At 33.9% G+C, this 72,089-nt stretch overlaps 5 protein-coding genes across 5 annotated transcripts; 2 read left to right on the top strand and 3 right to left on the bottom strand.

The window, feature by feature from the left end:
• Positions 1–29,875: 29,875 nt before the first annotated feature.
• On the bottom strand, positions 29,876–31,144 carry EAF02_007992 (uncharacterized protein; the record flags this gene model as incomplete). Its single annotated transcript, XM_038904040.1, has 1 exon — positions 29,876–31,144. The coding sequence occupies one exon, from the start codon at positions 31,142–31,144 to the stop codon at positions 29,876–29,878; it is 1,269 nt and encodes a 422-aa protein (XP_038756321.1).
• Positions 31,145–34,089: 2,945 nt separating this feature from the next.
• Positions 34,090–34,721, bottom strand: EAF02_007991 (uncharacterized protein). The gene is made up of 2 exons (XM_038904039.1): positions 34,484–34,721; positions 34,090–34,390 (listed from the first exon to the last, which is right to left on the bottom strand). The coding sequence occupies exons 1-2, from the start codon at positions 34,558–34,560 to the stop codon at positions 34,135–34,137; spliced, it is 333 nt and encodes a 110-aa protein (XP_038756320.1). The 5' UTR covers positions 34,561–34,721; the 3' UTR covers positions 34,090–34,134.
• Positions 34,722–34,731: 10 nt separating this feature from the next.
• On the bottom strand, positions 34,732–36,024 carry EAF02_007990 (uncharacterized protein). The gene is made up of 2 exons (XM_038904038.1): positions 35,722–36,024; positions 34,732–35,651 (listed from the first exon to the last, which is right to left on the bottom strand). Exons 1-2 carry the CDS (start codon positions 35,941–35,943, stop codon positions 35,331–35,333), a joined length of 543 nt encoding a protein of 180 aa, XP_038756319.1. The 5' UTR covers positions 35,944–36,024; the 3' UTR covers positions 34,732–35,330.
• Positions 36,025–36,153: 129 nt separating this feature from the next.
• EAF02_007989 (uncharacterized protein) lies at positions 36,154–46,002 on the top strand (the record flags this gene model as incomplete). Its single annotated transcript, XM_038904037.1, has 11 exons — positions 36,154–36,382; positions 36,529–39,582; positions 39,644–39,892; positions 39,927–40,316; positions 40,396–41,211; positions 41,292–43,432; positions 43,498–43,818; positions 43,877–44,393; positions 44,485–45,077; positions 45,130–45,344; positions 45,513–46,002. 11 exons carry the CDS (start codon positions 36,154–36,156, stop codon positions 46,000–46,002), a joined length of 9,015 nt encoding a protein of 3,004 aa, XP_038756318.1.
• An 82-nt stretch (positions 46,003–46,084) lies between these two features.
• On the top strand, positions 46,085–51,147 carry EAF02_007988 (uncharacterized protein; the record flags this gene model as incomplete). Its single annotated transcript, XM_038904036.1, is given in 5 exon segments — positions 46,085–46,121; positions 46,151–46,255; positions 46,289–46,556; positions 46,579–46,870; positions 46,882–51,147. 5 exon segments carry the CDS (start codon positions 46,085–46,087, stop codon positions 51,145–51,147), a joined length of 4,968 nt encoding a protein of 1,655 aa, XP_038756317.1.
• Positions 51,148–72,089: the final 20,942 nt, after the last annotated feature.

Raw genomic sequence — 72,089 nt, 5'->3', positions numbered from 1 at the left:
TGTACTTTGTTAGTTTACTTGAACTCGATTACCGTTTTCCCTTTCTGCATTCCTTTCATCAAACACGATTATACCGTAGGCCACCGCCAAATAGACCCTGATAAATCGTCGATAAAAGTTCGCGAAGCCAAGGAATACTTGTATATCCCTTAAGCTACTAGGTGTTAACCATTTCATAATAGTTTGAATACGCCCAGGTTCCATTGTAACCCCCTCAGCTGAGACAACGAATCCTAGGAATTCGATTTTGTTGGTATAGAAGATACATTTCTTTAATTTCGCAAAGAGCTTATATTCAATGAGACGTGCGAGCACCTGTCGGACATCCGCTATATATATGGTTCTATCTTTGGAATAGATTAGAATGTCATCGAGGTATACTATACATATATTATCCACTAACCCTGCTAGTGCTTGATTGATATATGTCTGAAATGTTGCAGGGGTATTAGTAAGACTGAAAAGCATCACCTTATACTCATACTGGTTGTATCGCGTGCGAAACGCTGTCTTCCATTTGTTGCCCGCTTTTATACAGATGTGATGGTATGTATCTCTCAGATCTAATTTAGTGAATATAGCACCTTGTCGGAGTCGGTCTAGGGATTCACTAATAAGGGGTAAGGGAGTTCGATCCTTTTTTGTGATCCGATTAAGCCCTCGATAATCGATATATAATCAATAGCCTTCCCCTTTCTTTGGAACAAATATGATAGGAGCTCCTGCTAAGCTGATGGATCTTCTTATCCACCCTTTCTTTTGATACTCATCTAAATAGTTTTGTAGTATTACTGACTCTTCCTCTAATAAGGAATAGATTGGGCCTTACAAGGGGATTGAATCGGGCTCGAGATCAATGTGATGCTCTATAGAGTAGTGTTCGGGCAAAAGGCTACTTTTTTCTTTAGAGAAAGCTTTTTTGTATTCTTGGAATTCCTTTAGTATTTCATATAAGGTTAATGCGAGTACCAGGCGGTCCCCTTTTATCTTTAAACACGATGTTATCTTGTTTGGGAAGATTACGAAGATCGCTTTGTTTTCTTTCATTTCCCAATAAAATTCTTTTATAAAAATGATTTCAAGCTTGCTCAAGGTGTAGCGGTATCAGAATGATGTCGATTTTCAATCGATATTGGGATTAACTATTTGTAATTACGGAAGACCTAGGATAGTATCTATTCGTGGTAGGTCCAGCACCACTGATATAAAACTATGGGTATAGATTCTCTTTTCCCCTTTTTCATCTTTTATTTTGATAGGGAATTTGTGGTCTCTATACAATACAATTGCGATACTATTCACTGACACAAAGGAAGTGCTTTTCTTGATAGGAATCCAGTCCCACTCAATATACTTGCTTTGCTGTATAATATTGGCTTGCACTCCCGAGTCGATGAGGTACCGAAGTGCTATCAGTTTGCTGTTATTATTAAAGATTGCTATGATTGTAAAGATTGTCTGCCCTTCCTTGTATAGACCCAGTGTCAATAGGACACTCATTATAATTACTGGGTTTAGGCGTTTCCCATACAAGTAGTTTTAGATAGATTATTTTGATAATCGGATTCTCTATGCCTTTCTTTATAATATCTGTACACAATATTGTTCTGATAGGTTGTAGTGTAGTGCCTCTTTTGTTAGCATTTATAGCATATAGCATTCCGAACACGATCCGTATACAATACCTCAACGGGATATTTCAGGGCCTTAGGGGATTCCCTTTGAAAGAGTTGATTGAATTCTTGAGCCTCTGGTTTAATAATTAGAGTTGGGTTATTTTCTAGATAAGAGCGTTTAAAAGAGTTTCGATATCGAAAGGGTGATTGGTTGTGTTTGCAGGGTTGCTATAGCTCCCCTATATCTTTTCCTCAAAACAATTTCTCTACACTTTCCAATCTACAGGCTTGTCTTATAAGCTCACTGCGCGATTCAGATTATTGTGGGAATTCCGAGATTTTTCTGGTTATATTGGGTAATAGACCCGCTAAGAGCCTCTCGACCCGAACACTCTCCACTTCCTATTCGATATCTTCTTCAAGGCCTTCTAAATAGATTACAAATGCATTCACAGTTTCTCCTTCCCTTTGCCTTGCATATACAATCTTTTGGATTGCTTGTTGCTACCTAATCCCTTTATCCATAATAGCATTATATATATACTCCCTGAAGTTTTCCCAGTTTATCTCTTTGTAACTCGATTCGCTTATATATCGATACCAAATCGCCAGAGGCTGTTTTTCGAAGTATTGGATGACATATTCTATCTTCTTTATATCGATAAGGAAATAGTATCCACTATCGCTTCGAAATATAATTTCTGCCTGGAAAAAGAAGTTCTTAGCTTCCTCGATATTCTTTCCTTCATATTGTTTTAATCTCTACAATTTCGGTGGTTTTCTCGAATTGAGGTTGGCAACCTGATGGGTTGCATTCAGTACGACTGTGGGTCGGTTATACTCGACCAGAATAATTACATATAAAATGCAGTTCATAGCCACTCTATAAGCTTCTCTTATAGCTGCCATTTCTTCTTTCATTTCTCGAAGTTGTTAGGTTAACAATGTATCCTCACTGTTACTAGGGGGGCGTAATAGAACCGAATAAGTGTTGCTATCGATACCCTGCAGAAATTGATTGACAATTTTATTGGATTGGTTTTGAATCGTATTACGAACGTCCCGCTCTCTCCTTGGGACAGATGTTCTTCTTATTGAAACTATAGTGATACCGATGATTACTCGACTAAGAATAGTTGACGGATTACTCTATATATAGAATGAAAAGAATTGTTAGAGTAGATAATAGCAATAAATCAATTAGGTGTAATGTAGTATAAAGACTTTTCATTAATTTCTCTAAACTATGAAAATTCTACAATTTATAATTGTGCGCGGGTTGGCGTCGGCCCAGGGTAAGCCTGCAGGGCTACTTATATGTCCTCGCTAGCCCTTACGCGGATTGACCGTGACATTAACTCTCCCTTTAAAAAAAGACTCTAATCTTTACCAGCTTGCTTTAATCTATAAAGACTTCGAAGTGTATATAGAATACAATTATAACAAATTTGAATATCTTAAAGAGGCATTAAATAGATTTCTTCTTTTAAGTATAATTCAGTAAATACATTTTTGATATCGAAATGAGAATATTCAAGATCTTTTTTTATAATAATTACAAGGAAAAAGCGAAGAGTATTGAGTCGAATTGTGGGAATAAAGGTTTTGTTATAATCTTTATCTAAAACTTGATTAAATCCTTTAGTTATCAATCTGGCTTTGAATTGTTCTATCTTATTATCTTTTGTTTTAATAGTAAATACTCATTTTGTTAAAATTAGATTACTTTTTTATAATAAAATAAATTTTTCCCAAATGCTATTCTTGACCAATAAATTTATTTCTTTTTGAATTGCAATTTGTTAATCTTTTGTATATCTTTTATTTATTATTATATCTTTATATATATTTGATATCTTGATTTTTAGTATTTCTATTATTGATAAAGTGGTTTCAATTTCCGTTAATATATTCTTTAAAAGAGTTAAGATTTTGGAAGCAATTCCATTATTTGTTTTTATCTCAAATTAATGAATATTTGGAATTGCAATTATAGTATACTCAATTGATTTTGATACTAGCTTATTCAAAGAGGCAAATAGAAATTGAATAATCTTGGAGATATATTTTTCCATATTATCATCATTATCTCTCTTTCTTTTTCTGAGATTATATCTTGAATTTGATAATATTGAAATAGATATAGATATAGATACTATAGGTAATAAAGTTTTATAAAATAATATAGTCGAATCTAGTAATATAAAATCAGAAGTTGAAATAATCTCAAGTAAGATAATCTCTATTTCTTTATTGTTTTCCTTTATTAGTTTTAATAAATCATTAATCATTTATTAAATATTTTCATATTCGTTTTTATTAAAGTGTAATATTCCAGTCTTTATTTGTTCTAATACTGGTAAGTATACTTTTATTGAGTCTATAATTATTTCATTTGATAATATTGATAGATTGATTAGAGTAAATAATGATTTAGGGATATTCTTAGATCTATTGCAAGGCCTGCAATCAGGTTTTATATTCTTGGTACTTTATAATCTGGCTATACAGTTTCTGAATTTGAGATCTAGATCCCCTCCTTTATAGCTTTCGTTGATTGTAACACGATAAGAGCAATAAGTATAATCTAATTCTAATAAATACGACAAAAAGACCATTGTCCTCCGCAAGGAGCCCGGCTGGTTCAGTGATAAAGTGATCGGGTTACTCTCCCACTGTTCTACAACTTAAGGCTATAGCGATCTGATCCATATAAATTCATCCTATATGCCACCTTATAGGTTACCTTAGTGTGGATCTTTTGATATAACTCCATTAAGCTCTGACAATCTATTGCTAATCCTAATAGAGCTTTTCTATTATGGGCTGTAAAAGCGATCAATCGAATGCTGAGGGGAAACTGATCTCCCTTCCAGTTATTACCACTACGCCTATACGCTATTTCGCTATTCAGCGGAATTATCGTTTCGGTTACTCCTCTCGAGTAGCCCAATAGCCAAATCTTTTGTTCCTATGGAGCATTATCATATATACATTTGCTTTTTTGAAACAATACACCTGTACACACTGCTCCTGCCCATATATAATTTTATAACAAAAGTAATCGTATAATCAAAACACTTTTCTTTACGAGTAACAGAAAGCATTAGGAATATAGGACTAATCAAACAGCCCTATTTGCAAACATTACATTAGCTTGTTTAGAATATATAAAAGGAACTGGATTTATCCTATAAGGTTTTATTAGCGTGCGTATTAGCGCCTTTCTGTATTTGTAATTCTAGATCTAGCCACATCTTTCATACCCCTAGGGAGGTCCTCTACAAGATGTTAATTACTATAAATAAATAAAAATAATTCTAATAAATAAACCTTTATATGCTTGATGATATCTTTTGAATATCCTAAGAATATCCTAATTTTTATTATATCACAAAATTTATTATGCTTTTGTTCTATTGGAATAGTTTTGGAATTAATATAAGTATAATATCAATTCCCCTAGTGTCACGGGTTCACTAGCGTAGTATATTAGCGTAGTGGATGCTTAGTCATCTTTGCCATTATATGGCAAAGTTACATCGTACCACTTTCAACCTCTTTGTAGAATATCATATATCCAATCTAGTACCTATCCCTTGCATCGTGATACCTAGATTTTATATATATCAATATCTGGTAATGTGCCTGTAAATGCTTCAAATAGATTTTAATCAATTCTATTTATATTTGGGCTAATACTAGTGTGGTTTCGAATGTATATATTGTATTCGACAGTTTTATTCTAAAACTCTAATAATAAATAAGCTTCTTTCAATATTATTCTTATATCGGTTTCTGTAGTACATATATTACATTCAACTGAGCCATTTTGGTGAGATAATATAACCACTATAATCTCTAATCATACTATTGTTTTTATATAAAAAATAATTTAATAATATATCTTTTTATATATATATATATATAGTTCTATATTCATATAGTATACTAAGAGCAAATCACAATATCACATAATCAGATCACATGATCGTCACTTAAGAGAGCTCTTAGCCTAGAACAGCCTGAAAATCAATTCTTTATTAGCTCTTTATTAGTTCTTTCAATCCATTCGTAGTAAGATCGACATAGTACTAGCGAAATCGAATAAGGAATAAGAAAGAAAAGCTTTATTTGATGGAATGGCCGGATTAGGAAGAGATCTACGAGAAATAAACGAAAGTGGAAAGCTAGATTAGTAGGAAAAAGCATAAATAAGGCCTTTTCCCCTCGAATATAGAAAAAGAAAAAAAGAATATTATATACTGTTTCATGAAAATCACGTGTTTCATAGCTATTTAGTTGTTAATACGAGCCAGCTTCCCATAATAGACTAATATTAGTCTATTCCCTCTTATATACTATATACTCATATACTAGCTCATGACCTACGATAATCCTTATTATATTTCTCCTCATTAATATAGAATTTTGATAAACTAACAAAATATTGTGTATTGAAATATATCGATGATTTCTTATCTCTATCATATCGTTCTCTATAATTCTTTTCGTTATTGTTATCATTATTATTATTATTATTAGGATCTCTTTTCTCATTGCCTTTTTATTATCTTTTTGATTATTATTTTTGTATTCAAAGTTATTATCAATGAATCTATTGATTATCCCGAATTTAAACTTAGATTCTTTAAGATTGCAATTTTTCAAAACTTTCTGAACTTATTTCTTTGTTTATATATTTGTAATAGATCTATAAGATTGATTGTATAAAGCTATAGATACTTCAACACCTGTTTTTAGCATCGATATCTTTCGGATATATAATATTATATATAGTTTTCGTATATTTATCTAATAGATCTTTGCAAATTGATTAGCTATAATATCTTGAAGTCATTATAAATGTCAGAAATAGATAGCAAGTTATGCATAAGGAGTGATATATTGAAATATGTATATCGAATCTATATATCCGGAAAGTTCAAAGAAGGAGTTTTATAATAATATGTATGTATCATATATGTATTACATATGTGATTTCCAATATCCCTCTTATAATAGGAATCTACTATCTAAATCATATAAACTCTCTATATATATATATATTTGTGAAGAGTCTTATTAATTTTTATAATAATACTAACATTCCAGAGTTGCTTGTAGTGTTTACATCTCTAATAGAATTCGACAACCCTATGATTTAATATTATATTGTAATACAAAAGTACTCTTTATCTGAATTCTGTTTTCCCTGTTTATATCAGATCGAATCTAATCCATCTAGTAGTTCAAATATCAATCTGTTTTTATAAAATCCTCTTCATATATATATCAACAGATTGCTTTGGATTTATTATCTTCAGATTGTAGGGTTATCTTTTTAATATAGTAAACAATCCAAATCCAATTTTATGTGAATAGATCTTCAGTTTATCTGTTACCCCATATGGTTTTTTTAAAATGGTTAATTTAATTAATTTGGTTAATTCATAATAAATTAATCAATTCGATCAATTTGAACAATTTTTGATAAATTCGATAGATCTAGTGAATATAGTGAATCTAATAAACCTAATGAAATTATTGAAATAGATGTATTTAGTGATTTTTATCAATTTAGTTAATTTAGTTAATTTGGTCAATTTGGTCAATTTGATCAATTTGATCAATTTGGATTAAATCAATCAAATCAACTAAAGTGACTGATTTGATTAAATATAACTATTGACTCTCTTTAACATATTTGTATTCAGCATTCCAGATTCAATTCTAAACCTTTTCTATAAATTATAAAGCCAGAGTATATAAACTGTTTTATAAGGATATTAGCTATTTATTCAATTCCTGGAATTTATATAATATATAATCTTTTAATATCAACTATATCTTTTCAAATATAATACTATTGAATATCAATATGCTTTGTCTTATTATAGAACTTATTCTCTTATATCCAATCAACTCTACTAATGTTATTTATTTATTTATTTAGGATAAAGAGCTTTTTCTCAAAGCGTTCTCCTAAATCTTTTACTAGCTTTTCTATCTAAACTAATTCTTTTATACCATCATTTGTTATTATAATCTCAGCTTTCATTATATAAAGAAATATCGATTTCTGTTTTATTAAAGATTATACTATAGCTCCTCTATATCTGATAAAAGCTACTCCTTAAATAGATTTCTATTGACTATAGATCCCTAAGTTGAATTTATATAAGCTCGATATTTATATATAATATATTTAATTGATTTGAATAGATTATATTTATTAAGTATATACCAATAAGATATTAAAGTAAGTATTTTGTAAGTACTAAATAACTTTCCTTTAATGTATATATAATATAAGCAAGCTGGCTAATGATATATATTATATCAAATCAAATGCAATTTAAAAAATAAATAATATTATTAACAATCTAAAGATATAATATTATATTATTTTAATAAAAGAATTCATTTTCATTTATATTTTGTATAATTATATTAGGAAATAAGGGCAAATCTTTTATATTAATAAGATCAATTCCAAATCTTTATAAAATCTTTTTTGTATAATTCAATTAATATATCTTAAATAATCAATCTCATTAATATTGTTTTATTTGAATACCTAGGAATATATTAGTTTTGTCTAAGTCTTTACATTTCTATCAACTTTCGATTGTTTTTTTCATTGAATTATATTGATATAATTTTCTATTATTAGCAGATTATCTATATATAATAAAATATATACTCCCTTTTTATAAAGAGATTCGAATCTACTATTGATTCTTTAAATCCAATCTCTTTAAAGAATTTTCGAATTACAATCTACCAAACTCTTGATATTTGTTTTAAACCATAAAATAACTTTTTCAATTTGAAATATAATTTGCTTTTGAATTTAATTTCAAAAAAGATTTCTTTAAAAAATTCTAATACTTCTATAAGGATTTCTGTATCCATTAGTTTATCATTTAAGAAAGTAATATTAATATCCATATTATCGATTTCTAGATCTTTTACTATAGCTTTTACTAATTATTATTATTATTATTATTATTATTATTAGTAATTTTCAACCGGGCCGTATAGGCGAACCTCCCAGGGGGCATTACGGTTGGGCTAACTGCGGGATGATCTCTAATTTACATGATCCCCCTCTTTTAAGAGTGGGGTCTTAATACTCTCAGTAGCCTCCCAAGCGATAGTTAACACGCTTGTGCTTTTGTCTCCGATCTTCTGAGTGCCTCTGTGCATGCTTTCCGATCTTTTATATAATGTTTTGATTGAAAGCTGCTTTATCCTGTAAGGGTAGCTTTTGTATATATTCTAGTGTAGCATAATGTATTATATATATCGATTTTGTTCTTTATAGCCTTACTATATTAGTTACCTCCTATTCTATATTTATGTTCACCCAGATCGATTAATCTATTTCTATTTCCTCTTTTTATTCTTCTGATAACATTCTAGGGCATATATTCCTATAGAAATCTGTTATAACAATAAATTCAGCGAATTTGGCTAGTATATATATTAACTATTTCAATAGTTATTGATTGATTGATTGATTTAATTTAACGTCCCGCTTCAGTCCATGACTATATAAGACGGCTAGGCCATAAGGGCGCTAGCGGATAACTTTTGAAATACACAATGGGAATGAAATAATGGGGGAAGTGAAAACAAATACTGGGTATAGCGCCCACTATTTCAATAGTTATTCTTGAACTGCCTAATTGCGGGATGGGTATTTGGGTCTGATATCTAAAGACTAGGTTTTGTAGATTGTGAGGACTTTGTAATAGTATACGATGTGCTTAGAGGATTTGTATATATTATATAAGCAATAGATTATTGCTTTCTTGTGTTTAAATTATTAATGGTAGTTTTCGAAATCACTATATACTGAATGGATTGCTAATATATAGTAGAGAATAGTTTGTAAGAGTTTTAGTTTATTAAGGTATTTGTTTGTACTTCTTGAATTTCATTTCTAATACTATTTGAAGAGTATTGGTTTCTGTTTGATTTATTATATTTGTACTACCGATTCCATAACAGTTTTTGTTATAAAACAGATATCGCTTGCTATAAATCGATTCGCATATTCTGAAACTGATTTTCTTGTTCTTTTATTAGCAAATATATCTATACACTCATTTCCTTCGATTTCTATATAGCCTAATGATTATTTGATCTGGATCGAGTATATTTATATCAATTTGTAATATTTGAGGAAAGCCTATTACAATATGATAGAGGCTGTGCTTTTTATTTCTTATATTATTAATATGCTATTGATATATATACAGATTTCCATTGTTTTATATTAATAATATTTCTGATTACTGTTTGAAGGTCTTGATATGCCTCGATTGCTTTTGTATTGAATATATAAGAATTATAATATAATTTATTATTTCCTTTATATATTATTATTTATCCTCTATATATAATATATCTATATTCTATTTATCTATTATTCTTATCGATTTGTTTCGATCTATTAAAGAATATAATAATCTGATCGTATGTATACTTGTTTTATTATTCTTGAAACTGCTTTACCACTACTTCTTTTATAAGACTTCTAATAGGATCCGTTCGATACCCTAATATATAATAAGGTTTTATTAAAATCGTCTTTTTGATTCAGAAAAGGCACTGACTAATCACTTGAACCTTTATTTTGATTAGCTGCAATTAGCCTTCCCTATTACCGGAAAAGTAGATGGTTTTTATTCCTCAATAATAAAGAGAGTATTTTGGATTAATAATTTAAACATAAAGAACTGCTCTTTATTTTATTTATTCTAATACTACTTTTATTAATGGGAAAGCGCTATCCCTTATTATCACTATATTCAGGATTGTTCATCAGATTAAAAGGATTCCTCTAATTGCTATTTGTAGGATCTTATTGATAGCTAGAATTGCTTCTTCTAATCGGGTGCTTATTACTACTAGTATCCCGTCTCAATACTATCCAGTAGTTTTTGTTTATCCTGTATACCATACCTCTGCCCCATAGAATAGGGCTGAATATAAGCAAGTGATCACTACTTTCCATAAGGATACTACTAGGGGTCCGTTTGTAATCCAAACTAGCCCTTAAATGTGATAAGCCAATTTCCGGCCTTTGGCTGCTTGCGTTTCGACATGCTGTTTGAATATAAGCTTGCAATCAAATCACACATCTAGCCATTATAAAGCCGATCCTGATATAATCAAAGAGATAATGCAATCGCGATTTATTTCGCATACCGGGTTGATGGAATGCTTATGCCATATTATATGGATCATCTCCATCTTTTCGGATGCGAAGATTATTTTGTTCCTAGCTCCCCAGCGGTAGCTTTTACTAATAAAATACATAATATTGAATATCTTATTATATTAGCAAAAGTTTCTTAATAATCTATTCCATATTCTTGAAGATATTTCTTGATTACTAATCTTACTTTTCTTTTAACCAATTTGTTAAAACAATCTAGTTTATTTCTCAAAATGTATTTATTATTTAATAACTTTTGGTTTGCAGATATAGCTTTATTTATAATTTCGAAAATATTATTATTCTTAAAACTCTATAATTCATTTTTGATTGCTTTTATTCATATTTGAGCATTCCTTTGTATAATATCTTCGAGCTCTATTGATTTCTCAAGTATTGAATTATAATTATTAACTAAAAGATCTTCAGAATATATAGAGATAGTATATAATATAACTATATACTGAACAATCTAATTATTAAAGATTTTTCTTAATTATTTCTTACAACTTTCATTTAAAGCATTTTAAATTAGAATAGTTATTGGAACAGATCTAACTTTTGGAATCTTTATAACTACTTGTATTCTTTATCTTAAAGATAAAGGTATTTATATATTTTGTATTAAATATCTAGTTCTCTATAATTATTATTACTATAATATTCGCAAAGAATAGATTCAAGCTTTCTTTTGCTCATTTTGGATTTAAGCTTCCTTTTACTTATTAATATATACATTTTCTTGTATATTTTCTTGTATTATCAATTACACTTTTCTTTTTATAGTCTTTTATTTATCATATAAATAAAGTTTCCTTTTCCTCTTTATTCTAAATGATTTTGGAATATTCTCTTTTTTAAGTTCTTTAAATGAATATCTATATTTATTGAAGTTAGTATTTATTATTCTAATAATAATTTGATATAAAGATTAAGGAGACAATAAATATTATTTCCATTTATTCTAATTATAATATACTTTCCTTTGAATATTCTAAACTTGAATTTCTTAGTTATTAGATCTGATTACTGGAGGTTCCTGGTCTATACTTTATAATTAAATATTCTAAACTTTTTAAAATCGGGCTATTTATTGTATATAGTTTTGTATAATATTATTACTATAGAGAATATTCCTATCTCTTTAAAAAGTAATATTTTGATAAATAATCTGTTCTTCAGATATATAGTAACCACTGGACAGCACCGAGACGGGACACCAGTGGTAGTGAGCGCCCGATTAGGAGGAGCGATTCTAGCTATCAATAAGGTTCTACGAATAGCGATTAGAGGAGTTCTCCTAGTCTAGTGAACGACCTTGAATATAGTGATGATGAGGGATAGTGTTCTTCTATTAGCAAAAGTAATATTAGAATAGGTAAAATGAAGAGCAGCCCTTCATATTTAAACTATTAATCCAAAACACTCTCTTTATTATCGAGGGATAAGAGTTACCTACTTCTCTGGTAGCAGGGAAGGCTAATTACAGCTAGCTAGAACAAAGATCTAGATGATTAGCTAGTACTTTCCTTGAATCAAGGAACAACTTTAGCAGGGCCCTATTATACATTAGGATATCGAACGGATTCTACTAGAGGCTTTACAAAAGAGATAGCAGCAGAATAGTTCTAAGAATAGTAGAACAAATATATATACGATTAGATTATTATATTTTCTGATAAATCGGAATAGATCAATAAGGATAATAGGCAAATAGGATATAAATATATTGTATATAAAGGATAGATGATAGTATATAAAGGAAATAGTAGATTGTATTACAACTTTTATATATTCGATATAAAAGCAATCGGGGTATATCGAGGCCTTCAAGTAGTGATTAGAAATATTATCAATATAAAACGGATAGAAATCTATATGTATATCAATAGCATATTAATAATATAAGGAATAAGAGATATAGCCTCTACTACATTACAATGAGCCTTCCTTAAATACTACAAACTAATGCAAACATATCTGATCTAGATCAAATGATCGCTAAGCTATATAGGGATCAAGGAAAATGAACAAGCAGATATACTTATTAATAAAGGGATAAGAAAATCAGCCTTAAAATATACAAATCAATTTATAATAAGCAGTATCCGCTTTATAGCAAAAATCGTTATAGAATTAGTAATATAAATATAATAAATCAAATAGATATTAATACTCTTCAAATAATACTAGAAATAAAATCCAAAGAATATAAATAAATATTCTAAGGAATTAGAACTCTTATAAATAACTTTCTATTATATACTAGCGATCCGCTTAATATATAGCAATTTCGAAAACTATCATCAACAATTTAAATATAAGAAAGTAATAATCTATTGTTTATATGGAGTATTCAAATCCTTTAAGTATATTGTATATTGTTATAAAGTCCTTGTGATCTATAAAACCTGGTTTCCAGATATCAAGTTCAAATATCTATTCTGTAATCAAGTAGTTCAAAAACGATTACTGAAATAGCTAATATATATACTAATCAAATTGCGAAATTTATTATTATAACAGATTTCTATAAAAGTATATACCCTAAAATACTATTAGAAGAATAAAAGAAGAAAAGGAAAGGAATCGATTAATCCAGGCAAACATAAGCAAAAAATAAGAGGAAATAGATTTAGAAAAGCTATATAAAAGAAAATTGAAGTATACAGTATATTATATTATAATAGAATATATATAAAAGCTATTTTTATAAAATAAAACAGCTTTCAAATAAATACTATAGGAGATCGGAAAATGTACACAGAGGTGTTTAGAGGATTAGAGATAAAAGTACAAATACATTAGCCATCATTTGAAAGGCTATTGAGGGTATTGAGACCCTATCCCTAGAAAAGGGGGATCATATAAATTAGAAGATCATCCCGTAGTTAGTTCAATCGTAATGCCCCCTGAGAGGCTTGCCTATACAGCCCGGTTGAAAATTACTAATAATAATAATAATAATAATTCAGATATATAGTATTATTATTATTATTATTATTATTATTATTATTATTAGTAATTTTCAACCGGGCCATATAGACGAGCCTCCCAGGGGGCATTACGGTTGGGCTAACTGCGGGATGATCTTCTAATTTACATGATCCCCCTTTTCTAGGGATAGGGTTTCAATACTCTTAATAGCTTTCCAAGCAATAATTAATATACTTGCACCTTTGTTTCCAATCCTCTGAGCACCTCCATACACACTTTCCGATCTTCTATATAATATTTGTTTGAAAGCTGCTTTATTCTATAAGAATAGTTTTTGTATATATTTTATTATAATATAATATATTATATACTTCAATTTTCTTTCACATAGCTTTTCTAGATCTATCCCCTTTTATTCTCTACTTATATTCGTCTAGATTAATCGATTCCTTTCCTTTTTTCTTTTATTCTTCTAATAGTGTTTTAGAGCATATACTTTTATAAAAATCTATTATAATAATGAATTTAGTAAATTTGATTAATATATATATTAACTATTTCAATAATCGTTCTTAAACTGCTTAATTATAGAATAGGTATTTGGGCTTGATATCTGGAGGTCAGATTTTATAGATTGCGAGGACTTTATAACAATATATAATATACTTGAAGGATTTGAATACTCCACATAAACAATGGATTGTTGCTTCTTCATATTTAAATCATTAATAATAGTTTTCGAAATCGCTATATACTAAGCGGATCGCTAGTATATAATAAAGAATTGCTCATAAGAGTTTTAATTCCTTAGGATATTTGTTTGTGCTTTTTGGGTCCCATTTCTAATACTATTTGAAAAGTATTAATATCTATTTGATCCACCATGTTTGTACTACCAATTCCATAATAGTTTTTACTATAAAACGAATACTATTTATTATAGGTCGATTCGTATATTCTGAGACTGATTTTCTTATTCCTTTATTAATAAGTATATCTGCATACTCATTTCTTTCAATCCCTATATAGCCTGGTAATCATTTGATCTGAATCGAGTATATTTGTATCAGTTTATAACATTTAAGAAAAGCCCACTATAATATAATAAAAACTATACCTCTCATTCTCTATATCACTAATGTATTATCGATGCACATACAGATTTTCATTTGTTTTATATCAATGATATTTCTGATTGCTACTTGAAGGCCTTAATATGCTCCGATCGCTTTTATATTGAATATATAAAAGTTATAATACAATCTACTGTTTCCTTTGTATACTATTATCTATCCTCTATATACAATATACCCATATCCTATTCGCTTATTATCCTTATCGATTTGTTCTGATCCATTAAAGAATATAGTAATCTGATCGTATATATACTTGTTTTACCATTCCTGAAACTGCTTTGCTATTATCTTTTCGTAAAGCCTCTAATAGGATTCGTTTGATATCCTAATATATAGTGGGGCCCTACTAAAGTCGTCTTCTTGATTCGGGGAAGGCATTGGTTGATCACCTGGACCTTTGTTCTGGCTGGCTGCAATTGGCCTTCCCTGCTGCCGGAGGAGTAGGTGGCTCTTATCCCTCGGTGAGATATATAGTATATTTGATGATGAGTTTTTATATATTAGATTTGATATCTGATTCGCTTAATAGCAATCTCGCTGTAGTATTAATATCTTGAATCTTCTTTTTAGCTATTCTATTTATAAAATACTTTTCAAAAAATAAAAATTCAAATATCAATTCTTTCTTTCCAATCTCTATTTAAAAGAATATTTCGGAGAGCTAAGTAGAGTCAGCTGGAGCCGGGTGGTGGTTGTACACTAATCGGAGGCCGTATTGGGAGCGAAGATATGTGTAGCTGATCATTAGAGGGTGATTGCGAAGATGCTTGGAATAGAGGATTACTAGCAAAATGGAGATGAAAATCATTTAACAATAAAAGAAAGATAAGAGCAGAATTGATATGGAATTATGCCTTTATAAATTTATATGAAAAGCAGAATTAGAGTATATTGCGATAGAGTGTTTGTAAAACAGAACTAGCCTTTGAAATAGCGGATAATGAAACTTCTATAATATAATTGAGTCTAACTGAAGCCTATATTGAAAACAAGACCGATATCCTTAACTTGATAAACAAAAATTGATAGAACACCTCTGAGATATTAGTGTATAGAGTTTTCATAATTCAATAATATATATGATCTGTGGATATATTGGATTGGATATTTATAAATAATAAAGAGAGTAATAGAAAATATATAAAGGCTAGAATAATATCTATTAGAACTAGCAGGAGTATATATAAAATAGAAGGAGAGACGTTTTTAGTATTTTATCTTTAAGTATACAGAAATAATATGACAATAAAGAAGCTTTAATATAGGAAAAACGCTTTTAGCAAGCTATACTTAATAATGCTCAATTGGTATTACAGCATAGAGGATCTCAGGCAAAGACCAATCCTATAATATATATATACAACACACTTTTAGCACTCTACTTTTGATTATAAACTATATATTGGGGGAATAGATTTTACAAGCAGAGCTTTAATTAGTGGATTAAAAACATTATAAAAGAACTACCTAGTTAAAGATCTGAAATAGTAAGTCTGTGAGATATAGTCAGTTTTGTTATATAGAAGAAATCTAGCAAGGTAATGCGAAATGGCTATTAGTTATAAGGTATAGTATATAATAATAGTAATAGTGATATTATTTATATGGCTTGAGAGGATGGATATGTGTGTCGGTCTATAATCGGATATTATAGGGCAGAGGGTATAATGAAGATATCAAATAGGCTTAAGGAGTAAACAGAAATAAAGGTGTGAAGGAATAGTTTTGATTTTAGTCGAAACTTTTGAAGGTAATTATATAATAGATAGTTTAATATAGTCAAAAGATTCTATAGAAGTCTAGTACTAATGGTTTTATTATAAGTGAGTTGGGAAAGTGTTTGTAGGTATAGCGAACCTACTTTATATTATAATATATTCTAGAAAGTAGTTATAATATAATTCATTTCTGTCGGCAGCAGGGAAGGCCAATTGCAGCCAGTTAGAATAAAGGTTCAGGTGATTAGTTAGTGCCTTTCTCGAATCAAGGAGATGACTTTAGCAGGGCCTCATTATATATCAGGGTGTTGAACGGATTCTATTAGAGGCTTTACGAAAAAGGTAGTGGTAGAGTAGTTTTAGGAATAGTGGAATAAGTGTACACATGATTAGATTATTATATTCTCTAATGAATTAGAATAGATTGATAAGGATAGTAGGCGAGTAGGATATGGATATATTGTATATAGAGAACAGACAGTAGTATGTGAAGGAACAATGGATTGTATTATAACTTTTATATATTCGATACGGAAGCGATCGGGGCATATCGAGGCCTTCAAGTAGTGATTAGAAATATCATTAGTATAAAACAAATGGAAATCTATATATATATTGATAGTATATTGGTGATATAGGGAATGAGAGGTATAGTCTTTATTATATTACAATAGACTTTCCTTAAATATTACAAACTGATGCAAACGCATTCGATCCAAATCAAATAATTGCTAGGCCATATAGAGATCGAAGGGAATAGCGTACGAATATACTTGCTGATAAAGGGATAAGAAAATCAGTCTTAGGGTATACAAATCGATTTATAATAAGTGGTATTTACTTTATAGCAAAAACTGTTATGGAATTGGTAGTATAAATATAGTAAATCAAATAGAAACCAATATTCTTCAAATAATATTAGAAATGGAATCTAAGGAGTATAAACAAATACCCTAATAAATTAAAACTCTTATAAGCTATTTTCTATTGTATGTTAGTGATCTGCTTAGTATATGGCGATTTCGAAAGCTATTATTGATGATTTAAATATAAGAAAGTAATAATCTATTGTTTATATGATGTATACAAATCTCCTGAGTATATTATACACTACCACAAAGTCTTTGCGATCTACAAAACCTGGCCTTTAGATATTAGGCCCAAATATTTATTTTGCAATTGGGTGGTTTAAGAATGATTATTGAAATAGCTAATGTATATATTAGCCAAGTTTGCTGAATTTATTACTATAACAAACTTCTACAAAAGCATATACCCTAGAACACTACCAGAAGAATAGAAAAATGAAATGGAAATGAATCAACCAATCCAAACAAATACAAATATAAAATAAAAAACAACCAATATAATAAGGCTATAAAGAACAAAATCGATATATGTAATATATTGTATTGTATTAGAATATATATAAAAGCTACCCTTATAGAATAAAGCAGCTTTCAATTAAAATATTATATAAAAAATCGAAAAACATACACAGAAGCACTCAAAGGATTGGAGACAAAAGTGTAAGCGCACTAGCTATCGCTTAGAAAACTACTGAGAATATTGAGACCCCCACTCTTAAGAAAGGGGGATTATGTAAATTAGAGATTATCCCGTAGTTAGCCCAACCGTAATGCCCCCTGGGAGGTTCGCCTATACGGCCCGGTTGAAAATTACTGATAATAATAATAATAATAATAATAATAAAAGAATATTTCAAATTCACCTTTCCCATTATCTGTTTTAATAATAATAATCTTGTAATTAAACTCTGTTTCAATCTGATTAATAAGATTCATTAGTATGGGTATAATAATCTCTGTAGATTTATTTTTTATAAATCTAAGCCAAGTTTCTCTTATTACATTATCAACAATTACAATAAAATATCTATTTTCATTTTCAAAAGATTCTTGAATCCTAATAGATTTATATATAAACATTATAGTTTTGTAAATATACAGATAACTATATATTTGTTGAAATATTTATTTATTCTTTCTGCAAAGCAAAACTCACAAGCTTTTCAACCAACACTTTTCTTTCTTTTAATATAATGCAACCCATTTAAAGCTTTCTTTAACTTGTTTATTTGATTATAATTGAGATAATCTAAATATTAATATATAATCTCAGCTTTATCGTTATTCGTATTAATCTTTTTTATTCTAAATCTATATTTATTATATATACTTATTGAATAAATAATTATTAAATAATATAACTACTATTGATATATTTTGCAGCCATTTCTCGCTAACCATTTTTCCAGTATAATACTGAACCCTTTTTAAAGATGATTTTTCAATCTATTTTCAACAAATATTTCAACTAAAATAAATTGATTATTCCGAAAGTCCTTAATATACTAAATATCTCTTAATATAGAATTTCCAATAATAGCTATTCCATATACAGTACTTATAGAAATATACATTGTTTACAATTTTGACTCTTCGTGGAGTACCCCATTGTATAATATTAAAGAGATTTTCAATAAAATCAATAAAGTAATAAGAACTCCCGAATCAAGAATCCATATGTCATTTTAGACTTTAGCATACATTACAATATTAAAATATAGGGAAGCAGTATATTTATCTGCTATAGCTACTTGCACAAAATCATCATTCTCAGTATTTTTATTTGAATGCTAAACTTCTTTGATTTTATTATACTCTCAACAAGTATCTTGTTAATATCCTTTCTTCTTACAGAATTTATAAGTGTAAGATCCAGTCTTAATAGCTTTATCAGAATTTAGTAAAATATTATTATCTTTTTCAAGATGTATATTTTCTTCTATTTCCATAATATTCTTTATAACAAAAAGACCATTGTTCTCCGTAAGGAGTGGCTGGCTCAGTGATAAAGTGATTGGTACCCACTTCTGCTTAGAGCTATATCCCAATCGATATTTGTCTTTTCGAAGCCTAGTCACCTACAAAACCACAGCTCATTATCTGTATACAATCAAAAAAGAACATCATACCCCCTTCCCGATCCTCTAGCCCCGACATGGAGGAACCTCCGCTCCACCGCTACTTTACCTCCCCACTAGAAAAGTGGTTCCATTTGTATTTGAGCAGTTATAACATACCTCCCTCTCTCAATAATAATAATCACCTACTTACAGCAGCCTACAATCGCCTTGGTCTTCAATAGTCCAATCACTCCAGCCTTTATTAGTCTATGATTACCCCAGCCCTTATCGGCTGATAACCCCTGCCTTTTCATAAAGGCCCCGAACAACCTCTGGACTTCTCAGCATGAAGTGAGTTGAACAGCCCGAACTTGCAAGTTGGAGTGGAGCAGCAAGAGTGCTCGTAGCGCGGCCGCCCCGCTCGCTACTAGCATCACAGCTGTAGAAGAACGGAACGCTTGGCTATACCAGCAATTGTATGTACATAGAATTGTTAGTTTAGTCCATCCCTAGTACCCCCTGGGAGGTTGTGGCGAGCCCCTGTGGCTTGCCCCCCGGATGTAAAATAATAAATAAATAAATAAATAAATAAAATAATATTCTTTATATTCTTTTCCGTTTTTTTCTTGAGCTCTTTTATTACCTCTTCCTTTTATATTTCCTTATACAACATTAGCTATTACTAAATAACTTATTATATCTCAAGAAATTCTTTCAATTTATTATAAAATATATAATATATCTTATATATTTATATTTAATAATATAATAAATATTACGGGGCAGGCAGACAGAAACAGGGCTCTAGTAACTTTGCCCTAATTTGGCAAAGTTATATTGGTTTAGATAATAGGTTCAGGTTGAAGATTAAGATGTAGCTTGAAGAGCTATAATATAGGATCTTCTAAATTGAAGATATATAGAGTTTTTATAGCAAGCTAGCTCAATCGGACTCTAACTCTCTTGTATACCGGTGTAAATGCTTGTTTTGGTTTTATTTGATAGGATTAATATATTATATGGTTCTACTTTGTAATATTATCCTTTTTCTAAAGCCGAGCTCTATCGAGGCAGTATGTTATGGTTTATGATTTACAGGTAGACAGAACTTGGTTAGATAGGGCTAGGTTTATCAGGGTATCTATGGTGAAAGTTATGAATCAGCTCTTATATATCTTTCAGGTAGCTTGTGGGTTCTTCGGTCAGTGTGTTGTAGCTGATCCAGCAGATAGTGTATTTCAGACGAGATCTTTTATAATCTCTTTTTTTCTAACGAGAGTTTAGAATCTTGGCGACTTCGAATTGTTTTAAGCTATTGATTTCAATAGGTGGGGGTAGTGGATTGTATTGTTTAGGGATCGGATTATTATATATAGAATATAGTAGGTTGATATAGAAAACGGAGTGAATCCTTATCGAAACAAGGAGTTTTAGTTTATAGGTATAGGGGTTTATTGGGTTTAGGATTTTGAAGGGCCTGAGATTCTTCTAATCAAGCTTTTTCTGTGGATGCAGGGTCTTGATGTTTTTAGTGTTCAGTTAAATTAGATCATCAGGCAGGTATCTATAGGCAGGAGAACAGTGGGTATCAGTATTCTTCGAATATCGAGCTTGACTAATAATCAGTTTGATTTGTAGGTGTAAAGAAATGGCTTCCATTTTAGTAACGAATTCTTCAGTATCTCATACAACAAAACAGGCATTCTGGAACGATACAGATTCGAAACCTAAACGAAAATAAAACCTATAATTCGAGAAAAACGGAGTTATTCGGGTACTTTCGGACTAGGCATTGTTGATGGAGAATTCAGCAAATAGGAGCCATTCTGTCTAGTTATCTTGTAGGTAAGCTATATATGATTGGAGATATTGTTTTAGTATTGTATTAGTTCTTTTAGTTTATCCATTGGTTTCGGAATGATAAGTGGTTGATAGTTTGGCGGTAATACCTAAGTATTTGTAGGTATGCTTCCAGAATTCGGATACAAATTGAGCTTTACAATCTGATATGATTGTTTAAAAGTAAACTATAAAGCTTCTAGATATTCTTTTGGAACAGGCAGGCGATTTCCTTGGAATTGTAGGTATTGTAATAGAACAGGAATGTTTCATCTTAATCAACTAATCGATTATTATCATGATAATATCGAATCCGATACTTTCGGATAAATGTATAATGAAATTTATCGAAATATCTTGTTAACTTTTTATAAAATCGGAAGGGGGCGGAGAACTCTTTTCTAACCTTTAAGTCGGGCACCCTACTTTCGGGCCACCCCTGTTTTGGGCCACCCTTTCACACCAAAAATCACTTTTTAGGCCTATTAATATCTCTATGAATATATAATATAATTTGATGAAAATTTATATATAGATAATTTAGATCGTTTTAAGCTTATTCTGAAATTCTTAGATATTTAGGACTATTCTGGATTGAGAGCTAAAGGTTCAAAAATATCGATTTTCAAATTTGTATGGGAATCACATACAAATTTAGAATTTTTATAAAACCTTTAATAACTTTTTAACAACAATTATTAAAAGAAAACTGTATATCTTTTTGAAAGATTTGAACTTAAATCTATATAGAAATTCAAAAAAAAAATTAAGAAAAATAACCGATATAGAGATATAGTATATGGTGAGTTTAGAATAGTATAAATAATCCCTGTCATTTTGAGGGTACCCCTATAAATATTTATTTATAAGAAATTTTCTATTTTTTCTGAATCTCTTATATTAAAAATACTATAAATTTATAATAAAATTATATAGTTTATTTTTAGCAATTTTTATAAAAAGTTATTAAGATTTTATAAGCAATTTAAATTTGTATGTGATTCCCATATAAATTTAGAAATCGATGTTTTGAAGCTCTAGCTCTCAATACAGAAAATCCTAAAAATCTAAAAATTTCAGATAAGCTTAAATCGATTTAAATTATATATACACAAATTTTCATTGAATTCTATCCATAAATAAGAAAGTTAAAAATTCCATTTTGGTGTATTTTGGGTATAAAAAAGTTGGCCCAAAAGGGGGGTGGCCAGAAAGTGGGGTATCCGACTTATAATCGGGATAGCATGGTAGTAGCTATAATAATGCAAACCTACTATATAATGTAATTGTAGTATCCGGGTTAATAATAGTTTTTGGGATAGTAATTCGAAGATATAGATATGATGCAGGTGACCTGCAGCGGGAGATTCGTGGTATAAGTGGAGTAAATAGTTTTTCAAGGGGTTATAATCGGGAATGTATAGTTTCTCTTGATAATACAACAGATTGTTGTTTTCAGTATACTTAGCAAGAATGATTTTCAGGTGTTTCGGGGATTCCTTTGTAGGGATTTCAGGACAGATTCGGGTACAGGATCGGTTTGATAGCCTTCACGGAATAAGGCGAGCAGATCAGTATAAAGATCTAAAGGAGTTTCTGAGTCCTTTAACAGTATTTCAGAATTGGATGCGGGTATAGCAAATGGAGTTGTAGATTTTATAACTTTGCCATTTTCTAGTAAAGTTATAATAGCATCGGAATCAGGGTAATCAATAATACCAGTAGAATCAGGATTTTTCTAATTACAAGTTGTTACCACGAAACGTACTTTCTTGATAGCATTGGATTCGATTGGGACAGCAATGGCAGGGAATAGATTGGGGTCCAGGTTTTCTCGTTTCAAAATAATACAACTCTGGTATAGAAAATATTCATCCTTTTTTTTAGAGAGATCTTCTGATCTCCTACAGAGTATCAGATTTAGCATCTAGCTTTCCGAGGTGATAAGTAATTCGAAAATTAAATCGAAATAGAAATTCGGATTAGCAGGCTTGATAACAATTTAATAGTTTTATAATAATAAAATACTTTAAATTCCAATAGTCAGTAATGATTTGAATTAATAAAGGTATATTCTCTAACTTCGAATGCCATTCCTCAAAACAACAAATAATAGCGAGTAGTTCTTTATTATAAATCTCATAATTATATTTGACTGCCGAATACTTTTTTGAAAAAAATGCGATAGGTCTCAGGACTCCCTTATCATTGTATTGAGAGAATACCCCAATAGATACATAATCAGAGATATCGATCTCTAGGATTACTTCCTTTTCCTAATCGAAAAAAACTAGAACAAAAGCTTCAATAAATACTCTCTTCAGTTGGTCAAATACATCTTAACAAACAGAATCCCATAGAAACAGAACATTTTTTCTAGTCAGATTTACCATCAGGTTAATTATCTTCGAAAAGTTTCTAATAAATCATTAATAAAAGTTTGCAAATCTAATAAATACTTAGATATTAATTACTATAACAAATAGTCTCCAATTTATTATCATTCGGATTTTCTCTAAATCCATTCAAACACTATCCTTTCCTATAATAAAGCTTAAAAACTTGATTTCGGATTTCAGGAATTTACACTTTTTGAATTTAATAAACAAACCAGCTTCTCTCAATGCTTACAGGACTTTTTGAATATAATGGATGTATTCTTTTCGGATTCGATTATATATCAGAATATCGTCCAGATAAGCAATATAGAATATATCCAAGTATCCTTATAGGAAATCATTAATAAACTTCTAAAAGATTATAGAAGCTTTTATCAACCCGAACAGCATAACTAGGAATTCGAATAGATTAAATCGGGTATAAAAAGTAGTCAGGTATTTTTGTTCTTCTTTCACTTTTATATTATTAAAAGTAGAGATAATATCAATCTTACTGAAATATTTTATTCCTTTCAAATTATTTAAAGATTCTTTTATTAATAATAGGAAATATCAATCCTTAATAAACAGGTTATTCAAAGCGCAATAATCTATACAGAACCGAAAGCTTTCATCAGCCTTTTTGATAAATAGAACAAATGATACAGCAAGGAAAGAGTTGGGCCGAATAAATCCTTTTTTGAGGTTCTCCTTTAATTACTGTTTTAAAGCTTCTAACTCAATATAGAATATAGAATATAAAACGCTAAATAATGGAACAACTCTCTTTTAAAACCGAATCTTGTAATTATAAGAATAATACAATAATAGCTTCTTCATGTTCCTTAAGGAAAAAACATCTTTTCAATTTCGAAATTCAAAAAACAAATCTTATAAATCAAATTCCTTCTTTTTATTTAAAATATCATCGATTTGTTTCATCAATATTTGAAATATTTCATACTTCCAGCGGGCATAAACAAAACAGGCCTTCAGAGAGATTGCGGTTATATCTTGATCCCTTAATTTTTCGAAACGGGCTGGCAGGTATACAGATTAAGCTTTCAGGAGAATATCGGGTAGGGCTTTTATATTATTATTATTATTATTATTATTATTAGTAATTTTCAACCGGGCCGTATAGGCGAGCCTCCCAGGGGGCATTACGGTTGGGCTAACTGCGGGATAATCTCTAATTTACATGATCCCCCTCTCCTAAAAATGAGGTCTCAATACCCTCAATAGCCTCCCAAGCGATAGCTAGCGCGCTTGCACTTTTGTCTCCGATCCTCTGAGCGCCTCCGTGCACGCTTTCCAATCTTTTATATAATGTTTTGATTGAAAGCTGCTTTATCCTGTAAGGGTAGCTTTTGTATGTATTCTAGTACAACGCAGAGTATTGTATATATCGATTTTGTTCTTTATAGCCTTACTATATCGATCGCCTCCTATTCTGTATTTGTGTTCACCCGGATCGATCAATCCATTTCCATTTCCTCTTTCTATTCTTCTGGTAGTATTCTAGAGTATATGCTCCTGTAGAAGTCTGTTATAGCAATAAATTCAGCGAACTTGGCTGGTGTGTGCATTAGCTGTTTCAGTAGTCGTTCTTGAGCCGCCCGGTTGCGGGGTGGGTATTTGGGCCTGATATCTGGGGGCCAGGTTTCATAGGTCACAAGGACTTTGTGGTAATGCACAATATGCTTGAGGGATTTGTATGCGCTATATAAGCAATAGATCGTTACTTCCTTGTGTTTAAATCGTTGGTGATAGCTTTCGAAATCGCTATGTACTGAGTAGATCGCTAGTATGTGGTGGAGAGTAGCTCGTAAGAGTTCTAGTTTATTAGAGTATTTGTTTGTGTTCCTTAGATTCCATTTCTAGTACTGTTTGGAGAGCATTGGTTTCTGTTTGATCCACTACGCCTGTGCTGCCGATTCCATAGCAGTTTTTGCTATAGAGCGGATACCGCTTGCTGTAGGTCGATTCGCATGCCCTGAGGCTGATTTTCTTGTCCCTTTATCAGCTAGGGCTTTTATATAGAACAAACAAAACAGAGTATTATAGAATTCATAGCAAAACAGGTTATCGAATCAAAACAAATTTGTTACAAAGTTGATACAGAGGTTATGCTTTTTAAGCTAGGCTATTCCTAATACTATTAGGTAGTAAGCTAATTCGATTATGTACAAAATGATTTTCTTTTCAATATAATCGTTTATTCTAAGTCCTATACGGATATAGAATATAACTCGATTTCCAGGCAGGATGTTTCTGTTGAATCCTATGATTTCGAAAGCAATAGACAATTAATATATCAATAATTTTTGAGAAGATATCCAGCTTCGATTCGCAAAGACAATTCCTTTACACCTGCTATCGATCATAATGTAAGTCGGAAGAATACCTTTTCCTAGAAGCAAGATAACAGATGGGATTATTAGATTTGTATAATTATTCAGTTCATCTTCTAGAGGAAGACTATGAGTAGTAGCAGCAGATAAGCAGAGAGTATGTAGAATATGGGTCTAATCACATTTTAGATCAGACGGACTTCTTTTCCTGTATTGTTAGAATTCGTTGAGGTATTGGATTGCAGAAAGCGATTGATTCGTCACCTACAGGAAACAAATGAAAACGGAAAAAAAGCTATCGAACTATTCCGATTGATTCGGGTTTGTACAAAGCGGGTATCAAGGAGTGAGCAGTTTCGTATTAGGTAATCGGCAGAATTGTAGTAATAGTATTCACTACAATCTCGGTGTGAATTAGTTTTCCTAAGCATATATTCCTTTTTTCCAGAGCTTAAGTCTATTAGGTCTTCAAGGATAGGTTTCGGGCTATTAGGTTGTACAAACAGAGCAAGAATTATCTTTCGGGAAGGGTTGTTGAAAATAACAGGGCGGATATGATGGACTTGTTGTTGGTATTGACAAAATTGGTTATCAAGTTGTTGCAAGTGATTGGTGTATGGACGGAATTCACAGGTCGGGGCAAAGTTGTATAACAATATATCTTATAATTCATAGGAGATTTTTTGAAATAGGAATGAAGTCAAAGTATTGTCGGATATCTTTCCTTCCAAAGCAAGTCTTTGGAATTCTATAAAAAAGGTATTAAAATCGAGGTGCTTTTACTTTAATAGGTATAATTTGTTTTATGTATTTTAGATACGATCGGGATCTCCAAAAGCGTTTTCGAGATATTTAAGGAGTGTAGTATAGTTAGCGAATTGGGGGGTCTTATAAAAAATCTTAAGTAATATAAGTTTATATACTTTTCCAATAAGTCTTTCAGCAGTATAAATCAAGTAGGCTAAAGCGATCGGGAATCTATTATTATTTGTATTCAATTTTCCATATATTTATTAAACAAATCTTTGCAGATCAGAGCAGGTACCATCGAATTCTTTCGGATCTAGAATATACTCATTCAATCGAATAGTTGAAACGAGGATAGCAGGTTTGGGAGTAGAATCAGTAGGCATCTCGGGTGATACAGTTTTGGTATAGGCAAAGGCAATAGGTACAGATTCTACAAAGCGATCCAGCAAACGGGCATTCTGAGTAGCGATTTGTTCCTACAGGGCAACTTGAATACATTCCCAGATTAGCATTTCGGATATCTCATATTCAAGCAATCGTTTGGTTTCCTCTAGCTCAGCATAGTACACAAATACCGACTGGAGATACTAGTATCAGACCTGGGGATCCTCAGCTACAGAAATACCGAATTCGAAGGTATCCCTAGGCTGGCCAGACGGGTGCGGAGCAGATATCATAAGAATGATATATTAATAGGTAGAAGCTATATAATATCATAGGGCAGGTAAATAGAAATAGGGCTTTAGTAACTTTACCCTAATTTAGCAAAGTTATATTAGTTCAGATAATAGATTCAGATTGAAGATTAAGATGTAGCTCGAAGAGCTACAATACAGGATCTTCTAAGTTGAAGATATACAGAGTTTTCATAGCGAGCTAGCCCGATCGGGCCCTAGCTCCCTTGCGCACCGGCGCAAGCGCTCGTTTCGGTCCTATCCGATAGGATCAACATGTCACGTGGTTCCACCCCGTGACAATAAAGTTTTACTATATTTATCAGACTTTTATATCTAGCAGTATATTCAAAAAATAAAAATAAACCTCTATTTCGAATAAAGGTTGTATTATTACAGATAATTTATATTGATAGTCGAAGAATCAATCGAAAAAGAATTGAATCATCTCTATTTTAAAATCGAATTGCTCGTAAATAAACTATTGCCAGAGATTCTGAACATATTAAAGATTCACATTATTATTAAACATTAAAAGTTTTGCCTAGATTCCTACAATATCTTCTACATCGATTATATACATAAATTGAAAACAATACATAGAAATAATACAGGAATTGATAATACAGAATACAATTCCTGCTTTTCTATCCCATTCAGCAATATCGGCTCGACCGCTTACTGATCTTATACTTTTCCCCATACACAAAAACAACACAAATACTATTATTATAACAATTCAAATAGTTTCATAAAAGTCTATCCAATTATAACCATTAAAAATAACTAGTATTCCCCATTTTGTTTGAACTATATCAACAATAATCTTACTTGTCATAATATCAAAAATAAAGATAGCTATAAGGAAATGAGAACTCGAGACTCAGGAAATACAAAGATATAAAATAAAGCTTATAATGATACAACGCTTATAACCTATCAGAAATAAACAGTAAATTACACATAAGGAGTAATATATTGAAATATATATATCGGATCTATATATCCGAGAAATCCGAAAAAGGAGTTTTATAGTGGTATGTATGTGTCACACACATGCTACACATGTGATTTCCAACAATAAAAGACCTTGGCGAGCTTATTATTGTTGATATCCTTATAGTTATATTGTTTGTATTTGAATTTAATATATTTAGTAAACTCCTTAATATTAAAATCAATAATCTTATTATTAGTCTGTTATTCTTTTAATAAACTTAATCACTCCTTGCAGTACTTTTCTTCCTTCTTTGTGTATAGGTTTTTGTTGATAGCTTTAAGAGTAATCGGGTTGATAGCGTTGTTGCTATTCGATATAGTGATATGTGAGGATATTCCGAAGTTTGTAGGTATTTTGGAGGTTGTAGATATGAGTGTTTATGAGAGAGTATTTATAAAGATATTTAGATAAAGGTTTGTGGATTATTTTATATGATATATAATATAAAGATAAATATGTAATAAATGTAAGCTCGATTCGTTACAATTGATAAAATCGATCTTCTTGAATATATCTTCCTGATATAATTATCCAGAGCATATTCTTTAGCACAACAAAAAGAGATAGCGCACTATACTAAGTACAATAATATCTTCTTTGTAGTCTTTTCAGAATTTCTATCAATCTTAAAAACTACCTCAAAACACCTAATGCTTTTAGTAGAATCCAAGGCCCTAATTTGTGATATCACTAATTAATATTGATATCAACTTGATTGATAAATATAAAGTACTTTAATCTATTATAGTTGTATTCATTCTTAATCATTATTATCTATAGAAAGCTAGTAATTAATATAATAAAAGTGCTAACGCTAGTGCATACACTAATGCAATACAGTGCCCTCTTTAGATCACATGATCGATATCCCGACACCTACAAACTACTATTGAATCCTAACCCCCAGCCCATGGCTTCCTTGCATTCTGCATCAGTCTGAGTATGAATTTTGAATGGTCAAAGATCGTCTAAAGACTTGGAGACTGATTCAGGTACCTTAGAATGCTGTAAGCTGAATGTCCGAATGCGATTCAGAGTATCGAAGACTGAAATGATGGTGTACGAAGATTGGCAGTCAGCTTTTCGAAAGGAAGTTTGTAACTAACTTCGAATGCCTGAAACAAAGCTGAGAATTCCATTGTATTATTTGGGATTCTATGGGATATCGTATGCCGAAAGTTGGAAGTGGAGTTGAGTATCTCAGGACACGATTAAAGGCTGATTCGAAAACTGAAAATTGAATGCTTGAAATAGAATGGATTATTTCAGGGTATAGTATGAGGCTCCAAATATCTTATGAGAAAGAGACTGCTTATCTTTTGACAAATCTCGTCGTCTTCTTCCACAATTCCTTGACTACGATTCCCACCGGTCTCTCTCTTAACATCCGAGCCTTGTAATAAACTCCTGAACTCTCAAGCCCAAGCTCTTTAAAAATGTCCCATACACGAAGCTTTTCTTTCTTTGTCTGAATCAAGAGTCGCAGATATGGATCCAGTACTGAGGGATTTGCAGTTACGGATGCTTTGACTAGTCCTACGCATACCCTGATCCATTGTGTGATTCGTTCTGTGTCGAGCGTTGCCACATGCTGGCGAAACTCAATCGTACGCTTGATACTTCCGACGTTTTGACTTGGTTGTAAATTGACAAAGTTGTAAGCCCCGCTTTGCATGCAGATAGTGTCGAGGAATTCGCGCACTGTTGGAGGCGTCCTGGTTAAGATCCATTCGAGTACCTCTTCTCCTGGGTCTTTGAGAGATTGTTCTCCGATCTCGCGTCCCGAATTGGAACAGCGATGGAAGCTTTGGCAGAATGAATTGACTCTGCGATGCGGAGGGTGAATAGTCTCGATCCATTTCTCTGTAGTCCAGAGAATGCCCCACAAATTCCTTAAAGTATCGCCGTCGAAAGCATCAACTCCGTTGCCGACATGAACATGCAAGCCCATCGATTCGTTTGTGACGACTTTATAAGTGGAGACGATGATCTCCCAAACCCGTTTAACATCGCTTAGCGCTTCCTCGCTGAAGTAATAAACTGGAGATTTGATCTCGAGCTTATGGTAGTCGTAGATTGACTCATCTGGGAGGTCAATACTGATGTCAGTCCCGATGATCCACTTGCTGGTCATTTCAGTAGTATATCCATCTTTCTGATATTCTGCATCCTCCATATGTATAGCTGGGAACCCAGCGCAGTTAAGGGTTTGTGTAATATTTTCATACACACAAAAACGGCCCTTAGCTCTATACGAGCGTTCTGCGAGGGAACTCTCGCCAAAGTTTGCTGGTCTTGGATCATACTGCAACGGAGGTGAGTTGGCAGAACGACCAACCCCGTAGACTATACGGCCATCTCTTGGTGTTGGGTTTTGGCATATGTCCCTTAAAGTACCAACAGCGATCTCCAATTCCACACCGAAGGTTAAGCGTGGTGATATGCCAGTTGATCCTGGCTCCGGGTATGTGTTGCTCAATTTTACATGCGAGACGTCGAGAGTCTCGGCTTCAGCGTGCGACTCGAAATTGACCTCTACCATGTGAGTTGTCGGGTCTCTCCTAGTATCAATTGAATCCATATTGACCAGCTGTGGCTTCCTTCCACAGACTCTCTGCGATGTATTTCCGCTGTAAAATATCTCTGGACCAAGTTGGTATGGAGAAAGAGTTATGGAAATAGAGGAGGCTCTTTAAAAATTGACTATGAGATCGAGTGGTCGTGGTGGTACTTTCAATCGAGAATTTTCTTCGTTGAAAAAATTAAGATCTTAGTCTGAGTTTATCAATGGGAATTATCTTTGGTAAACTGAAATCTGAAGTCGCTTGTAATCCTCACTTCATCCCATGTAACCAGGATAAGAACTTTTATCTGGTGATGGGAGCTAGTGGTTTGTATTTTTGACATCGGCAGGGCGACCATTTCTGTGCCTTGCGGCCTCGAGAACATATGAATTGTTCACATCTCGAAATTTCTGGCACAAGTTGTGTCCTTGGATTAAACCACTGTAACCTTTCAGATAAATAGAGTCTTTTTACGACCATTTGAAGTTGGGATATTGATTTCTATTGATAAAAACTCCTCTCAGGGGCTCGGCTGGTGTTGATCGTGGTATCTTTTTTGTTTTTCTTCAAGGACAACTCCATTCAAATTTCTTTGTAGATGGCTGACTGCCTATTAATCATACAAACAGAATTGATGATAACCTTATCATGCAATATTGTTCAACTTTATTTCGGTGTTGTATTAGGTCACAGAAGGTAATTGTGATATGTTTCTTGCCTCAAGACTTCAAAGGGCCTATTTTGGTGGATTGCTTTCTGTGTATGTCCTCCTCCAATGTTCCAGAGAAAGCATTAGCAGTGACAGGTTTGCAGCAAGTTGTTTGTCAATGGACTTGTGGGTTTTCTGCTTGTATATTGTTAAGGAAGCTGAATTTTGGGTGGACAATGTCGACAAGATCTTGTAAAGCTTGCAAGAGCAAATGGAAACTTCAATCCAAGAATATCCATAAGCCCACTTCGTTCATGTTAGGCATTGGCGACAGGCGCTGGGTCATGCTCTTTACGAGAGTTCTAAGATCGATTTCGCAATGATATGAGCGCTTATACAATCCTGATAATCTATTGAAGTCAGCATAAGACTCATGTTAACAACAGCGTCGCGATTTCCTACCATGATGTTTCCATCCTGATAGCACTCATTGAATTTCAACTTGAAAACGCACTGAGAACTTTCGATCTCTACCTCTTTTGAAAATCGGAGTCAATTTAAGTCACTACTCCGGAGGGAATATAACTCCTCGTCATCCTTGAATCGAATGTGTTGCGCATTAGCGAAGTCTTTGTTGACGAAACCATCATTCTTGACGTTGATCGCTCAGATGATATCGAGAAGGTGAGTTTCTAGCACCGAGACAAACGCCTTTTCGAATGAGTATATGAAATAACAGTTCCGTGGGCAGTTTCTTACCTCTTTCCATCATACAAGCTCTCGGTAAAAACGGATATGTCAGCCAACAGCATCCAAAAGATGAATAGGCTGCTGACCGCCCATTTGATCTCGTATGTGTTGTCACTCCATGAACCTTTAAAACCATTTGAAGATCCTCGATAATCGACACTGGATTGTGTTACAATTCAAGGCTAATCATTGCGGTTATATATATCCCCATAGTAGTATCCAAGATGTATCTGTTAATCATGACAAGACCACCGCCTAGCTTTGAATGTGGTAATACATCGTTTGGGCCATACAAAGCCTTTAGATGCACAAGGATACATTCTGGTACCCGCCGCATACTCACAAAGTATAAATTGATTCGACGCGCAAGGATTAATATCGTGAGGCTGAGCGCGTTTTTCGCTAGACGTTGCTCCAGACTTGGGACAGATTAGTATCTTACGTAACCTCCTGGATGCTTTATATCACTCACATTTGTCTTGTCCTGATAAATAGCTATGTTGATGCCGATTGACCAGCAATTAGATCGGCTTCAAATCTGACATCACTATCACTCTGGTATGTAGCTTTTATAGTCCTTGTTTAAATGTATCTCGCGCTCGAAGTGATATCACATTCAACAAATGAAGCTGGCACTCTCTGATCCAGTTCCAAAATTTGCTGATTGTTATCTGAATGGAGAGGCAGCTTCTTGTAATGTGATCTTTTCTGCACGCTCAATGTCCCTGAGCTCTAGTCTCTTTATATTCCTTCAAAGTGAGAGTTGGTGTACGACTTTTCCAAACTTCCAATTGGAGTTATCACTTTCACCAAGGCCTCCAGTAATCATCGAGGTTCAGATCGACAGCTACGATGACATTGCCGACAGAGAGCCTGGATTCAGCTAACATATCAATAAGCTCTGGAAGGGTTGAAAGAAGTTCGAAGTTCTGGGATTTGAAAACTATCCTGGGATGAAAAGATTTGTAAGAACATAATAAAATACTTTGGGTAAGGTATGCTTATTGAGGCTAGCAAAATATTGCAGCACATAATGTTGAGGTATTGCAGATATTGCAGATATTGCAGATCAATTGTCTGGATTAATTTGGAAAAGATTGTTGAAAAATATAAAAGATCAAGAAAAATTGAATCAAATTTGTGTCCTCGGCTAGGACCTAACTAGGGCGGTGGGAGGAAAGTGGCAGTTCTCTGGGTTCGAAGTTGTTCTAGGAAGATTCATGGGATTATTCAACTCCAAGGTTGCTTAAATAACTTGGAATTGTGGACCACCTGGGCTTTGAAAAACTGACTGAGAAAGAAAGCTAGAGATTCTTTATGCTTTCGATTTATGCATTGTGTTCTTCCCTTACATACTTCATGGCTTACAAGTTCATCTTCACTGGGTATCAAATTGTTAGATGCAGAATTTGGCCTGCATGTTGAGTTCAACCTCATGGACGTTGGTACAAGATGTGATTTTGATTCTCCTTGATGTAAACAACTAAAAAGTTGGAAATCAAGTATAGGAGTAGATTCATCACAAGAACTTTGATCTTGATATAAATGTGAAAGCCCCACCTGCTTTTACATCTTAAGCGACTTGTCCACTCTTCCCCTTTTCCCACCTTAATGATGTGTCCTAAACAATCCATGACCAAGTCCACTAGATACTTCTGCATGATGTATCCTCAGCCCACGATGAAGCGACGAGCTTCGTTCCCTTTGGTATCCTGGATTGCCATGATGTAAAGGGTGATGCGAAGATTGATGTGGTAGGTGTATACCATGCGGCGTGGGCACAATAGTTCTGTGTATGTATGGTTCGACAATAACTGGCATGCTGGCAATGTTCCAATTGGAGCGATAGGTGGGGGGAAGTATGCTATGGAAAATGAGAGGAATATTAGTAGGCAAACTATGGTGGATAGCGAGTTGAAGAGGGTGATATGATCGGATTCAGGATAAGTTGGCTTACGCGATGACCCGGGGTGGAACAGGAGGACGTGAGTGGAGCGCAGGAGATCCACTGGACATACCAAAGCAACACATCATAAAAAGAGAATAACCGCTTTGATACTAGGGAAGTTAAGATCAAGGTAAGAATAAGAATTGCTGGCTATTTGAGAAAAGTACGCTTTCTAGTATGTTCAATTTGAACTTTTTAACTGCTTGAAGGATTCTTTATGAATGGGTATTTATCTGCTTATATAGTGCTCGTTATGGTACACAGTGCTCAGTAGAGTGGTACTCGTATCTTCTATTTCACATTTTGACAGTAATTGCGGATTTCCGGAGAGACATTTTGTAGACATTTGATAGACATTTGATAGACTTACTTCTTGACGCACTCTACTTACACCTCGTGTCACTGAACTCTTGGAGCATGGAGCTACTTGCTGATCTGGGCGTTCGCTAGAAATGCAACCATGTTTAAACAAGTAGAAGCGGGGCGTAGGTTGTATTAGACTCGTTAACGATTAGATGAGTAGGATTTCTGCTCCAGTTCAAGATTTTCATGAATGTCTGCTTCCACATTCGTAATGATTTTTTGAAAGTTAACGGAAACTCATTGAAGTCATTGAAGTGCGGGGCACTCGATTTGATCTGAATTCTACTTCGGTGTCATCCTCACAAAAATCGGGTTGACATAAAGGACTCTCTGGTGACTAGACAGTCTCCCTGTCCCAAAACCTGCCGCAGCAGATTATATAGAGTTTCTCTATGTATGCCTGGATGAGAAGTAGATTTTGTACACATCTCTATTGATACATGCCGAATTTCTTCGAACCCCGCGGCTTATGCAATTCCTCTTGTAGAGGTTTTTATTCCATGTTAACAACAGCTCCCAATTCCTTCAATGTTGCAATAATTTTCTCGGCTTCCTCCTTTGGCACACCCTCCTTCATCATCTTTGGCGCACTTTCGACGAACTTTTTACTGTCCACCAAACTTAATCCCAACATGCTCTTGATCTCTTTGATGATCTTAGGTTTTGCCCCCGCATCAAACGAAGCCAACTTCAGGTTGAACAAAGTCTTCTCTTGTTGTACTGGTGCGGCATCTTCCTCCTCAACTGGTGCAGCGGCTTGGGCAGGACCAGCAGAAAATCCCCCCATTGGCATATCGGGAATATTTAGTCGTGACTAGAGAATAGGCTGATCAGTAACTGCGAAAAACTTCCTCGGGCGCATATATTTGGCGGAATATCCTTACCTTTAAGCTGGCAACTAAATCAGCTGTCTCTAATAAAGTCAATTGGCTGATTTGGTCCACAATCCCGGAGATCTTTGGGTTCGCTGACGCTGCCTCTGTTGATGCCCATCTCGCAGAAGGATTTCTTCTTTGTGTAAGAGAAGCTGTGGAAACGCGGAGGGACGAGGATGATCGGAGAGATCGTATGCAGCTGCGAGCTGCGGACTGGCAGGATAATGACATCGTGTGTGGGTATGAGAGGCGATATGATAATACAATCTATGATTGTTGATGAGGACTTTGTAGACTTTCTGCATTGTGGAGCTAAATTTCTAGCGCGTCGGTGAAACCTCGGCACTGTCAAAAAAAGTTGATTGCGATTAAGAAAAAAAGTTCGAGATAGTTGCATTGAAATAAACAATTGATATCCCACGATTTTTATGATTGAACGAAATGGAGGCTATTCAGGATAGAAATAATCCTGATATAACCATGGAAAGCAAACTACAAGCAGACCTTCCAGAGGAAATTCTGGAAATCGTTAACCTCCAACAATCCCCTCACTTCCTCGAAACTCTCGCCATATCTGCATTGAAGCCCAAACAAACACTCAAATTATTCACATATTTTAATACCTTAATCGCCGACTCGGCTGCAAGATGGGTTGCCAATTCGTATCCTGGTACCCAAAAAAATGAAGTTATTGAAGCATTCTCACGAATACTATACCTTGCACCGCACCTGAACACCTTTCTCGAAAAATATCTCTCCGAAACCACACCTTCTACAGAGAGAATGGCCCTTCTCGCAATATAATATGCCTGGGAGATGGCGCAACCGCCACGAGCAACGGTCTGTCTGATCTTGCGTTGCAACGAATTCTGCTGGCAACATGGAGACTTCTCAACTTCGATAAGCAGGCCTACTCTGGGACAGTTTCAAGCTCCGCGATTCAGAGCCTTCTTGGACATACTGATTTAGCAGTTCGGTATCTTGCGGTGAGAATCTTCTGCCAGCTTCAATTCGCCTCGGACGATAGATTGGAGGCAATGGTTGCGAAATTCGTTGGAAATACAATGGCAGTAATGGGGGACTTCGACGGCGAAATGGTGGACTATGGATTCCTTAGTATTTTCGAAGAACAGCGGCTGAAAAATGCTGCTTTGGGTTTGAGCACTGAAACAGAGATGTTTCAATCTCAAAAGGTATTACAGGAGTTTTCACCACTGGTTGTGCAATATTCAGATATACTCTTACCTCGGCCAAACGGCAATCCTTCGCAGCCATCTAAACTCATATCAACAACCACAACCTCGCAGAACAGGCAATCCTTTGCCAAGGCCCTTATGTCTTCATCGCCAATCTTACTCCACGGGTTGGCCGGTGCAGGAAAGACTTCGTTGGTCAATGACTTCGCACGGGAACTTGGGATGGATTCAAGCATGGTTACACTTCATTTGAATGAGCAGACTGATGCAAAAATGCTTATTGGCATGTACGCTACAGGATCTACACCTGGATCTTTTACGTGGAGAGCAGGTGTTCTGACTACAGCTGTTAAGGAAGGGCGTTGGGTTTTCATCGAGGATCTTGATCGCGCTCCCAATGAAGTTATCAGCGTAATACTGCCACTCGTTGAGAGAGGCGAGCTTCTAATACCAAGTCGAGGTGAAACTATCAAGGCCAAGGCAGGTTTTAAGCTTCTTGCGAGCATTCGAACCTCTTTGAATGTAAGTGGCGGAGAGATTCCACCAGCATTACACATGCTCGGAGCACGAATGTGGCAGCGTGTTCCTATTCACATGCCAAATCGAGACGAATTTCGAGAAATCGTCGAAGGTACTTACCCAATATTGCGCCAATTTTTGCCTGGAATTATCAGCGTTTACGAAAGGCTCTACACACTCTCTATTAAGCCTTCTTTTGCATCCAAAACTCGAACTTCGATAGGCCGCCCAATAAGTCCTCGGGATCTTCTGAAGTGGTGCAGAAGACTAGCAAGTGTTCTTACATCATCAGGATCCAAGACCGGCAGCGAGCCTATAACCGACAGCACCAAATATGAGATGTTTTTAGAAGCCGCCGATTGCTTTGCAGGAAGTCTACAGTCCGAGGAATCCCGGAGATCGGTGGTTTCATGCATTGCTGAGGAAATGCACATTGATCCTCAGACTATGGAACATTCTCTCACTGGCCATGTTCCACGTTACGATGACGGCGATAGCGAGCTTTTGATTGGTAGAGTGCGATTGTCTAAGAAACGAAGTAGTCGTGTTACGAAGCCTACTAAAAAGAGCCGTCCCTTTGCGAATACAACGCATGCCAAAAAACTGCTCGAGCAAGTCGGAGTAGCGGTCCGGATGGCAGAGCCAGTCTTGTTAGTTGGAGAGACAGGTATTGGTAAAACTACTGTCGTACAGCAGCTTGCAGATTCGTTGGGTTTCAAACTCACTGCTGTGAACTTATCGCAACAAAGTGAGGTCGGTGATTTGCTCGGAGGATTCAAACCTGTGAATGTCCGGAGTCTTGCAATTCCACTTAAAGATGAATTCGACGATCTTTTTGCGTCGACAGGCATTTCTGCCACAAAGAATCAGAAGTACATTGATCAACTTGGAAAGTGCGTCGCAAAGAGTCAATGGAGCAAGGCATCGAAATTGTGGCGTGAGGCTCCCAAAATGTTTGAAAAAATCGTTTCTGAGCTTGCCAAAAAAGAAGAAGCAAGTATGCATATAATCTCTGAGCAACCAACAAAGAGACGAAAGACCGAGTCAAAATTACAGTCACTGTTGAAATTGAAGTCTCGTTGGTCAAGGTTCTCGCAGAGCTTGGACCAATTCGATATTCAGTTGTCTGCAGGCTCCAAAGGGTTTGCTTTCTCATTCGTCGAAGGTAACATTGTCAAAGCAGCTCGCAATGGAGAGTGGGTACTTCTTGATGAAGTCAACTTGGCATCTCCAGATACCCTTGAGAGTATAGCTGACCTGTTGCACGGTGGTACTGGTTCTCCCTCAATTCTTCTTTCTGAAACTGGTGAAATAGAACGGATCCAAGCACACCCAGACTTCCGCATATTCGGTGCCATGAATCCAGCAACAGATGTTGGAAAACGTGATCTTCCTATGGGACTACGTTCTAGATTTACTGAACTTTATGTCGATAGTCCGGACAAGAATCTTGACGATCTCTTAGCTGTCATCAAAGCATATCTCAAAGGGACAAGTAGCAATGACGAAAGGGCTGCTCATGATGTAGCACGTCTTTATATGAACACGAAACGACTCGCCGAAGAGAAGCGATTGGTTGATGGTGCAAATGAAGTACCGCACTTCAGTTTGCGAACATTGACACGTGTTCTCTCCTACGTCACCGAAATTGCTCCGTCTTATGGCTTACGAAGGGCGCTCTACGAAGGGTTTGCGATGGGGTTCTTGACTCTTCTTGATCGAGAATCCGAAAAAATGCTTATGCCACTTATTGAGCACCATTTGTTAGACAGCCACGGCAACCCACAAGCTCTTTTGGCCCAAACACCAAAACACCCAGATGATGGAAAGCAATATGTACGATTCATGAACAAGAAAAGAGATCGTCAATATTGGATGCTTCAAGGTTATGAGACCCCTCAAGAGCAACCTCACTACATTATCACGCCATTTGTCGAGCGTAACATGCTTAACTTGGTCCGTGCAACTTCAACTCGTCGCTTTCCAGTTTTAATTCAAGGTCCAACTTCATCCGGAAAGACTAGTATGATCGAGTATCTCGCTAAGTTTAGCGGAAACAAATTTGTGAGAATCAACAATCACGAACATACTGATCTACAAGAGTACTTGGGCACTTATGTCTCTGATTCGGATGGAAAGCTGCGCTTTCAAGAAGGTTTGCTTGTTCAGGCCCTTCGTCAAGGCCACTGGATTGTTCTTGATGAAACTCAACTTAGCTCCTACCGATGTTTTGGAAGCACTCAATCGTCTTCTTGATGACAACCGTGAACTTCTCATTCCAGAAACGCAGGAAATTGTTCGTCCCCATGAGAACTTCATGCTCTTCGCAACCCAGAATCCTCCAGGACTTTATGGTGGTCGTAAAACTCTATCTCGGGCGTTCCGTAATCGTTTTCTCGAGCTCCATTTTGATGACATTCCAGAAGACGAACTCGATTTTATCCTTGAGAAACGAAAGTCAAAAGGTTGCGCCATCAGATTGCCGAAGAATCGTCGCAGTATACAAGGAGCTTTCACGCCTCAGGCAGTCTACACGACTTTTCGAACAGAAGGATAGTTTCGCTACCCTTCGTGATCTTTTCCGATGGGCACTACGAGATGCTGACAATAGGGAGCAGCTTGCCGCTAATGGGTACATGCTACTTGCCGAACGTGTTCGCAATTCGGAAGAGAGAGCAGCCGTCAAGGAAATCATTGAGAAAGTCATGAAGGTCAATATTGATATAGATGATCTTTACAGCAACAATCTTGCAGAAATCAAAGCTTACAATTCAGCCACGAATTCGCAAGGTGTAGTTTGGACACAGGCAATGCGCAGGCTTTATGTATTAGTTGCTCATGCTCTCCGAAACAATGAGCCTGTGTTGCTTGTGGGTGAAACCGGTTGCGGTAAGACTACAGTATGGCCAGATGCTAGCTGAAGCATTTGGAAAGACCCTTCACATCGTAAACGCACATCAAAATACAGAGACAGGAGATCTGATTGGAGCTCAAAGACCAGTGCGAAACAGAGCCGCTGTCTTGGAGCAGCTCAAAAAAGATCTTCTGCAGTCGTTGGATGGGGTTGGTCAACGTCAATCGGATTCTGAGAATTTCGAATCATTGTGGGCTACATATAAATCTCTTCCAGAAACAACCCTGTCTCAGATACCAATCGATCTGTCATCGCGAATTCAACTCAATCAAATTAAGGCCAAGGCACTCTTTGAGTGGTCTGATGGAAGTCTAGTGCAAGCATTGAAAGAAGGACAGTTCTTTTTACTTGACGAAATATCCCTCGCAGACGATTCAGTGTTAGAGAGATTAAACTCCGTTCTGGAGTCACATCGAACAATTCTGCTGGCAGAGAAGGGTGTAGAAAACTCGTTCGTCCAGGCTGCTGACGGGTTCCAATTTTTCGCGACTATGAACCCTGGAGGTGATTACGGTAAGAGGGAATTATCACCCGCTCTTCGAAACAGATTTACGGAAATCTGGGTTCCAGCCTTATCAGACCATGCAGATGTCATTCAAATTGTGGAAGCCAAGTTAAATTCCAAGATGAAACAATTCTCGGAGCCCATGGTCAAGTTTGCAGAATGGTTTGGTGAAACATATCGATCTACATCCTCGACCTCAATATCTGTTCGTGATATCTTGGCATGGATCAAATTCATGAATGAATGCTCGACTACCAATCCCCACTACGCTGTTCTTCATGGTGCGGCTATGGTTTATATTGATACCCTTGGAGCAAATCCAGCTGCTCTCTTGGCAATTAATCCGGAAACGATTCATGAGGAACGTGCAAAATGCCTCCATCAATTGGACGCTTTACTCAACCATGATGTCAATGCATATACTTTACACCAATACAATTTCAAGACCAAGATAGTCACATCTCCATGGGCGGCTTCCATGCTCCAAAATTGGCTGGCTCTGACAGCGATCCAGGGTTTGCCTTCGATGCACCTACGACGAAACTCAACGGCATGCGGGTACTTCGTGCTCTCCAAGTTCAAAAGCCCATACTTATCGAAGGTAGCCCTGGTGTTGGCAAGACGACCTTGATTGCAGCATTAGCACGTGCTTGCAATAGACCCCTGACGCGTATCAATTTGTCAGAGCAAACCGACCTGATGGATTTGTTTGGATCAGACGTTCCTGTTGAAGGTGCCGAAGCCGGACATTTCGCGTGGCGCGATGCTCCATTCCTTCAAGCAATGCAACGAGGAGAATGGGTACTTCTGGACGAGATGAATCTTGCCTCTCAATCGGTTCTCGAAGGTTTGAATGCTTGTCTTGATCACCGTGGAGAAGTCTATATTTCAGAGTTGGATCAGACGTTCAAGCGCCATCCGAACTTCTCTGTTTTTGCCGCTCAAAATCCTCATCACCAAGGTGGCGGCAGAAAGGGTCTCCCCAGTTCTTTTGTTAATCGATTTACTGTTGTCTATGCTGATGTGTTTAGAGATGATGATATGAAACTAATTTGCCAGCATAATTTCCCTTCTATGCCACAGGAATTAATCACAACCATCATCGATTTTGTCACCCGACTAGAAGACGAGATTGTACACAAGCGGAAGTTTGGCTCCCAAGGCGGTCCTTGGGAGTTTAATTTGCGAGATATCCTTCGATGGTTGCACTTGTTGACGTCGTCAGCTCCATTCCTTGCTAATCGAGGCCCAGCCGATTTTTTGAATTTAATATTTCGACAGCGTTTTAGAACTACCAGAGACAGAGAAGAGCTGGATAGAGTGTTTGCGCAGGCGTTTGGCTCAGATGTACCATTCCGTCAATTCTATCAAAACATGAGCTCGACCGCCTATCAGGTAGGAATAGCACATATGCCAAGACATGCACTCTACCACCGCACGGCATTTCCACAAGTTGACCCTGTTAATCGCCTTCCGGAGTTGGAGTCACTAATCATATGTGTCCAACAAAATCTACCTTGTATTTTAGTAGGATCATCAGGCTCTGGAAAGTCTACACTTCTTAAGCATGTTGCTGCTGCTAGTGGTAAATCTCTCACGGTATTTCCCTTGAATGCAGACATCGATACCATGGATCTAGTAGGTGGATTTGAGCAAGTCGATCCGCGAAGAGCCGCTAGCAAATTTTTACAAGAACTTCTTGAGTTTATGGAAAGTCGTATACTTAGCACAATTCCCCAACAGATTCCCGAAGATGCAATCAAAGTTCTCGATGTTTTGAGAAAGGATGCCATGAATTCCTCTTTCTCCTTCCAAGAGATTTCTATCCATCTTCGACAGCTGGAACAAGCAAGCTCGTTACCAGAATTTGGAGCACTGGCAGAGACGTGCGAAACTTTTGCAAGTCGCTCTATGGCCGTCGAGAATGCCAGGTTTGAATGGGTGGATGGTATCTTGATCAAGGCATTGGAGCAAGGAAAATGGTTAGTGCTTGATAATGCTAATTTATGCAGAGCTTCCGTATTGGACAGACTTAATTCGCTGCTTGAACCGAATGGATTTCTTAGTATCAATGAACATTGTGGACCAGATGGAGAACCAAAGATTGTCAAACCACATGCCGACTTTAGAATTTTCCTAACAATGGACCCTCGATTTGGGGAGCTGTCGCGTGCTATGAGAAATCGTGCGGTTGAGATATTCCTGGAGCCGCTCTTATCAGAGAACGACCCCAATACCGGCACTCAATTTTCTATTCTGCCAGAAGCCACACTTCAGAGATATCGCCAAGTGTCAAAAGTTCTAGACCTTCAATGTTCAGATCTTAGCCAGGCAGATCTTATCAATCGTATCGCACTCGAAAACTTGGCTTGGTCCGATTTGCCTCTTCTTACAAGATATGCTGAAAGCGTGGCCCAAAGTCTTGAGCAACAGGGGATACCTACCACAAGATTGTCGACAATATCTCGACAATATATGCAGTTATACCAGTCCGAAGACAGCCGCGAATTAAGAAATGCTGTGGGAGAGTTATTAAATAAAGTTGCGAAGAAGACCTTCTTACCCGCAGGCTTCAGTGACGCACAGGTTAGTGACCGTGCAGTCCCTTGCATAGTTAAACAATGTACTGATAGCGCAATTAAAAAATGTAGATCATCCATCCTCTCCAAAACTCGCCATTGGTGCCATTACTGCAATCCACTTCCAATGAATCGCAGGTTTATTGGATTGCAGCATGCCTGGAGTATAAACTTCAAATTGCAGCTGCATTAGAAGCCCATCAAGAACAGGAATCTGTCATTCAAACCCTTAAGCCTTCCCAAATGAATCGCCTCCAACGATCTATGGTTAGTGACAGAGTAGCTTCAGTAGCAAAGGACTCCACCTTACGAGTCTCCCACTTTTTGATGCATACACTTCAATCCATTAATTCTTATTTAAATATTCACGTTAAGGCAAATGACAGTTGCAAGGTAAGTTTTCAGACAAACATCATTGTACTTGCTTGCTCTCTTTCTAACCCCAGTCTAGTTTCGAAAGCAAATTATCACTTCTCTAATTCGCTATTGGTGGAGTACATTCAATCTTGTCACTGCCTCAACGTTTGAAGAAGCGACATTTCAGTCCCATTTGGCAATCGGAAATACAGTCATGGAGGAACTTCTCAAGAATAACCCTCTGGTTGATGAGCAGAAGTCGCTAATCACAACCTTTGTCTCGGATTTACAAACAAGTTTCGCTTCCGGATTCAAGTTGACGACGGGACTAAGCATGGAGTTGCTTTGGAAGCAACTCCGGCCTATGGTTCCCACCAAATTTGAAGTCATGCAAATCATAGATCAGATGGAGAAATTGGCTGTGAGGTTTGATGCTCTGCGATGGAAAGCATCAATCTCAGTCGCTGAGCTTGGAGGTATTATGACTTCTCTCGTGAAAGCACATCAACTTCTCTTATCCTCGGATGTGGATGGAGCTGCTCTCATTCAAACTTTGACATCGGAGATTGAAACCCTCGAGAAGAGTGTTGACAGTGAGGAGGATAGTCCGCGTCCGTTTTTACATGACCAATTCGAAGCTCTGAGACAATTTCAAGTTCTTGCAGCTCTGGCATCCAATCATCAAAACTAGTGATATGGTAGACATCGAAACCGTCGTTCTTGCCGATCATCCAATCACATCACAAATGCGTCTGAACACATCAAGCACAACTTCATGGCTGCTACAGAATATCGACTATTTATGGTCTGGTGATCATGGCCTTCAGCCTATTGCAAACAGCTTTTCGACAGATTTCCTGCATCAAATGAATATCATCAGCGAAGTTGACCTCAAGTCATTGAGGCTGCTCGAGTCCGAGCTGCCTGTCATGGCAGAAAAGCTTGCAAAATCTAGTGCAATAATATCCAGCAGCCAACTGGTGGCTATCAATCAAGTCCTTTCTCATCTCACGTCGACAATTATTGGCGCACACAGTGAGCAACTCACAAATGATTATCTGAACAGAAAAGAAAGTCTTGCTTCGCAGGATGTTACTGGAACCTGGCACAAAATCACTCTAGACGGCTTTTATGAAGCGGTCTCCGCTCACCAAGCAAAACATTTCAATGGCCAGCCATTAATTAATACAGATATCAATTCTGATATTGAAAAGTCAGTTTTCGCCATGGAAGCTGCGATTAAGTCGCCTAGAGACAATATGCAGTATTCAGCTTTGGCGTGGGTCCATTTTGCTGTGGGCTGCATTTCCCTTTACGTCCCCGATCGAGCATTTTGATCCCGACAAGAGACAGCGCCTCGAGCAACAGAGGCACGAAGAAGTAATCCGGGAGTTGCAAGATAAGCTCGATGCCCTGCAGAAATTCGAGCGTCTCTTCTCTGGCCAAGAATCGAATCTCCGCTGCCAACTTCTTGAAGCAGATATGGTAGAAATTGGTTGCCCCTCCAGAGGCATCAGAGCAAGTTTATCGGCCAGCAGTTTCCGAATTGGACAAGCTTCAGGGTGAATTCAAGAACCTCTTGAAAGTTGTTCTACCCTCACCTGCTATTGCGTCTAAATCTATCAATATTTGATAAATGACGATCAAGATGTCTTGAACGAAATCAAACTCATTCAGAATAACGTCCTTCAAATTATACGTCGTCTTTCAGAACGCTTCCATGCATATAGCGATCTTACCACACCTGTGATAAACATTCTTCGCTGTCTCCAAATAGGATTGTACATGGCGACACTCGTATCGAAGGATCCATCAAATAACAGCAAGGCAGCTTTGGCTCTAAGTAAAGCAACGCCATTCTTAGGGGGCACCCCTAAGTCTATCGATGAAGAGATCGTATCTGGTCAGCCATTAGAATACTTGACATTGATGGCTACTACTACGACAATCGAGAGTGTTGATTCCATAGATCCAAAAACTCGTGAATCACTCTTTACGTCTATTCATTCATGTTACGAGCAATGGACCAAGAAGCTTGACGCCGACAGACTTGAAGGAGAAACAAGGTCGGGCTTGTACAGATTCCGCGGAAGTGCTGAAGACGAAGACGAGATCGACCAAGAACAATTTAATGAGCTTTTCCCCTCATATGATGAGAACTCAAGCGCGTCAATTGCTACACCACAGCAACAAAATGTCAGAGATATTGCTGTCTCTTAGCTCGAGTGCACAAAAATATTTTCTTGGGTGGGCCATTACCATCTGAAAGTATCATGTCTTGATCAAGCACATTTCTACCCATATGGGCAAGCTCCATGGAAGTGACGCCGGATTTGGGGGTCGGGATAGGATTAAATCATCCTTCCAGGCTCGCTATTGCTGTTGAGTGATAAGATTGACGCTTTAAGTTCTTCTGCCACAGTACCGGAAAATTACAATTTTTACACGACGCAAATCTTCCGGAGACTCGCAAGTTAGTCAGTTTGATTCATCAAGTGCAAACAAGATTCAGAGAACTCCAAGCTGTGGATGAGATTGCACACATGCAACCCCTTGAAGATGTCCATGATTTCATGTAAAGAATTGCTTCAATTTCGCCACACAGAGCCACTTGCGAAGATCATCACCAAGGTAGAGAAAGTTCATAGCTTCATGCACGAATGGCAATTTGGCGGATGGGCCAGTCGTGCAAATTCTGCACTCCCTCTTTACGACAATTTGACTGCTACAATAGTAAATTGGCGTCGTCTCGAATTATCAACATGGGCCAAATTGTTTGACATGGAAAACAAACAGTGCGACGACGATTGCAAGATCCTGGTGGTTCGTCGCGTACCAGACAATCGTTGCCGGTCCACTCACAATATGTGAGTCTGTTGAAGAACTCAAAGCTTATGCTCAAAAGCTCCTACAAGATCTTGGCACCTATTTCTCAACAGCTATAATGGGCCAATATGTGCAACGTCTCAAGTTATTGAAGCAACTAGAGAAACACGTTGATCTCCTAGTATTGGACTATCCAAACCTTTCTATAATTGCGAGCGCTATGGCCAATTTCATCGCTCTTTATTCGAGGTACGAAAAGTCAGTAGAGGATAGCTTGAAGAGGGGCCGGGTATCGCTAGAGAAAGCTATGCGCGATGTGCTACTTCTTGCAGTTGGAAAGACACAAATATTGTTGCTTTACGCGACAGTGCCAAGAGGTCTCATCACAAGCTCTTCAAAATTGTTCGAAAGTATCGAGCACTCCTTGGCCAACCTATGGACTCACTTATCAAGCAAGGACTCCCTGATGAAGTCGCTGCCAATGAAGCCGGCATAACCTACCTCCCCCCAACACAATTTCCAACTGTCGACCAATCTGCCCTCGCATTATGTGCTTCCATGGTTCCTAGTTGGACACAGAAACCCAAGAGATTTATCAATGTGTCTAACACCGTCAGTATGATGGTAGACAAAAGTCAATTGCTTGCGTCTTCAGTGGATGGATCAAGCTACCTTGAGTCATTCCTCGAGAACATCATCACGTCAACTTCGGAGTTACAAAAGGCCACCCCATCGATCCTTACGGAAGACAACAAAGATACTGTTAAACATCTTAAATCTCAAAAACGCAAACTTTTCGCAGATACATTGAAAGATCTTCGTCAAATGGGAATCAAATATAACTTGGGTGCCAACGCACTTGCCAAGCAAGACTCACTGTCTCTCGTTCTGGCAAACACGAATTATATCTCTCCAGACGGCTCTCAAGATCTAGAGTACTACTTTCACAAGACAGTGGAGCTCGCTCCAAGAGCAAGAGAGGCATCAAGACAACATTCTGACGATCTAAGTGGCGCAGAGGTAGCTAGAAGTACTGGATTCTTGGAAGGCCTGTTGCAAGCTCTCTTGGACCAACGCAACAGTCTCTCAAATGCAATGAGAAACATGAAGGTCTTGCGAAATATCATCAAAATGGCGAAGGGTCTTTGGGCTCCGGAAACATATGAGCTCAAGACAGCTAGCACAATCTCTAATCATGAGAATGTCCTGCAGTGGTTGCCGAATATCCTGAGTGTCGGACTGGAGCTTATTAACACGCATGCAAAACTTGGAAAGGTTGATGCTAAGCCAGTTGTGGAAAGCTTGTCCTCGTGGAAATATATACTCGTTGACCTTCGGACCAGATGGTCTTCGTCGTCTGTTCTGCCATCTGGCATTGTGTCAACTCAACGCCTAGAGCTCGAGATGGCTATCAATGATGCCACTGAGCAGCTAACAATTGATTTGGGCAATCTCATCGAGCAGCGTCCAGACTTAGGATTCATTCTTGATCAGATCTTACCTTGGACTGTCATCAATTCATCATCGGCTACAGCTATTTCTACAGAGGCTCTCCTGGAAGATCTCGACCAGAAGCTTTCCACTGTTTGCAACACAATTTTAGCCGCCATGGAGAAATATCACAAATGCATTGGTGATCTGCCGACGTCAACTGAAGATCAAGGTTGGCTCATCAAGAGCGATACTACCCTCGTAAACAGCATCAAAGCTCTCCACTGTGACAATGTTGCTGGGCAAATCAGGCAGTCTTTTGCTATCCTTCAACGCCTCAATCTTGCAGATAACAATGTTAGTCGAAGCGCTGGTGCGATATTTGCAGTTGCCCTTCCAATCATCCAACAATACTATAACACATTGGAAGAAAGCATTGCTCGATACGCTACTTTACATCGTTCAACATGCAAGACTTCATACATTCTTGCCAAGACTTTTACACAAATCGCATCACAAGGTTTCTGTACACCATCAGAGAAACAAGATGCGCAAGATGGCAAGACCGAGAAATTGGAAGGGGGTACTGGACTTGGCGATGGAGAAGGTGCTGAGGATATAAGCAAAGATGTTGGAGAAGATGAAGATCTTGATGAGTTGGCTCAGGAACCAAACAAGGAAGAGAGAGGAGAAATTGAAGATGAACAAGATGCGGTTGATATGGCTGATGGCGAGATGGAAGGTCAAATGGGAGAAGCTGAAGAGAAAGAAGACGAGGATGGCTCGGGAGATGAAGAGAAAGATGGTGATGAGATGGATGAGGAAGCTGGAGATGTGGATGATTTGGATCCTAACGCAGTAGATGAGAAGATGTGGGATGGTGATAATGAGCAAGCTGAGAAAGATCAAGAAGGGGATGAATCCAAAGGAAAGGCTTCCAAAGACGAACAAGTCGCGGCTCAAGAAAATAACAAAGAATCTGGAGAGGGCGATGAGGGTAATGATGGGGAAGAAGAGGAGGAGATGGCAGGAGCTGAGCAAAGCGAGGAGGTTCAGCAACAAGACGATGTAGAAAAGCATGACCCACATGCCGATGAAGGGGATGCTTTGGATTTACCTGATGATATGCAATTGGATGGAGAAGAGAAAGAGGGGAGCGATGGTAGTGATGATGGGATGGATGACGGGATGGATGATCTTCCAGATATGGAAGACGAGGCCAAAGAAACAGATGAAGTTGCAAATGATGGAAAGGAAGAAGCGGATGCTGAAAATGCCGATGGCCAGGAAGATCAAGATATGGGCGATGAGATGGATATTATTGATTTGGATGAGGAGAAAAATGAAGAAGGGGAGAAGACTGAAGAGGCCGGCGAGAAAGGGGATCAAGAACCAGAAGAGGAACAACAACCGGAAGATCAAGAAGGTTTGTTGCGTGATCGCGAGGATGAAGCAACAGCCGATACCGAGAACGCTGTTCCAAGTGATGTTCAAGGCGTTGGCGAGGATCAGGACGATAATGAAGCCGATAAAAATGCCGACTCCAATAGCAAGGCTCAAAGAGATGATGGTGGTCAAGGTGGCGACTCATCTGAGAACAAACAATCAGCTGCCGAAGATGGTGAAAAGGGTCGACAAGCTGCAGGTGATGCACCACAGAACACTCAAGATGATACTGAAGATAGCCCTACTGCGCAGCCATTTAAGAAGCTTGGAGATGCTCTCGAGAAATGGCATCGTCAACAATCCCAAATCAGAGAGCCTACTGAGCAACAAGACCAAGCTCAAGATCAGAACATTGATATGGGAACAGAAAGCAATGAATTCCAACATTTGCAAGACGAAGACGCTGAAGCGGACACTCAAGCCTTAGGTACTGCTACAGAGGAACAAGCTCATGCTCTTGATGAATCTATGGCTGTCGATCCGGAAACTCAAGAGATGCCAGAAATATTCCAGCCAGATGAAGTTGAGAAAGATGTCATTGATGAAGATGTTATGGATCTCGAAGATGATACTCCAGAACCAAAGGAACCCTCCAACGCGTATGAAGGTCGAGCAGGAGCTTCTATCCATCAAGCCAATAACAATATGGATGAAAATATGGACGACAATACTCACGCTCAAGCCAATGAGGACATGGATGAAGATATCGAAGAAGTTGACACACAACTCGACAACACTCATCTTGATCCTAATACTACTGTTTCTGTTCGATCTGCAACCGAAGCTCGGGCCCAATGGACTCATTACGAATCGATCACGCGACCACTTTCCCTTTCCTTGACTGAGCAACTTCGATTAATCCTCGCTCCTACCTTGGCAACTAAAATGCGAGGTGATTTCCGTACTGGTAAACGTCTTAACATCAAACGGATCATTCCTTACATTGCCTCTTCATTCAAGCGCGATAAGATTTGGATGCGTCGTAGTATCCCCTCCAAACGTTCTTACCAAATCATGCTCGCCGTCGACGACTCCAAATCCATGGGAGAATCCGGTTCCGGAAGTCTCGCAATGGAGACATTAGTCATGATTTCAAGATCTCTCGCTATGCTTGAGGTTGGCGAGATATGCGTTGTTGGATTTGGAGAGAACGTTAAGGTGGCACATGAATTCGATGTGCCCTTTAGTTCTGAGGCTGGACCTGTTATTTTCGAGAATTTCGGATTCGAGCAATCGCGAACAGATATTACAAGACTCATTCGCGAGAGTATCAATCTGTTCCGCACTGCTAGACAAAAAGCATCATCATCTCCAGCGGATCTTTGGCAAATTTCTTTGATCATCTCAGATGGCGTTTGTAGTTCTTCTGAACACGATAATATCAGACGATTATTGAGAGAAGCGGAGGAGGAAAGAATACTAATGGTATTTGTGATTGTGGATGATGTGAGAACTAAGAAGAAGGGAGAAAGTGTTTTGGATCTCAAGGAAGCAAAGTTTGTGAACAATGAGATGACAGGAAGAAGTGAAGTGAAGATTGAGAGATATCTGGATACTTTCCCATTCAGATATTATGTTGTAGTCGGAGATGTAGGAGAGTTGCCAGGTGTGTTGGCGGGAGTATTGAGACAGTGGTTTGGGGAGGTTGTTGGTAGTGGTTGATAGATGGTTTTGGAGAGATACTATATTAGACTGTACATTTGTATTGATGCTTGTTTGCGGTTCGGCATGTTGACAGGAGCAAGGGAGTTCGCTGGGTGATTTGTGAATAGTTTGAGGTTCAGCTGTCTGTATATGGTTTTTTGTAAATTGCAATGAAAAGCTATTTGATTTTCTAACTGCTGCGCATTGAATTGAACCTTCAACTCATTCATACATACTTGATATTTTTCTCAAACAGCGTAATAATGAGATTATACTCAACGATCCCGTTCCAGGACACTAGTCCAATCAACCAGCGATGATAATTAACGTAACAGGATGATATTGTTAATCACAAGTATAGCGTATCATGCGGACATTTTTATTTAAAACGATTTCTTTATCTAATATACTATGATTCGATTTTAAAATTCATTGTCTAATATTTATAATTATTATTTAATATTCTATTCTCATCTAATACAGATATTCTATTATTCCCATCTAACATAATATTATAATATAATTAAAATAAATATTATATATAGAAAAATTTAGATTAAATAATAATCTACTTAACAATTTATTTTATAATCAAATATACGAGCTTTTTCTTGGCCCTTTGTGGTTAAAAATAATAACAGCCTTGCTAACACTCTCCATAATTATTTTTAATGCTATTCAGGATTTTTGCTTATGTTTGTGCTGCGTAGCTTTTTTATAATAATAACAATAATAACAATAATAATAATAATAATAATAATAATAATAATAATAATAATAATAATAATAATAATAATAATAATAATAACAATAATAATAATAATAATAATAATAATAATAATAATAATAATAATAATAATAATAATAATAATAATAATAATAATAATAATAATAATAATAATAATAATAATAATAATCATAATAATAATAATAATAATAATAATAATAATAATAATAATAATAATAATAATAATAATAATAATAATAATAATAATAATAATAATAATAATAATAATAATAATAATAATAATAATAATAATAATAATAATATAATATATATGAGGACCAGTCCTTACGCCCTAGAAAAAAGGGATACGATGACTCTCACCTGTATGTGGTGTATCCTATGAAACCTTCGATTGTGCGATCGTGTGACACTTTGCCTTAGAAGAACTGCAAGAGCAGGGTACAATTTATCCTTAGAATCTACAATTACAGAATCGGGAGCAAAGCATTCGTAAAGCGCTTCTATATACTAGTTATGTACATGTGATCGTGTATGTGCGTAAGCACGCATGTGAGCGATTACAACTGTGATTGGGTGCGATCCGTGACACTACCCCCCTTTTCGAAAAAGCTTATCCTCAAGCTTTACAATTACCTAATTTGTAGATGTATTGGCGATCTCAATAAGACATTATTGTTTACATTATAGCATAATGTGATAAATAGGTGTATGCGCAAATTTTGCTTTTTTTGCAACGGGAAAGCGTATAGGAAATGGAGGAAACCGTTCTGTAGCCTAACAATAACACAAAGCCTTCGAAACATATAGATTGCCCGAATTTCCCTCTCTTTTCTAATCTTTTCCGGTTATTTACTTTCTTGTATTCCTTGATAATAATCAATATACCTTCTATATCATTAAGAAAATACAGCAGCAAGAATAAATTGTTACTAGTACAATTAAAATAACAGGAGGATGTGTGTATAACAATGAATTGTTTATTTTTCTTTTACATTTGCTTTGCTGATATGCTTCTTTATAGTTTACAGTAAAAAGAATGTCTGCCTTTCTGTTATATAAGGCAAATATCCTGTTAAGGAGAGGAGAAATCGAGCTGCAACAGGAGTAGCAATAATCCTATCAACAAAAAGGAGAATAATAAAAAAGATAAATTGAACAATAAAGATGCATATAAATAAGACTTTCTTTTAATATCTCTGGCTTGCAGTTGGCTTATCTAATAAATACGATTATAGATACCGAAGGCAATATACCTGAGAGTAAAGTCAATCTTTGATATACTCATTGGATATATCCGTTCCATTATTTTTTGAGGCAGAATTTAAAGAAAGAATATAATTCTTTAATCGATTGTATTAATAATTACAAAAAAAAGTTCGCTAATAAATTAATTATAGTAATATATCATTTTTGTAATCTCAAAAATAATAGTAAGATAATTAAGGAAGATATTCTAAAGGCCTTGTATTAAAATCAATCTAGTTATAAATTTGATATATTTTATTATAGAAGTATTAGCTTTGTTAATATCAATAAATAAGGATCTTTAAATAAGAGATTACCAAAAAAAAACGGTATTACAATGGGAATAATATATTCAAAAGAACGACTGGGTTTGTACTGACTGTATATATAATTATATTTCCGGTAAGGGAAATGGTGTTTACTATCAACTTCCTAAACAATTGTCTAGTCAATCTTACTATCTACTTTGTCTAATTGGTAAGTATAAGTATAAGTGTTTGTTTTAACGGGAATATATACAAAATGTTTCTTTAATATCAATCGGCTATTACTAAATATAATAATATAATAAGATAAATTATAACTTTACTAGCTTTTAGCAAAATTAACTTTTGAGATAGTTTGATATAACAGAAGGAGCTAAAGAGTTGTGTTTCGAAAGAAATACTTTCTTTTATTCTTATTCAAAAAGCCACAGAGTATTATATAGCAAAGGCTGTATTGCGGGGAGACGAATTAGAATAGCAGCATTAGCTTATCCTAACTCAAATGGAAACAGAGCTTTTGGTAGTTTGCAAGTAATTGGGTATGATTAAGTACTAGCTTGGTTTTATTGTTGTATATACTGTAATTAAAGGTTATTTTATCTTTCGACTTATAATTATTTTGTGTATACTTATTGTTGCTATTAGCTGGGGATTTGACTAGTATTTCGGTTTAAACTATCCAATCTTTACTATTGTGTTTTACTCAACTATAATCATTAATACTTATAAAGGCTTTCTTTCTGGTTTGATTTAAGTCTATCAAATAGGGGAAAAGACTTTTTTTGTTGACATTTCATTTTTGTCCAATCGCTTTCAGCTTTTTGTATAATTAGGATTTTCTTTATTATAATAATAAATTAAAGAAGTTCTTTTTGTTTTTTTATTTATATATTAATTATTATTTATGAAATTATAATTATTCTTTCCATTCTTGTAAAGACAAATCCACTCCAGTAAGTGTACAGGGGGTTCTGGTAGAGTGGGATTTTGTAGGTGGAAGTCAATGGAGATGGTGTAGAGTAGTTTTTAAGTTAAAGGCGGGGTAGTAGGTGAGATTGTTATTAATATTCAATCACGATATTCTGTACTTAAGTTATTGGTATACTTTCTTACAGCTAAAATATACTTCATTTTCTATTTGGTATTATTAATAATATTTATTGGAAATGGTGGTTTGAGGATTTGTCCGGAAAGTGAATCGTCTATTACTTTACAAAGCTTGTTAGATAGAAATACAGGGTGGACTTTTATAGTGGGCGGTAAGTCTAATTGGAAGGAATCTCTGGTTTGATTAATGATCTTGATTTATCTTGAATAGAATAATCCAGTTTTTTGGATGGTTATTATATCGGAAAGTCCCTTATACTGAGTTATATATAGTCCTCCCATCTCGAAGTCGATTAAATAGTAATACAAATTAACTAATCAAGATATCTTTTCTTGTATATACAAAATATTTCTTTTGCTCGATTGAATGCTAATTTATTGCATTTGGTATACTTTTTAGTATCGATTATATTCAAATTATTAATAGGCATGATGGAGTTGAGTTTCCAATCTTAGGGATTGCAGGGTAGGTAGTTATACAAAGTCTTGTATGAGGTTTGATTATCTAGTAATTCATAGGGAAGTGTAAGTTGAGTGTAGTTCATTATTGATAGGAATTCAGATCAATTATCTTGATAATAGCTTATAAAGAGTTATAAGTGTTATTGGAGATATTGATTATAAATCTCAGTTTGATTGTCAATTTGTGGGTGGTAAGTAATAGATAACTTGATTTGTATTTTCTAAGATATTATTAATTCTTATCAGAATTTGGATATAAATTGAGGACTACAATCAGAGATTATAGTCTCCAAGGCATTATAGTATTTGTATACATAGTATAGATACAAGCAGGGCCTGATTTCTCGAATCGATTGATTTATGATAGGGTATCGAAATAGCTTGTTTAGTTAATTGGTTGATAATGATGAATATATTATTGTAACCATATTATCTTGTTGAAATTGCAGTAATCTATAGTGATATGTTACCATACTCGCATAGGGATCGGGAGCGGGTGGAGGAGATCGGGAATGCAATCTCTTGATATAGAGCTGTACTTGTATTTGTAGCAATTCCATATATATTGATTGATTGTATTGTTTATATTCTTTTAATAGTATTGATTAGCTAAAAGAGCATAGATCTTTTTGATATTAGGGTATGCAATAGAAACTAAATTGTGAATTTCGCAAATCAAATAGATTTACAGATTTTCAATATCCGGTATATAAAGTTGATTGTTATAAAACAAGAGTCCTTTCTCAAGTATAAATGTTTATACAATTTGGTAATTTGAACATACAAAGCTTTTAAACTTGAATAGGATTTATTTGCTTCAATAATATGATTTATAATATCGAAAAGCAATGTGATTATATATATATCAATATTTGCGATTATATCCAGATCTTGTTACAGAGATTTGTATATAATCTTTATATCTATTTGATCATCTTTTATAAACTGCTAAAAACGATTCTTCTTTTTAATACTGTTTTATTAATCCAACTCATTAGTATGACATATAAGCACATCTACAAGGAAATTGTTCTTTCCAGCACAATACATAATAATAAAGTTATAATCAACAAGTATTCTATCTAACACACTTATCAAACGTTTAGCTATTTAATAAATATAAAATATTCGAATACTTTATGATCAGTGTACATTTGATCTGGTATAGGGATCCAGTAAGTTTGGCTTTCCAATAATCTAGGGATTTGATAATTGCAAATATTTCTTTATTATGAATTTTGTAGTTTAGCTTAGTGGTGATTATCATTTTCGAAAAGTAAGTAACTAATAACTATTTATTGCTATACTTCTAAAATAGTATACTAGCAATTATATTATTAAATGCATCGATTTCAGTATATAGAGTAATGTATAATTGTAATACTGTAGGAGAAAAGTGAAGATGAGTCTATCTTTGAGTATATCAAATGCGATTTGATAGATTTTATTAAAATAGAATTTGATATTGCTTTTGTAAATTCGTAAGAGATTTTATTATTATATTATAATCCTTAATGAATGATAATAAAAGTTATAAAAACCTAAGAACGATTGAATACCCTTTATGGTAATAGGGTAAGTCAAATAGTAACCACTTCAATTTTTTCTAAATCAATTTATATACTATCTATAGAGATAATAAAACCTAAATACTTTGTATATTTGATATTGAATTTATACTTTTAAGATCTATCTAAAGGCTAGCAGATTCAAGTCGTTCAAGAATGCATTTGATATGTTCCTCATATTTATCTTTGTTTTTAGAATATATAAGAATATCATCGAGATAAGTAATATAGAAGTTATCTAAATAGTCAAATAGAATATCGTTTATATATCGTTAATAAGTTGCAAGGCTGTTTATCAATTCAAAGATAAAACTTTGCATTTGTAGGAACTATATCGAATGTGGAAGGTAGTATATCTTCGGAAGCTGGATCCATGCGAATGCAATGGAATACTTATCGAATATCTATTTGATATATACCTTCACATCAACGAGTTGTACGAGTATCTCGTTAATGAAAGGTAGAGGGTATCTATCTTTGCATATTAAAGAATTGAATAGTCGAAAGTTTATACAGAACCTTAAGCTTTTATTCGGCTTTCTTACAAAGAAAATCAGTACTGTGAACGATACTTAGCTGGGTTCTATAAATCCTTTGGCAAGGTTTTCTGTGATGTATTCTTTAACGACCTCAAGCTGTTCAAGTGATATTTTATACAGAGAACTATATTTAAGAGCTTTTTTATCTTCTCCTTCAAATATAATCTTGTAATCGTACAACTGGAAAAGAAATAGGATATTGAACTCGCACTTAAAGAACACTCAGTGATATTACTGGTAAACTTCGGGATTGAAGGCTCCATCTCAATATCTGCGATAACATGATTGAGAGTAGCAATAGTTTCTGATTTAGAACTATTTAAAACAACAATTGCGGTTGAGATTCAATAATTATTATCTTAACTAGATTTGTAAATCGAAATGATATTGTCAATCTCTGTATATGTAATTATAAAGATCTTATAATTCTTATTTCTCTTATAGATAAGTTGAAATTGAATCGGCTTGAGTATATAGATATTGAATATATTAGAGATACAAAGCGAAAGGGATTTGTAAATAGATTGAATAAAGATTTGATTAAGAATAGATTTCTTCTTTAGATTAACTGAAACCTAAGCTTTGATTGTATCTGAGATTATTGTATTAGTTTTTTTGAGAAGGGATAATAAATATCTTAGATATAATTAATATTATAATCGATTATCCATTATTAAGTTGGTAATACATTTCTTCTAATCAGGCATTCCAATTGTAGCATCTTTTTATCTCAAATAACTAATTTTGGATTGTTAAAAATTGTTTTTAATTAAAAGTATATTTTTTGATAAAAAAATAGTAGAAGAATGCTCAAAAGGTTATTCGAGGTATTGATTAAAACAATCGACTTTAACTCGGATTTTTACTAATTATTTACAATCTAGAATTATATTATATAAACTCAAATCAATAATGAGAAATGACAAATAAGACTATTATCGAGCATTAATTGTGAAATTAAGAAATATAACATGAGTAATAGCTTCATTTTGTATACCATTATAGCTTTTGACTTTAATTAATGATTCGAATAATATGAAGTGGGATTTGAATATAGGGAATAATAATGAAAGGAGTATCTTATCAATAAAAGCAAAGCATTTGCTCCGGAATCTATAAAAGATTGAGTATTATATGAATATCCGTTTTTCGAAAGTGTACATAATAGGTTTATAAAATCATCTTCTATTAGTTTTATCAAATCAAGGAATCTCATATTCCGAATTATATTTAGAAGGGAACTTCTACCTAAATATATTGATTTAAATATTAGTCTTCGATAATGTAAGCGGATTTGATAGCTTTTGCTTATACTTTTTGATTTATATTCTCTTTAGTAATCTTTTTTACATCATAAAACTCTTTATCTTCTTCAATCTTTTAAATTTCAGCTATAATATTTACATTACCTATATATAGCATGAAACTACAATTTACTCCTAATACAAGAATAATAATATTACAATTGAAATTGTTTTCTAGAGATAGAGTATTATTTAGCTTAAAGGTTTTTGTATAGCCAATAGAAGTGTAAAGAGGATATTGGGTATGAAACTGAATAGATAAATTCGAATTACCCAATAAGCGGAAAGTGCTTCTAGGGGTAGTTGATGAATCGATATTACTAGACGGTTTTCTAAAAGGTATTTCTTCAATCGTTCTATAATAATTACATTCTCGAAGCATAACTTCAAGTTTGTTAATCTTAATAAACTTGATAGTTAGATTCTTAATAATATAGCATTTATTGATGTAAAGATTAATAGCTTGTTGAAGGAAATTGGATATTTTTCTTTCCAGATTGTAAAGAAGAGTTGTTGAATCAATGATTTTTGTTTGTATAGCTAATAATCTAAATCTGCAATATCATATTAGAAAGTTTCCTTGTTAGGTATTATTAAGCATAATCTAGTGTTTGTACTCAGTTCGTGCATAATCGGCTTTAACAAGGTTCTTATAAATAACTGTAAACTGATTGATTAATTACTATCCTATCAAACAAGGAACTTGAATATACAGCGAGAACATATATTCTTATATCTCTCCTTCCATCTGATTTACTACATAAGATTGCCATTACGCTTTTGAGATAAACAAATTTTCATAAAATTCGAATCACTCAATAACCAATAATTGTTAGAAGCTTGTTTTTGATTCTACACCATCTTAAATTTGAATAAAAGATTGATGGACTTCAAAATATACAAATATTCTACTACAGTAATAAATAAACAAGAATAAAGTATTCAATGAATTTGTAAATTATTCGATAGAGCGACCGGATTGAAAAGGATTTACTATCAATACTCGAAAGGGATTATTGCAAAGACTGACTTCGTAAACAGGGGTTTTTCTTATTCTTTCTTTTCCCAATAATAGAAGATATCTTCTCAATAGAATTGACTAGAATATCAGGAATCCGGATTCCGTAATTTGCAAGGGAATCTATATGATATTACTATTAGTATCTGAAGATTGAGATAAATAAATAGTATTAAGACTACACTATAACAATTTGTTTTTAAGTTTTGCAATTTTGTTTTACAAATCCTCAAAGTCTTTAAGAATCAATACTTATTCTTCCTGTAATAAAAGAGTATATATCAACATGCTACCCTCAAGAGTTAATACCTCAATCAAGGAGTCGTTTTCAGGCTATTTACCCTTTCCACGTTTATTAGTATTTATATTAAAACCATAAGGACTGTAACCATCACTCCATTGAGATTAACTATCATCGACTAGGGATACTCAGCCAGCAAGAAAAGGAGAGCGATAGAGTCTCTTTGAGATAAATAAATCGGATATGATAGCAATACTTGTAACTCTATATATTAAAGGTTTATTGTTTTCCATCAAATAGATTTACTCGGAATCAGCCCTCTTCCTATAAATAATATCGAATGTCCTCGATATACCCAAAAAGGTATTATAGTTATAAGGTATTATTTGATCAGCCACCAGATAGCCGTGCGATCGTATAGTGAGTTGTAGATAATATAACACTTTGCCTTAGAAGAACTGCAAGAACAAAGTACAATTTATCCTTAGAATCTACAACTACAGAATCAGGAGCAAAGCGCTCGTAGAGCACTCCTATATACTAGCTATGTACACATGATCATGCACATGCGCAAGCGCGCACGTGAGCGATCGCAGCTGCGATTGGGTGCGATCCGTGACAGATCGGAGAGCTAAGTAGAGTCAGCTGGAGCTGGGTGGTGGTTATATACTAATCGGAGGTTATATTAGGAGCGAAGGTATGTGTAATTGATTATTAGAGGGTGATTGTAAAGATGCTTGAAATAGAGGATTATTAGCAAAATGGAGATGAAAACTATTTGATAGTGGAAGGGAAATGAGAATGAGATTGATATGGAATTATATCTTTATGAATCTATATAGAAAGTAGAGCTAGAGTATATTGTAGTAAAGTATTTGCGAAACAAAATTAATCTTTGAAATAACGAATAATAAAGTTTTTATAATATAGTTGAGTCTAATTGAAGCTTGTATTGGGAGTAGGGCCAATATTCTTAACTTGATAAATAAAAATCAATAAAATACTTTTGAAGTGCTAGTATGTAAAGTTTTCACAATTTAATAATATGTACGATCTGTGGGTATATTGAATTGAATATTTATAAATAGTAAGGGAAGTAGTAGGAAGTATATAAAGGCTAAAATAATATCTACTAAGGCCAACAGAAGTATATATAAAGTAGGAGGAGGGATGTTTTTAGTACTTTATTTTTGAGTATGTGGAAGTGATATAGTGGTAAAAAAATTTCGATATAGAAAAAACACTTTTAGTAAGCTATATTTAATAATACTCGATTAGTATTACGGTAGTGGAGGATCTCAGGCAGAGGCCAATCCTATAATATATATATGTAATGTATTCCTAACGCTTTATTTTCGATTACAAACTATATATTGAGGGAATGGATTTTACAAACAGAGTTTTGGTTAGTGGGTTGGAAACATTATAGAAGGATTGCCTGGCTAGGAATCTAAAATAGTAAGCTTGTGAGATATAGTCGGCCTTATTGTGTAAAAAAATCCGGCAAGGTAATATGAAATAGCTATTAGCTGTGAGGTATAGTATATAATAATAGCGATAGCAATACTATCTATATGGCTCAAAGGACGGATGTATATGTTGGTCTATAATCGGATATTATAGGGCAGAGGGTATAATAGAGGTATCAGATAGGCTTAAGAAGCAAACAGAAATAAAAGCATAAAGGAATGGTTTTGATCCTGACCGGAATTTCCGAAAGTAATCATATAATAAGTGGTTTAATATAGTTAAAAGATTCTACAAAAGCCTAGTACTAGTGGCTTTATTACAAATAAACCGGGAAAGCGTTTGTAGGTGTAGCGAACCTACTTTGTATTATAATATATTCTAGAAAGTAGTTATAATATAATTCATTTCTGCCGGTCGGCACCGGGATCAAGAAATACGTCGACCTAGTCAGCAAGACGATTCACAGTGCAGCACAGGGAGCTTTACCTATCTACAAGACAACCCCGACGACCACACTCCTTATAAAAGCTGATCTTTCAGCTGGAATTATTGTATTAGAGTAAGCCAGACTGAGGTTTGTATTTCGGCTTCAGACAGTGAATACATAATACCTACTTGTAAACTGATTGAAGCTGTGTATTAGGAAGAGAAAATGAGATACAGATATTCTGAAAGGTCTTAATACAAAACTACAAAGAATGGAACGGGCGATTCTTGCCACTAAGTGTTCCAGATTCTTATAGCCTTACTTCTTTTTCGAGTGCTATATCGATTTAACGAATGATATGGACAAAGAGGATACCACAAAAGCATTCAAGGAATGGTGGGACTTAATTCCCCAAAAAGACTACTTTGTATTTTCAGACAGGTCTGAATAATACAACGAATATGGTTACTGTATGGGATACAGCTTTGTAATCTATTATAGCAAATAACAGATCGATAGCGGCTATAGCTATATATATAAATAATTGTATATTTTTGATATTGAGGCGATTGGCATATAGCGGGGATTAAAATACCTTTTGAGTATTATTGATTGCTTCTATCAGAAACAAATATAGTTATATACTGATAATATCTTAGTAATCTGGGGAATATAAGGAAACACCGCTGTCTCCTCTCAATAGATATACTACAAGTACTATTAAGCAATATAACATTACAATATTATAATCAAGTAGTTCCTTAGGTATATTAAAATTAAAAACAACGAGGCAACCAATTGCCTTGTTGATTAGGGTATAACTGAACCGTTTGATCCTAACCTATCCTGCTTCCTCATAATCAATAGCTTCCATTTTATTCTATATACCAAATATCAATACTTCGAGAGCAAATAATAAAAGAAAAAAAGAAGCTTGATTTTCGAAATATACAATATATAAAAACCGATATATAATATCTCGAAACCAGAAAATCTCAAATTCCCTTACAGAATACTATATAGACTTATAGCGATATAAACCGGATATAATAACTTTGTAGCCTATCATATCAGATTCAATTATAAAAATAGCATAAACATTTATATATATAGGATTAAAAAAAGCTTATTGTATTTCTTTTAATATTTAATCAATAATTAAACACGCAGTGATTAACCGTTTATATCAAATTGATTTCGATCCGAATAGAATACGATAGCATATATCAACCGTATCCTGCAAATATAATATAGCTTTATTAACCTTCTTGCTAAATCCAGATTCTATACTAGAATATACTCAAACTACACAAAACTACACGAATTCCAATTTATTCTAATACCCCAAGAATGAGTTTTTCACCCCAATCAACCTAAAACCCGCATTGAACAGTTATAAGCACTCCGAGCACTTTCCTGATTGATAGCAATCAACCTGATTATTTGCCAATACCCGAATAACATATGAAACAAAGCTCTTTGAAATAGAATTACAAATCCTTAAACAAAATAGCCGCAGGATTGCCATAAACAATACTGAGTAGGGGAATACTAAAAGCAACAAGCCCCTGATTAGCTAACATTACACTACTATAAGCGGCTGGAATATTAGCGGTCTATAGGCCCGCTCTTTAGTATATTTAGAATACCCCTTGGGAGATCAGATATTAGACATTAATCACTATAAATAAATAAATAAATTACGCTCTAAAAAAGACGTGTAGAATAGGTAGATTCTTAATATTAAGTGTAGTGCGTATTCTATTGAAAGCTATGTACGATCTAGTTGAGTATATCAATCAAAGTGATTGTCACGGGGTGACACTAAGCCCTTTCTGTCCTGTCCTGTCCTGCTATATATGTGAGAGTAAGGTAGAACTTCCAGTTCTACCTCCTAGTCTTTTGGGCGTTTAGCTCAGCGGTAAAGCTTCTGAATACTCCCAGAGGTGATCCTGTGACAGTGATTACCTAATACGCCTAATGCGTTTAGCATGCTTTCTGCCCTCGATCCTCGCTACACTTGAGTTTAAATTTATATATTAAATTTATATTATTATTATTATCTTTTTGAGTTTTTTTTAGATTTATTAGATTTATTAGTTTATGAGTTTATGAGTTTACGAGTTTATGAGTTTATGAGTTTATGAGTTTATTAGTTTATTAATAGTAGAATAGTAGAATAGTGGAATAGTAATTTCTTTTAATTATTCTTTAGTGTCTTTTTTATAAATTCTTATATATAGATTATAATTCGGATTCTCAATGATATGTTTTCTTATTAAAAAAAATTGATAGGGAATTATATATTCTATTATCAAAATATTCAAGATATTCACGATAATTCTTTACGAAGGATCTCTTTACAATTCACTTCATTATAATATATTCTAGAAATAGCCCAAGAGGCTCACCATGATACCGTCAATGTGTGGTTATGAGTATCCTATCGCACCGCCAAGCACACCAGGTCGTAACCCAATCATTCCTATGATAATAATAATGATCATAGTAATAATTAATATAAGAAGAAATAACAATATATGATTTATTTATAAAATAATAATCAATCAATTTTATAAAAAGAATGAAAAGCAATGAGTAATCTTAAAAATTATGAGTATAATTGATATGTATATTAAAATCTTGAGTAAGATGAAATTGAGTTATACTAATGAGCTAAGATCTATGTGTATCGATAGTATAATCAAGACTATAGAATAAACTAGACTTTTATAGAAGATCTTTATATTAATCTTAAGAATAATTATAGAGAAATCTATTAAATCCTATATTAATACACTCAAGACTAAGGAAGTATCTCAGATATTAAAGGATATCAAAACGAGTATATCCAAAACGATAAAGATATTATAGGAGTGTGAGCGATGGGAGCGAAACAGCTGTATGATTTTTATAAAAATGGGAAGTGGATAACAAATAATCATTAACAACCTCTTCAAATTATAACTAAAAATAAAAGAAGCAATTCTTAGGCTAAAACTTGAACTAATCCCTTTGCTTTATTATAATAGAATAGAGTGAATCTTAGAATATAAAGTATTAAAGAATTACAAAAACCTTTTATAAGACGATAATTGTATAAGGCTGATTACTGTATTCGGCGCAAATAATGTTTAAATTGTGAAAACCTGATATAACTATATCATACCTTAAATCTCTTATAATATATTAAACGTGCTTATAATATTTCTTAATATGATTATTCGAAAAGAAATCAAGATATAAATAGAAAAGGATCTAGTTTAATATAAAACCTCTAAGTATGGGATGAATCTTTTTATAGAGAAAACTAATTAAATTATTAGCTTTAGAAAATCAATAAAACTATTCCAACTATTTAATATCAATAAATACTTAAAGCCTTTTGATAGATTGTAACACCCTTAATCATAATAATACTCTAATGGGTGCTAGCTATATTGTAATCTGTATATATACTATCACTTAGTATATTATTCTAGATATAACAAATTGGCTGTTAAATATATTGATAAAAAGATTTATAAGCAATATCAAAACGATATTCAATATACGAGGTGCCTTGAACTCTTCCGATCTGTATATAATAATTGCTTAGCGGTATTGTGATTAGTTAATGGAAAACTGATTAGGCTTATATATTGATAAGTGAAAGAAGTCAGAACTACTGGCTAAAGGGAGATTCAGAAAGTATACAAGGGAAAGATACTTGTTATAATATTAAACAAACAATCTCAAATAATTATCCTTAGACTTTTTATATCAAAAGCTTGTATTATTGCCTATAAGAACAAATAATAATTGATAAATTAATTATTTAAACAAATTTGACTAAGGAAAGGCTCCTTCAATAATCCGATTTATATTCCAGGCTATAATCTTTTATATTGTATTAATAAAGGAATAAACTATAATATAATAGTTATAACTGAAAAAGTCTTTTTACCTCCCAATTCTGAAATGAATAAGAAAAGTAAGTCAAATATCAATAAAGCTGCTATCACTTTTGTATAAATTGTATAATTAATGCGAACTCAATAGGGAAAAGGGGGCTTACGATTGTGTAAGCGAATATAGGGTGTGGACACTTTAATTATATTACTTTTCTATAGGTTGTTGGAAAGGTTAATATGGATATTATCTGTGTTCAAGAATCCCAATTATATAACAACTCGGTAATCTAAAATCATATTATATATAACTGATATAGCTAATTGATATTTAAAGGGTGGCTGATAGTTCTGAGTATAGATTACAAGTAATCATCTATATATAAAAAGGAGATAACTTAAAGATTAGATAAATAAAGCAAACTGAAAGCAAAGATCTACTTTGGATTAATATTAATAGATACTCGATTCTCAATACCTATTATATTCTGCTTGATCTATTGACAATAGAATATATACTTGAACTAGAGATTGCTCTAGAAACTAATATAATTATTGGAGATAACTTCAATACTAAATATAATCTATAGGAATCTGAAATAACAATTGTTAATCAAGGCAATACGCTTGCATAATAAGCTGTCGAACAGGGAATAGAGTATATCGGGACTCCCAGTGCCTCTATATATACAAAAGGATACATTCTGGACCTAACCTTTTCCAATCTGATTACCATTATAATAATAATCGATAACAATCTATATAGCAGCTCCAATCATATTACTCAAATCACTACCATCTCGAATAAAGGAATCTCTGAATATAAACAAATATATATTTGGATATACAATTCAGATTTATCCTACCTAATAGATATAATAGCCAATCGCTTAGCGAATCTCTAGAATCTGGATCTTCGGTTTATCTATAATATCGATAGACTAATCATTAGACTTATAAGCACACTGAATGTCTTTATAGAAATTATAGGGCAGAAAGGCCGCAAACCCTATTAATTATTTTTATAATAGATTAATGAATATAAAGAGGCATACCGAATATATACACAAACCAGGAGAACTAGAATTGCTAATGGAATAGCAATTATCCAGTAGGATCTATAGAGGGTCATACAAGCATCGAAATGAGTCTATTGAATTAAGCACCTAAATGATATATAGAACAATCAGGAACTATACAAAGTTATAAATTAGCACAAATTGATTCTAAAAGTAAGTCTCAAAGCCTTTCTTTGGTAATCGAAGGCCAAGAGATTACTAATACCAGAAAAAAAGCCGAAGCATTCTTTACAATAATATTTGATTGCTTTAAAGTATTGAATGATCTATAATATAATTCTTTATAGAAACAGAATAACCAGATAACCTTATTATAAAAAAGAATAATTATTATAGAGGAAATAGAAAAACATATAATAGGAGTCAGAAGCATATTACCCAGAGTCAATTAAATAATTATTCGCCTTCTCAAGATATGCTAGCTTAATACAAAGAGTATAATATATAAGATTTTTATAGCCTGCCTTAGGCTTAACTATTACCCTAACGAATGGAAACTCATTGAAATAGTTATACTATCTAAGATTGATAAGAAGGATAGAATATCCCCAAGATTATAAAGACTAATTATATTGATATTATATATCAAAAAAGAACTAGAAAGGTATATTACTAATCAAATTACATGAATGATTATGAGATACAATATTATCAACCCTCAATATTATAGAGTGCTACTGAAAAGAGCCAGTATTGATCTTATAACTACTTTTACTTATAATACCAAGCTTGCTTTGATAATTAGTAAAATAGTTATATTGATAATAATGAATATACAAGATGCTTATAATATATTCCTTAAAAAACGGCTTTTATAATATATAAAGAAGCAGAATTGGTTTATAGCGTTTTTATAACTTGTTGATTTATTCCTGACTAAAAAACATATGTGTATAAGGCTTAAAAGAATTATAATATAGAACTTTCTAGTTATATATAGCATTTTCCAGGGATTGCCATTTTTCCCAATCCTGTATACCCTTTACCTTACTAAACTTTTCAATTAAAATAGAACACAGTATTTCGAATATATTAATAATATAGCTATATATTACACATCTAAGAATCTATCCATAAATATATATATGCTTCGCTAAACCATTTAATACATTTTATAATAAAAAGATTAGAATAAAATCTTTTTATTCCGGAAAAATTTAAGCTTCTTTATATATCAAAAAAACATAAAACTACAAATCTAACTATAAGAATAAATCAAAACCTAATTATTACACCAACCCCTCTAAAACTCACCAACAAAGCACAATCAACCTTACATTAGCTTAATATCTTTTTCGATCAACACCTAATATTCTTATAATATATCAAAACACATATTGCGAAAGCTATATACATTATATCCCATATCCGATCAATAGCTTATATAACCTACAAACCATTTACAACCTACCTATAAAAAACAATTATTATCTATATACTCCCCATCGCCTTCTTCGATTTCGAAGTATAATTTAATGGGCTATACAAATAATATCTAAATACAAGCTATATTCCAATCAGTATTAGAATCAAGAAACATATCAACCTAGTTAGCAAAACAATTTATAATATAATACAAAAAGCTTTATCTATTTATAAAACAATCCCGATAATCATACTCCTTATAGAAACTAATCTTCCAGCTGGAATTGTTGTATTAGAATAAGCCAGGTTGAGATTTGCATTTTAGCTTTAGATAGTGGATATACGATATCTACTTGTAAATCGATTGAAGCTATATATCAGAAAAAGAGGACAAGGTACAGACATATTAAAAGATCCTATTATCAGATTGTAGAGAATAGGACAAGTAATTCTTATAATCGAGCATCTCAAATTTTTACAACTGTATTTCTTTCCTAAGTGCTGTATTAATTCAATTAATAATATAAGCAAAAAGGATGCTACAAAAGCATTTAAAGACTAATAAAAATCTAATTCCCTAAGAAGATTACTTTGTATTCTTAGATAGATCCAAACAATACGATGAATACGATCATCGTGTAGGATACAGTTTTGCGATTTACCACAATAAGCAATAGGTTGACAATAGTTACGGCTGTGTATACAAATAATCGCATATCTTTAATATTAAAGTAATCAGTGTGTGGTAAGGATTGGAGTGCTTCCTGAATATTATCAAATGCTTTTATCAAAACCAAATATAACTATATATTGATAGTACCTTAGTGATTTGGGGAATGCAAAAGAGTATTACTGATTTCTCCCAATAAGCCTATTATAAATATTATCAAGCAATACAATACTACAATATCACAATCAAGTAGTCCCCTAAATATATTAAGATAGAGGGTAATAAGATAATTGATCATCTTGCTAATTAGGGTATAATTAAATCATTTGATTCTGGTTCATCATGCCTTCCTATTATCAATAACTTCCGCTTTATTCTACATACCAAATATCAATATTCAGAAAGTAAATAATAAAATACAAAAAGAGACCTGATCTCCGAAATATATAATATATAAAAGCCGGTATATAATATCTCGAAGCCAAAAAGCTTCAAGCTTTTCTACAAAGTATTATATAGATTTATAGTGATATGAATCGGATATGATGATTTTGTAGTCTATCATATTAGATTCAATTATGAAAATAGTATAAATATTTATATATACAGAATTGAGAAAAGCTTATTATACTTCTTTCAATATCCAATTAATAATCAAATATACAATAACTAACTATTTACATCAAACCAATTACAATCCGAATAGAATACAATAGCATATATCAACCGCATCCTATAATCATAATATAGCTTTACTGATCTTCTCACTAGATTCAGATTCTATACTAAAATATACTCAAACTATATATAATCATATAGATACCAATCTACTCCAATACCCCAAAGACAAACTCTTTACCCCAATCAACCTAAAACCCGCACCGACCAGCCATAAACGCTCTGAGCACTCTTCCGATCAATAGCGATCGACCCGATCATCCACTAATACCCGAACAATATATAAAACAAGACCCTTTAAAACAGAATCACAAACCCTTAAACAGAATAGCTACAGAATCGCCATAAGTAATACTAAATAAAGAAACATTAAAGATAACAAGCCTCTGATTAATTAATATTACATTACTATGAGCGGCTGGAACACTAGTGGCCTATAGGCCCACTCCTTAGTACATCTAGAATACCCCTTGAGAGGTCAGATATTAGATGTTAATCACTATAAATAAATAAATAAATTATGAGAGAATACTACCAGATATTCAATTCGATACATCTATTTTCAAGATTATCTTTTTATTATAATCGAAGTAAACAAGAATTAATATTATAATAAAAAAGTTTTTAAATATAAAAAAAACATTTCTTTAATCAATCCCTCAGATCTATATCGAGTCCTTTTATATTAGATTATTGAATAATCAACAGATCTTTGAGAAGTTTTATATAAATCACCAATAAAAATTAGCAAATCCCAGAAATTGTTATAGGTCTTTTATGGAGAAAGGCTACTTTCAAGAGGTAATAACAGTAATCTTATTTAGATCCATTTATATATCTTTAGTTGTAATAATCAGTTCTAAATACTATATTGAGATGGTTTCGAATTCGTATTTGTTAATATCGATTTGGAGATTGGCATTAGTTAGTTTCTATATTATATTTCGAATATAGTTTCTGTATTTAGATATATCCGCTGAATATATAAGAATATTATCGAGATAAGCGGTACAATATTTATCAAGTTTATTAAATAAAATATGATTAATATAATATTGAAAAAAGGCTAGAGCGTTATAGAGGCCGAACAGTATAACTAGGAATTCGAAAAGCCCAAAGCAAGTAATAAATGCTGTCTTCCATTTATCACCCTCTACAATCCGCATCTTATTAAAAGCAGCAATAATATCTAATTTAGTACATACCTTAGCATTACAAAGTATATTTAAAGTTTCACAAATAATTGGAAGGGAATATCGATTCTTTATTATAACATTATTCAATCCACAATAGTCCTAATAAATACATACACCACTGCCAGACTTTGCAACTAAAAGTAAAGGTACAGCATTACAGAACCTAGATTTATGAATAAAGCCTTTATTAAGATTATCGTCAATCTATTTGCAAATCACTTACAATTCAAATAGCAAAAGTGATCAGTTCTTAAAATAAGAGGGCTTTTTCCCGAGTATTAATTCGATTTTGTAATTTTAGGCTTGGTGTGATAGAAGAATATTGATATTTTGGGAAAGAAATGCAAGTAGTTTATCCTATAATTAGCAAAAAAGCTTTTCTTATATATTAATATTACTAAGCTCAGATTTTCTAGTAAGGAATTTAGAGATATCCGTTTTCGAGATTTGTTATAAATAAATCGGTTTATAGTAATTGAGAATAAAATTATATAGATATAAGAACAATTGTGTAAGGGTTTTGTAAAGGTCTCTATTGTTTTATAGAATACTTTTATATTCTTAATCTTCGAGATTGATAGAGTTCGGGAAAAAGATTACTCTTAAAACTATTAGTTTTGTAAGTGCAGTCCGATCCAATTCATTCTAGATAAACTAAATTGTTCAGACATTATTTTATTAATAAAAGGAAACGAAGCTTATAGTCTGAAGCTAATGGATATCCTCCATATTAGAGTTCTCCCTGAATAATTGTATATTTGATATTGGGGTGAAGAGTGATGATAATGAGTCTTGTTATAGATTGGGATTGCAATAATATAATCTGATAATCTTTTTAATTAGAATTAAATAAGTATTAGAGTGATTATCAATCATTTGGGCTTGTATATATGCTTTTTTTTTTTATAAGTTCTAATATAATAATGAGAATGGCCTCTAGATATCAAGCTCAAATACCCACCCTGCAATCAAGCAGCTCAAGAATGATTATTGAAACAGCTAATATTGTTGGAAATCACATGTGTAGCATGTATATGGCATATGCACACCACTATAAAACTCCTTCTTCGAACTTCCCAGATATATAGATTTGATATATATATTTCAATATATTATTTCTTATATATAACTTACTGTCTATTTCTAATAGATTATAAGCACCGTATTATTATAAGCTTTATTTTATATCTCTATATTCTCTAAATCTCGAATTCTCATTCCCCTATAGCTATCTCTACTCTTGATATTATGGCAAGCAAGACTACTGTTGATACAATCCAAACAAAATGGGAAATACTAATTACTTTTAATGGTTATAACTGGATAGACTTTTATGAAGCTATTCGAATTGTTATAATAATAGTATTTATATTATCCCTATATATAAGGAAAAGCATAAGATCAGCAAGCGGTTGAGCTGATATTACTAAATAGAATAAAAAATAGGAATTGTATTCTCTATTATCAATTTCTATATTATTCCTATATATTACTCTCAACTCATATATATAATCAATGTAAAAGACATTACAGGAATCTAAATGAAACTCTTAACATTCAATAATAATATGAATCTTCAATATACTCAAAATCTTCAGTAATAGTTTATCCACAAGTAATTCAATTTTAAAATAGAAACAATTTAATTCTTCTTGATTGATTCCTTAATTATTAATATAAATTATTT

Source organism: Botrytis sinoallii (assembly GCF_014898435.1).
Source record: "Botrytis sinoallii strain Bc 23 chromosome Unknown BSIN_014, whole genome shotgun sequence".
In the NCBI taxonomy this organism is placed as follows: Eukaryota; Fungi; Ascomycota; class Leotiomycetes; order Helotiales; family Sclerotiniaceae; genus Botrytis; species Botrytis sinoallii.
The sequence above is the reverse complement of the archived record's forward strand: the minus strand, read 5'-3'. Positions and strand labels throughout refer to the sequence as shown.

Bases quoted from the DNA above. Each gene is read 5' to 3' on its own strand.
- EAF02_007991 (XM_038904039.1), bottom strand. From the start codon at position 34,560: ATGATGTGTTGCTTTGGTATGTCCAGTGGATCTCCTGCGCTCCACTCA. The intron at 34,391-34,483 runs GTAAGCCAACTT...CATTTTCCATAG, and splicing joins GTTCCACCCCGGGTCATCGC to CATACTTCCCCCCACCTATC.
- EAF02_007990 (XM_038904038.1), bottom strand. From the start codon at position 35,943: ATGTCATTATCCTGCCAGTCCGCAGCTCGCAGCTGCATACGATCTCTC. The intron at 35,652-35,721 runs GTAAGGATATTC...CCTATTCTCTAG, and splicing joins ATTTAGTTGCCAGCTTAAAG to TCACGACTAAATATTCCCGA.